General features: G+C 34.3%; 5 protein-coding genes across 7 annotated transcripts; 3 read left to right on the forward strand and 2 right to left on the reverse strand.

Annotated features, from left to right (window-relative positions):
• The first annotated feature begins 1,296 nt into the window (after positions 1-1,296).
• Positions 1,297-4,204, forward strand: LOC112727975 (uncharacterized). The gene is made up of 6 exons (XM_025777935.2): positions 1,297-1,554; positions 1,663-1,713; positions 1,872-1,923; positions 2,786-2,844; positions 3,047-3,092; positions 3,742-4,204. The coding sequence occupies exons 1-6, from the start codon at positions 1,429-1,431 to the stop codon at positions 3,882-3,884; spliced, it is 477 nt and encodes a 158-aa protein (XP_025633720.1). The 5' UTR covers positions 1,297-1,428; the 3' UTR covers positions 3,885-4,204.
• A 1,798-nt stretch (positions 4,205-6,002) lies between these two features.
• Positions 6,003-10,018, forward strand: LOC112727976 (uncharacterized). Of its 3 annotated transcripts, none has more exons than XR_011869021.1 (6): positions 6,003-6,596; positions 7,084-7,153; positions 7,264-7,424; positions 7,747-8,571; positions 9,223-9,380; positions 9,486-10,018. XR_011869021.1 is itself a non-coding variant. In XM_025777936.3 (6 exons), exons 1-6 carry the CDS (start codon positions 6,372-6,374, stop codon positions 9,617-9,619), a joined length of 1,578 nt encoding a protein of 525 aa, XP_025633721.1. In that variant the 5' UTR covers positions 6,003-6,371; the 3' UTR covers positions 9,620-10,018. The 3 variants fall into 3 exon arrangements, 2 of the variants coding, with proteins under 2 accessions (XP_025633721.1, XP_025633722.1); XM_025777936.3 differs by having other exon boundaries at positions 9,218-9,380; XM_025777937.3 differs by having other exon boundaries at positions 9,223-9,515.
• Positions 10,019-33,028: 23,010 nt separating this feature from the next.
• On the forward strand, positions 33,029-38,116 carry LOC140177204 (clathrin light chain 3-like). Its single transcript, XM_072210176.1, has 3 exons — positions 33,029-33,779; positions 33,968-34,121; positions 37,491-38,116. Exons 1-3 carry the CDS (start codon positions 33,427-33,429, stop codon positions 37,857-37,859), a joined length of 876 nt encoding a protein of 291 aa, XP_072066277.1. The 5' UTR covers positions 33,029-33,426; the 3' UTR covers positions 37,860-38,116.
• Positions 38,117-38,434: 318 nt separating this feature from the next.
• LOC112727977 (uncharacterized) lies at positions 38,435-41,361 on the reverse strand. The gene is made up of 3 exons (XM_025777938.3): positions 41,159-41,361; positions 40,580-40,818; positions 38,435-39,090 (listed from the first exon to the last, which is right to left on the reverse strand). The coding sequence occupies exons 2-3, from the start codon at positions 40,774-40,776 to the stop codon at positions 38,592-38,594; spliced, it is 696 nt and encodes a 231-aa protein (XP_025633723.1). The 5' UTR covers positions 40,777-40,818; positions 41,159-41,361; the 3' UTR covers positions 38,435-38,591.
• An 11,667-nt stretch (positions 41,362-53,028) lies between these two features.
• LOC140176833 (secreted RxLR effector protein 161-like) lies at positions 53,029-53,670 on the reverse strand. Its single transcript, XM_072208387.1, has one exon. It carries the CDS (start codon positions 53,668-53,670, stop codon positions 53,029-53,031), a length of 642 nt encoding a protein of 213 aa, XP_072064488.1.
• Positions 53,671-72,089: the final 18,419 nt, after the last annotated feature.

The following is a 72,089-nucleotide window of genomic DNA, read 5'->3' on the forward strand; positions in this document are numbered from 1 at the left end:
ATTTTCTTTCTTGATCTCTTTTTTTTTTTCTTTTTTTCTTTTTTTTATACAATGTATACAAATTAAATACTGAGAACAAGTGAATTAAAGGGTAAAATATACTTTTTGTTTCTAAAGTTTGACAAAAATTTTAAAAATACTCCTAAGTTTTATTTTGTTTCAATTTTGTCCTATAAGTTTTCGATTTGCATAAAATATACCCTTGATGGCTAATTTTTCAAAAAATATTAAAACCAACTCAACAACAATTTCATAAGAACAACTTTCAATACAAGTAAATCAAGCATAATTTTCATGTATTATTGTTAGATTAGTTTTAAATTTTTTGAAAATTTAGCCGTCGAGGGTATATTTGATGCAAATAAAAAATTTTTGGGACAAAATTAAAACAAAATAAAACTTAGGAATATTTTTGAAACTTTTATCAAACTCTAGGGACAAAAAGTATACTTTACCCTGAATTAAAATATAGGTGAATGCTAATATATTCTAAAAAAAGATAAATAATACATTTTTTAAAATTTTAAAATTTAAATATTAAATCTTAAATTCTTAACTCTAAATTCTAAATATTAAATTTTAAGTTCTAAAATTTTGAACTCAAAATCCTAAAATCTAAATGATAAATTTTAAATTTGAACAATTGATATAAAAAATAATAAATAAAAAGTTAATTATTTTTAATTAATAATGAATAGAATATTTTTTTTTTGTACTGAAAAAAAAATGCTTTCTTTAGACATTGTTTGGATGTAAAGTGAAAAATGGGTAGAAAGAAAATAGGTGGGAAGAAAATGAGAGAAAAGAAAATAGAAGGAAAAGTTAATTTTTTTCGTGTTATTTGGATGAAGAGAAAATGGAAAGAAAGAAAGTAGAAGGAAATTTTTCTTTTGTTTAGATGAAAGAAAAAATAAGAAGAGAGAAAATTATACCAAAATAAAATTACATTAATACCTTTTATAAATTATAATATACTAATATTATAAAGACAAAATTGTAATTTTACTCATTTTTCACTTCCATCTAAGTTTTCTTCTCAACTTTGATGAGAAAATTTTAATATGAATCCCACATATACTTTTATATTTTCCATTCATTTTCCTTTTTGATCCAAACAATGGAAAACTAATTTTTCCATCCATTTTCTTCTTCTTCATTTTCTTTCCTTCCAAATTCTTCTAAACCAAACAAAGTGTTAGTTACGAATGTTTAAGGATAAATTAGAAAAGTAGAGTCCTTCTTTTTTTTTTTTCAAAAAATCCCATTAAACACACAGGCCCAAGTTTTCTCCAAAAAGGTCGTAACCTTTCTGTCTCTTTCTCTCTCTCTCCCAAAATTCTATAAAATATAAATCCTTCAAAAAGTGTGACCAAAGAAACTTCAGAAGAAGAATCCAAACCCCAGAAAGAGGAAGAAGGAAGAAGAAGGATGGGGACAAGAGAGGTTTATGAAGAGAAGCTTAGAACAGGGAATCTCCATCACGATCCTACCCTAAATCCTGGCCTCGGTACCCCACGTTGCCCTCGCTGTCTCTCTCTTCTCGACCCCAATCTCGTTAGTATTCTCTCTTCTTCCTCTTCCTCTTCCTATTATTCTTGCTCATTATGTGTTCGATCATTTGCCTCAACCAATTACACTCTCTTGTTTGTTTTTTTTTTTCAGGAGAAAGGCGAATGGACCATCACCCCCGTCTTGCACGATGCCACTGCAGTCGTGAGTATATAACTAACTCAGTATAAATTTTAGTTTTGAAATTCTGAAGTTAAATCTGATTTTGAATATTAAAAATTGGATTTTTTTTGGGTGTTATTGTTCTGAGGGAAGTGATGCTGATGTGTTGGTTTTTTTTTTTTTTTTTCTCGGTTGTATAGGCTGGCTCAGGGCTTGGTGGTATGCTTAGTGTAGTTCATGGATTTAACACAGGTAATTTTAGAGGATGTTCGATAATATCTCAAAAATCAAATATGTTATTGGTAATGTTATTGATATTAGGAAAATACTCTAGTTAGAGCTGTAGTATGAATTAATGTCAGAGCAACGGGGTTGGACTTGCATATTTTTAGGTCCACATGACATTATAGTATATCTTTTAGCTCGTTATACATTGTAACAAATTATCCTTTCTTGAAAGGTGAATTAATATAGTAGATATTTTATTGCAATGGAAGGAAAACTTGACTCTTTGTGGAGTTGGAGTGGGGGAATCGGTGCTTATTATGGAATCCATATTCCATATATAAAATTGCCGAAGCTCATGGAATTGTATTCATATTTCGTGGTTGCATAATCAAAAGCAGCTCTAGTTTCAGTTGAATGAACTGCCTGAAACTCGTATGAGAGTTGGTTTAACCACCAATTATGGCTTAATATTTCCAAGATGTGTTAACATCTTATAAACCAGTTTTTATCTAAACCAATTTAAACTAAAACTTTCACAAAAAATAAGCTGGTTTCATCTAATCAGTAATCACTTTTTTTCCTCTGCTATTTACTACGTTAATCTTTCCCAATGATTAAAAAATTATTCAAGTTAGTCCAGAATCAGATACTGTTTAATGATAAACTAGTTTGTTTTATGCAGATTATCATAAATTGTTCCATTTATACAATATTAAATTGGTTTTTCAAGTTGTCGAACAGCATCTAAGTTTCCTTTACTTTCTATGTTATTGCTACTGGATCTGATTTATTCTTTGATAGTGTCTAACACTTTACACTCTTACCAGGGTTAATTAAAATAAAAATAATATGGTTGAAAATATTGCTTATTGATCTTTGTTTGCAGGGCTACCATACCTACAAAACCGTCTCAAGGGATCCAAGTGGCTGCCTTTTGTTGTTGGGGTATGTATACCTTCATTGGTTTTCAGTATCTTCTATACAAATTGCAGTTGCCAAGCTTTATACTTTATTGATGCCTAGAAAGGGCAGATCATAGAACATATTGTCTGTATTCGTTCATATATATGTAATTATCTTAGCAGATGTACCATAGAGCTTGTTCATATTCCATAGCAAACTTATTTCTTTTCTTCACTATTTTCAGCTCCCTCCATTGCTAATGTATTCAGTTGCAAGTGCCGCATTTGGAGGTAACTTTGCGCATGCCTAAAGTTTTTATTCCTTTTAAATTAATACATCTATATGTACTGTTTCAACTTGTTCTTTTGCTTCTAGTTATTTTATTTAGCTCTGTGAGTGTGTTAATTTTGGTTCAGTAGTTGCTGGGTCACCTTTGTGTATAGGAATGAATTTCATATATGAATTTGAATCTGTCACACGTTGGTTCCTTGGGTTTTATTGATTGCATTATATCTTGGTGTTGTTTCATCATTATTTTAGGGGTTGGTTGTAAGTTTGATTTTGGAGGAGAAAAAAGTGAGGGAAAGGGCCTGAACTGTAAAGTGACATCCCTTTACCGATTCAGACTGTTCCATCCCTTCCCCTTCAATCCTTTAACTTTCAAACAGTCTTAGGCTACGAACTGCTACATGGATCGGTTTCTACAGTTAATAGCGTTTTTGTCTACTTGCCATTTTTTACTAGGTTTGATGAAATTTCCAATTAACTTGTAATATTTGTCATTAATTATGATCTGGTTTAGGGGATCATAGTATGTTACTCGGCTAGTTAGCTTGTGGTTTGCCTTCGATTTTGACGTCTTATGCTGAAATAATGACAATTTGCTACTATTTACCTTTTAATACCCTAAACTAATGTGGATATCTATGAAATCTTTAGGTTATGCTTTTCCGAAGTTCACTCAACTCACTGTAACATCATACTATGCTGCCTCAAGTGCTTCACATTATGGAATCTCACTTCTCACCAGGCATATTGAAGAGAAGCACCATTCCCAATCTCAGCAAATCAAGAGGCTCTGATAAATACAAGAAAGATACATATACACTTCAGCAATTTTGGTTTACATTAGTTGTCACTTGTTACCTATCCATCTAGATGTATCACACGGTGGGTGTTTAGGATTTTCATAGTGCGTTTATTATTCCATGTGAAATGTCAATAATGTGAATGACGTTTCTGTGCACTTTAGTTTGATGCTGCAATTGGCCACTTCGTCAAGTTTTGGGTACATAAAGTGTACTTTGTTGTGTTAATTGACTTTAGGCAACAACAATTTTGTGAAGGACAATAATATTCATGTTATTTTATTATAAATTTAATTTTGATGCATTGAGTATTACATATTGGTCCAATCACATATGTTCTTTTGAATTACTATTTATGCTATTGATATGAAAGGTTATTTTTTCTAATGTGGTATTACTTAATTAGATGCACGTATAAAATTGTTTCATATTGTCAGTATATTTAAATTAAATTTATATTTTTTACGATTATAAGTATGATTTTGATATATTGACTGTATAAAATGTTATACTGTTCAATTATATATTTTTTTTTAATGATTATTAATAAAATTAATATAAAAAATAAATGTTATACTGTTCAATTATACATTTTTTAATGATTATTAATAAAATTAATATAAAAAATAATTAATTTTATTGATGTGGTATTATATGATTGAATTTATACATATAAAATTGTTTTATACAAAAATTGTATCAAAATTAAATTTAAGTTTAGGTGAATTCTATGGTATAGAACTATGAAGCACGGATACTTCGTATCCGCCTGTCTGCTGTGTCCAACTGCGTTTTAATAAAAAATACAAAATTTTTCTCCGAACACATGTAAATACCATTACGTATAAGCGTGTCCAGTCTTATTCTTAACATATATTCTTAAAATAAATTTAAATATAGTATATATTATTATTTATTAAAACAAAATATCTTAAATACTTGATATAATTAAAATAATATATTAAAAATAATTAAAAATTTTAATTTATATTTTAATATCAATAAATATCAAAATATCGTTATGATTTATCTAAAAAAATACTTTATATTTTATATGTATGCGTGTCTCCATGTCATGTAAAATTTTAAAATTCGCGTGTCAGTGTGTCCTGTGTCATATCATATCCCGTGTCTACATCATAGGTATAGAAGGAAAAAATTTTCTATACATGTAGATTTGTGCTGTCACATAAAATAGTTGATATGTGTCCTTAAAAAAAAGAAGACAAGGTATGTTGTTTTGCAGGTGAAATACAGTTTTAAATAAAACTGAAAAAATATAAAAAAAATATATTATGAAATAAAAAATACAATTAATAATTAACAATATCAATAAAAAATAGAAAAAATTCACTTTTATTTTTCACTGCAATAATAATGAATGTTACATATTAAATGGATGAATAGTATGTATAGTATTATAAGTTCATAAATTTATAAACTTAACTTTTATTTTATATTTTTCTTTGTAAAATAATCCAAATATAAAAAAAAATTAATACACAACACTATTATGTTAAAATAATTAATCAGTTAACTATTAAAATTTTTACGTATAATAAAAAAAAGGTCCTATAAAACTACATCTTACTTTTAAAATAATAGACCTTATCTTTTTATTTAAAGAACATTTGTTAATTATTTATTAAAACAACCCAAATTTATAGGTATAAAAAAAAATTCTTTTTTACACCATAAAATTTACCTTAAATTTATATACTCACATAGAGTTCATATAAAGTTGATAGTCAATAGCGACTGACAACTAATAACTTCACGTAATGATTTTCCACCATAAAAGACTTTTTCAATCCCGATATAGTATCAGGGTAAAATTCATGGCTGTCTTTCATTTAACCGCAATCCAAGCATGTTCTCCCTTTTTATGCTGAGATTAGTAGATTACGGTATTACCCTTTTCCACTAGACGGATCAGGATGATTGTTCCCATTTCCCAAGATCAGAATTTGTATGTATTCTAACTTCCAACTCTTATAATCTATCTCAAAGGTTCATAATGTAATACAAATACAAATTATATCCTTTTTGAATATTCACAGCAGCTGCATTTTCAATTTTAATCTTGTTAATTAAATTTTGTCACACTAATTCTATAGTTAGATGGTTGACTTTTACATAAAAAACGGAGTCAAACTGTTGGTATGTAGTAAGGAAATCATAAGTAACTCGTGCTGTCATATTATATTATTATTATTCTAATTCTACAACTTTCTTATACAGTATAGTATTTATTTATATTTATTAGTATCATAGTATAAAGTATAAACTCCTAGAAAGGCTCTGCTCTACCACTCTATAAAAGGAGCCCACATCACCTCATAATAGAGCAATCCCTCTCCACAAGGATCAGATAGATTCCTCCCACTAACCAACAAAGCCTAATTATTGAACCCTAAGAAACCAGTATCAAACTTGGTTCTGTTGTGTGTGGTTCACAGACACCACAAACACTTTCAACTCATGAAAGCCCTCATAAGCAGTTCTTGTTCCAAGGCCATAGTTGGGAGCCTTGGATCACATATTTATCATAGGAGAGGTGGTGGTGGTGTTGTTGCTGCTCATGTTCCTGGGAGAGTTGAGTTCTGCTTCTCACTGAGATCAAGAAATGACAAAAGGGGCTGCAGCTTTTGGTTCCTTAAGACAAAGGGTGTAACCCCAATTCATTCAGTGCCACCAAAAACTGAGGTATAATAATATATATGTTACTTGGTTTTCTTTGTTTGAGTTCTTGTGGGGTGTTTATCTGTTTGGAATATCCATGCACTTTCCTTTCTTTTTGGTTGGGAAAGTGACAGAAAATGATATAGAACAAAAAAAAAGAAAAAAGCGATTTTGTTACTTTCTTCTAGATTGCCTTCAAGCTGGGGAGATTCTTACTGTTCCTATTTTACTCTCTTGCCATCAGTTTACTTTTTCTGTTAGTGGAACTTCGGAAGATATGAATCAAACTAACAAATTTTTCTTATTTCTTTTGTTTATGCAACAAACTTGTAACCTCTACTACTATAAGGAGAAATTTGTTATTCAAAGTCTTATGTAATTGCTCTATACAAGCTACAAAAGAATTGGATGTATATAAGATTTTGGCATATTTGTTGGTTTGCAAAAATTTGTTTTGTATATATAAGCTACTTTGATTTCTTTTTCTTGGTTTGCAAAAAATTTGTTGTAGGTGGAATTGGAACCATCAAAGCCAGATTTGGAAACTGTAGAGCCTCAAGTTCAAAAAAGTGAACAAACAAGTAAGTTCTTAGTTTTGATGAATCTCTTTTACTTCTGTTTGCCTCTTTAAGTTTTCCACTGGATATTCCCTGATATTCAGATTCTTATCATTGAAATATGTTGTTTGCAGATGAATCAAAGTTTGTACATGTAACATTTCAGTTGCAAAAGGATTGCTTCTTTGGCGAACAGTTTCTCTTAGTTGGAGAAGATCCTATGCTTGGTTCTTGGGACCCTTTAGAGGGATTACCAATGGCCTGGTCTGATGGGCATGTATGGACTGCGAATCTGGTGAGTATCCTCTTCAACACATAAAACTACTCTATTTGTTTCAAAATAACTGTCAATTGGAACAAAGTGATGCGATATAAGAGATTAATTTTTATGCACCGACAATATAAGTGAGTTTTACACTATAATCCACTTAGATGCTTGTATTTGTATAACACTTTTTGCTAATGTAATATAACATGATTGGACATATATATACATCGCATTGAATTAGATAATCTTTTTAATATATCACTTTTTTCATAACGACAGTCAATTTGAAACGAAAGGAATATTGTCTAAAGAAAGGTTATCTAAGATGTGAATCTCTTCATGTAATCAGGATATTCCTGCTGGAAAGTCAATTGAGTACAAGTTTGTACTGAAACGAAAAGCAGGGAAGATTGTGTGGCAACCGGGCATGAATCGAATCATCAACATTTCAGAAAATATGAATAGAATAATTGTTAGTGAGGATTGGGAGAAGGCTGAACTTCAGGAAATAATAGAGGAAGATCAAATTGCTCAATCAGATGAGGAACTTCAAGTTGTCTCAGAAACATCTAATTTAGCTGAAAATTCAGATATTCCTAAAGAGGAACTTGTTTCCGGCTTGTCCGAAGCATCAGACCTTGAAGCTAACCAAAGCCAAACTCATGATGCAGAGAATCCAATTACTGAAGAACCTGAGGTGCAGAAAGAACCTGAGGTGCAGAAACCCAGCAGTGATAGTATTTCTTACTCAACGGAGATGCCATTGGCTATTGTTGCAGAAAACATAGGTTCTTTTGAGGATTCCAGCAACAATACAAGCTATGAGAACAATTTAAGCAATATTCAACTGAATGAACAATCTGCAGATGGTTCCACAAATGGACATATAAGTATAATGCATAATCTGGTGGACAATGGAAATGCTGAACCACTAATGAATCAGGAGGCAACAGTTACGGAGAGTAAATTATTCGAGTTAGAACGAGGTCCTGTTCTTGTACCTGGTTTAGAGTTGCCTTTTGAAGAAGAAGGTCCTGATGTTGTCGTTCAAGAAAGGATTACAATGGAAACTTCAAGTGAAACTTTTGAATCTAAGGATGATGAAGTTCAAGAAAGGACTACCATGATAACTTCAAGTGAAGCTTTTGAGCCTATGGATCAGAATAAACCAGAGGTAATGGCTTGATGAGTGTGATGCTTCTCTATCTCCTACCATTTGTAGGGAATTGCTCGATTTTGTTTCTTTAGTAGTGACAAGTTATTTTATGTTTTTGCTTTTGATTCCATTTCGTTTGTATCGTGGTCTTTGTTTATCAATGAAGTGAAATTCTTTCATTCAAATCTATAGCGCATCAACTTGTTTCTCATATATATATATATAACACTAAGGCATCTGAATGCTGAGAAGAGAATGAAAACAAAAAACGTGTTATCAATTTACCTTCTAGCGTTGATTAAACTTAACCATCATGAAGTGCCAAAGAGCCAGACTGTTATGAACAATGCTTAAAACACAATACTCTCATATCATACTGATCGTCGTTTTAACTTTCTTGTTATATTCATAAATCATTGATTGTATCTAGATACAATCATTTATGAATGTATCAGATATGTTAATTTATGAGTGTCCCGAAAAAGTTAAAGTGACTGGTGAGTAATTCTTAACTATTGACTACAAGCATCATGTCTTTAAGGCAATATAGAATCATGGATTCTTCAAATTGATGCAGCTGTTAAATTCTTCAAGAGTTAAGACTAGTTTTAATATATCCTTGATTTTATTTTCTTTTTCATGTGCTTAATCTGAAACTGTTCAGTTCAGTAAGGAGCAAGGATCCAACAACGGTGCAACCCAAGAGATAATTGCAACAATCAAGGACGAGCCACGTCACCATTACAATGAACATGAGCAGCATTTTCATCTAGCACCGTCGATGGAGGAAAGATCGAATCCCCAGACACATAATGATGACGATGATGGTAATGTCTTGCAAAACGACATCCAATGGGGACGTGAAACAGTAAAGAAGTTTCTAACAAAACTTGGGTTGATTTGATTTGATTTGAATGTGTGAAACTTTACAGAAGAACCAGTAGAAGTAGAAGTAGAAGGAAGAACTTCCCTGGAACTCATCATGAGTTGTGTGATTGTTATGATCCATTTGCCTAGATTTTTGTTGTCCTGGGAAAGATGGATAGGAGCTCAAGAAGTTTGTTGATGATGGCTTGTTGATTGTGTCTAAATACCTATTATCAAGGTATCAACTACTCTCGATTTCACTCGTAAACTCAAACTCGAACGAGTTTATGAGTTTAGGTATCCAAATCGAGTTCATGATTTTACCAGTAAACTCTACTGAGTTTAGATAAACTATCGGATTTGATTACCTCGCCATATTGTCTGTTGAAGACAACGCTGCTGCTGTTGTATAATATGTTGTCATATTTAGCTGTATAATGTATCATATATCATTCAATTCAGTTTTGGCCACTTTTTGTATATAGAACTAGCATGCTAGGAGTTTCATTTGCAATAGAGAGAGCTTTTGTTATGTATACCACAGAACATATTTGTAGTTCTATAATTATCTGTTGTAATAAAATCTATGCTTTTTTTATGTTTTCTGTTTCGTTCTAGCAGAGAATAAAAGACAAAAGCTTAAAATTATCTGTCTTAACAACATTTTAAGATTTTTGTGAGATAGGATTCCCTTTTATTGTAAGATCGAGACATGTAGGTGCAATAGATCTCATTGCTTTGGGTTAAGATTTTCATGTAGGATTATTCTCTACATACAAGTTATTTACACATACAAGTCCATACAAGTTATTTATATTGTATTGTTTAAGAATTTTTATGTATGTGTATTAATAAGTTCTATATAATTCAAAACTCTTCCTCTTCTTCCTTGCATTATAAAAGTGAATTTTATTGAATTAGGATTAACTTGTATAAACTTGTATGTCAAAAAGACTTGTATGTGTAGCAGGTCTCTTTCATGTAATGGGTGTACATACAAGAGATTTCAGCGTTCAAATAAATAACAGTCTAAAAAGTATAGGATTTATGATTAGATAATATATCTTGAATATATGGTAAATTCTTTATTTATAAAGTTTGGAGGAGAATATGAAGAAGATCTGAATAGATCAATACAAAATTTATGCAGGATCTTAAGTGTATATATTTAAATTATGTTCTTTATAAACCAGTTTAAGACGTTTTTAAGTTGATTAAAAATTGGATCGTAACAATAGAAATGTATTTTATTACATTAATTAATAATCATAAAGAAAATTCCTTATTAATAATAATGTATCGACTCCTACAATCAATCACTTAATTTGAAATATAAATTGTATTACTTTTGCGTCGCTACGCTTTCTGGTTTCCAAAGTTTTACTAGAAATTATTTAAATTAAATCATAGATCATAGGTGATGCTCAAGCTAAGAGTATTCAAGCAACATGTTACCTCTAGCGACGTGTCCAAACTCCAAAGCATATAGTATTTTTAATCAGATTGAAAACTCTCAAGTTATATAAATATAATATAAACTCTTGGAAACTGCTGTCAGTGGTCTGTGATAAACGGGAAGCCTACAACGTACGGCAAGGGAAGTTGAGAGTTGAGACCGTACATAGTATAATATTGGACATTTGGACTAGATAACAGCCAAAATAAGACAAGTTATTAATTACGGAAATGTTTGACAAAGAAAATTAACTAAAAATAACTATAATTTGTCTTATTTAACATTCATTAATTGTTATGACAATTAAAAAAAGTTAAATAAGACAAGTTCTAACTTTTTTTTTGTCTACCTAACATTACCCATTAATTATTGATTGCTGCCATAATTATTATTCTGGAAATTTCTTTTGCTTTTAGGTTGGAGGGAATGAGGGATCCACCTCCTATATTTTGCAAAGGCATAGTCATCTGTTTTGCACAAGGAGATTTTTTCAGTAGCGAAAGTATTTTAAGGACCTTAAATAATCAGGTTATAAAACAAATTAGCTAAAATTCAGGGGTTAGTTTATAAATATTGATTTTTGCATATTAGTCCAGATTTAGCCGAAAGCCAATGTTCCCTGCTTGGACTTCAAGGCTCAGCGCCGTTGGTGTTCTCATGCGCCAACGTTTACAAGTCTCCGAGCTTTGACTTTTGAGTTTCGGAAGGTTTGCCGCGCCCCACTTCTAGTTGCTTCAAGCTGTTTCGTTGGAGTTCAGAAAAGAAATCTTGTGTTATGGTTATTAATGAAAAGGAGGAGATGAATGAAAGGAGCTTCACAAATTGCAATACTGAGTTAGTTACAAATATGAGACATGTGGTAATTGATCAATGAGCGGAGACCAAAGCGTACAGAGAAGGTTATTAATAGAAGGTTGCAAGAATATACTCTTTAGGCGTGTGTGATAAATTCTCTTCTCTTTTATCTGATGATAACTACTCTGAACTTTCTATTCTTCTATTTTTTTTTCTTGCTACTCCCTTTCCTAATTGTTAAACTTCTTCCTCCCCTTCTAAATCTCTTGATGGATGCTCGTTATAGCTGAAAAGCAGCTGGATCTTTTATTCCTTAATTCCTTTATGACTTCATTTGTTGTTATCATATCATTTAGTACTTTGTCAATTTACTGTCCATTGAAATTGTTGTTATTTCTTCATATATAATTGAATAAATATTCCTTTGTTAGTGAAATTTTCTACTACAACACCCTTTCATTGGTGCTTTCATTGACCATGTCTGTCGCAAACAACACGAGAATGAAAGGCATGGAGGCGGATATTAAGAAACTTTACCAGATGATTGAATCGGCAGCGGAGGAACATAGAGCAGAAAGGGCCAGAGCCTCTGAGGCTATGAATCTCAAATTTGATACGCTTCAATCCTCTATTACGTAACTGCTCCACAATCCGCACCGCTCCATCTCTCCTTCTCGTGAGTTCTCACATGGTGCGAGCTCAACTGGGGAACCGCCATTTCGCGCGGGATTGCAACCCTGAAGGTTGAATGTTGATCTGCCAAAATTTGATGGGAGTGATGCCTTGGGTTGGATTTTCTCCATGGATCAATATTTCGATTTCTTCCGGGTTCCTGATGAAGAATAGGTGGGTTTAGCAGCGCTTCAAATGTCGGGATCGGCCATTCCATGGTTTCAATTATCACAGCGAACGACACATTTTCGTTCCTAGACTCAACTCAAGAGGGCAATTGAGCTCGAGTTTAGACCTTCATTGTTCGAGTCTCCTAGGGAATTGCTCTTCAAGCTTCAACAACATGGAACAGTAAGTATTATTCCGAATTTGTTGCTTTAGCTAATCGTACTTAGATTGAACCGCCTGATGCCCTTAGGGATTATTTTATAAGAGGATTAAGGCAGGATATTCGAAGGGAAGTGAAAGATCAGTGTCCTCCGAGTCTGATGCGTGCTGTGACTTTGGAAAGATTGTATGAGGATAAATTTACCTCCGAACCCTATCACACTACAGGGCCGGCTGCCTATCGCCCTCAGTTTGCTAATCAAGCTGTTGTCGCTACTCTGTGACCTAATGCACGCCAATCATTTCCTTCACTCCTTTCTACACCACCACAACAACCCCTACCAAACACTACCAGAAATTCCACTCGAAAACTTACTCCGACTGAAGTCCAAAGTAAAAGGGAAAAAGGGTTATGTTATTGGTGTGATGAGAAGTTCTCAGTGAGCTATCGTTGTACCAATAGGCACTTCATGTCATTACAACTTGAATTGGGGGATGAAACGGTGTCAGGAGAGCCAACGGTTGCGTCTATGGATGAGACCACAAACTTGCAGGGGTTGGATCAACATATCATAGAGCATCATTTATTCTATAACACGATGCATGGTACTGAAGGCCCAGCCATGATTCAGATTAAAGCCTTTATCAATGGCTTAGAGGTTCAAGCCTTACTTGATGGGGGTAGTTCCGATAGTTTTATTCAGTTTCGTATTGCCAAGTTTTTAAACTTACTGGTGGAGCCGGCACCAGAGTTCAAGGTGGTGGTTGGTGATTTCGATGTTCTGCCAGTGGAAGGTCGCATTGGGACTTTAGAGGTTGATCTAGCAGGTTATATTGTTATAATCCCTGATGTTTTTGTTCTGCATGTGGCGGGAGGTGACTTGGTCATTGGCACTACATGGCTGAAGTCTTTGAGAGCCCATATCATAGATTATGATGCGGCTTTTTTGCGATTTATGCACAATGGACAACTCACCACGGTGTAGGGAATTAAACACCAGACGACAGGTTGTGCTCAATTTCATCATATTAAACGGTTGTTCAACACTGATGCTATAGCTGAAATGTTTACTTTGAAATTGAAGGAATTCGTAGAGGAAAACCAATCACCCTTACAACTGCCAGCTTCTATGGACCCTAAGTTGATGCAGTTATTAACTAAGTATGCTGATGTCTTTGCTAAACCTTCGGGCATACCACTACAGCGGGCTCATGACCACTACATTCCTTTAGTTAAGGATGCAAAACCTATGAAGGCAAGACCATATCGGTATCCTCAAAGCCAGAAAAGCTAAATTGAATTGATGGTACATGAAATGCTTGATGAAGGGATTATTTAGCCTAACAAGAGCCCTTTTGCATCTCCAATCTTGCTGGTGCGAAAGAAAGATGGGACATGGAGATTTTGCACTGACTATCATGCTTTGAACAATATTACGATCAAAGACAATTTTCTGATTCTGACCGTGGATGAATTATTAAATGAGTTGTTTGGTGCTCATGTCTTTTCTAAGTTGGATATTCGCTCTGACTATCACCAAATATTGGTTAAGCCTGAGGATAATTTCAAAATGGCTTTTTGGACTCATCAAGGCCTTTATGAGTGGCTTGTGATGCCATTTGCTTTAACAAATGTGCCGGCCACGTTTCAAAGCCTCATGAATGATGTGTTTCGCTCGTATATTAGGAAATTTGTGTTGTTTTTTTTATGACATTTTAGTCTATAGCGCATCTTGGGAGCTACACTTTTGGCACTTGGAAACTATTCTTCAAGTGTTACACTGGGAAAAAAATTGTGCGCAAAGTTATCTAAATGTTTGTTTGGTACTCATGAAGTGGATTATTTGGGTCATAAAATTTCGGGGGGTAGGTTTCACATGGAGACTAATAAAGTTTAGGCAGTTCTCAGCTGAAAGTAGCCACAAAACCTTAAGTAACTGCGAGGGTTCTTTGGTCTTATTGGGTATTACCGTCGCTTCATTAAAGGGTATGCTACTCTTGCACCTCCGTGGACTGATCTTCTCAAAAAATGATGATTTTAATTGGAATGCTCAAGCTGAATTGGCTTTTGAAAATCTCAAGTGAGCTATCTCTACCAAACCAGTCTTAGCTTTGCCAAATTTTGAGCTGCCTTTTGAAGTTGAGACTGATGCTTTCGGGTCTGGCGTGGGTGCGGTGTTGACACAGAACAGGCATCCCATTGATTTCTTTTCTAAGAAATTATCAGCCACAATGCGTAACCAGTCAGCTTACACACGAGAATTTTATGCCATAACCGAGGCCATTGCAAAATTCTGCCATGATCTATTGGGGAAGAAATTTATCATTCACACAGATCAACAGAGTCTTAAGGTGCTACTCGAGCAGAATCTGCACACTCCTGAGCAACATAAGTGGCTGCACAAGCTGCTAGGATATGATTTCAAGATCCACTACAAGCTCAGAGTGGATAATGTTCCTGTCAATGCCCTTTCTAGATCATGTTTTGTTGCTTGGTCATCACTAAAGTCTGATTGGTTGCACCAGCTAAAAACTGAAATTGCCCAGGATACTAGACTCAATGCCATTGTGCAACAATGCAGAGATGGTTCCTCGAATGATGCGAACTATGCTTTGAGAAATGGGATTCTCTTATGGTGAGACCAGGTGGTGATTCCCCAAACCAGCAGCTTAATCAATTCAATTCTGAAAGAATATCATGACAGTGCAGTGGGAAGGCACTCTGGTGTGGCAAAAATGACTAAATCCCCATAGTGGTCCCCCAGATTCATCTCGTGCACTGATTTAGCCCCTGAGATTCCAATTGCACTATTTATGTCCTCCAGATTGCGATCCGGGCAACATAATGGTCCTTCGGTGAAATTCCGGCATGACTCAACGATGGCCTTACTTATGTGGCACAGCCACTGCCATGTTGGACATTCGAAATGATGTCATTTCATGGGGAAAACGTTTGAAAGCCCAAACGTGGTCGTCTTGATCACAGTGAGTGTAATAGTTGCTTGGGTAAAGGGTTTGGCATTCGTTACGTATTCTCCATATTTTTTCATCTCTCTCAACGCTTGGTCTCCTCCTCCATAACCGGAGAAAGTGGTACAGGTAAGGGCACTGCTGCCTGCTCGCTGGTTTCTTAACATTGCTGCACTGAACTTCGGAGAAGGTTCGTGGAAAGCCATTGAAGCAACGATTGAGGAACTGTTTAATCTAGCTTCAAGGTACAAATTTTATTTTATTTTTTTTTTTTAAATTTTTGGATCATTTTTCATTCCTCAGACTGACGATTGTTAAGGTTACTTGAACATGATGCGTCTGGTCTATGTTAGAATCCATATGTTGTTAGGGTTTTAGTCTTTCATATGTTTGAACCAGTAATGGATGCTATGTTTCTTTTCAATAGAACAGAGGACAATCTCTGATGGTGTATAATGTGGGTGTTATTTGTTGTTTTTATGTTGCATGCATGTTAAATTTATTTTTTCCTCTGTTATGTTGCAGATGGACGCCAAAGTGTTAGACATAATGTTTCATCATGGGAGAAATTTTGAGAGGGGTAAGGATGGGAGATGGACATACTATCCTGACAATAAGCACTATTTGGGTGATCTGGATGTGGACAGGTTGGATGTATTCTACCTGAGAAATTACTTCAAAGAGCTAGGCTATGAGACGATGAAGGAGATTTGGTGGCATGTCCTAGGGATGAGCCTGGAAGTGGGTTTGAGGCATTTAGACTCTGATAACGAGTTGAGAGAGATGTGTTGTCATGGTGGAAAGAACAATGGGGTAGTGGATGTCTGATGCATGAGCATCTTTTCTATCTTTTCCTAGTAAATTTGTATTTAATTTGTTGAGTTTAATCAAGAATTAATTATCTTTTAGCCACTATGGATGCTAGTTTGAGTCTTGTGCAATTCTGTTTATTTTAGGTAGCATTTGGTTGGATTTGATGGAGCTTCCGTAGAAAAAGAGAAGAAGGCTATATAGGGCAAGAATGGCTTAGAGCATGGAGAGGAAGCTTGCACAAGAGGATGGAGAGGAAGCTTGCACAAATGGAAGGAGCACAAGAATTAAAGGAGATGACCAGCGAGGGCGACGCGTGTGCGTACCTGACGCGTGCGCGTGATTTGGAGCTTTCCATGGCGACGCGTGCGCGTACCTGACGCGTACGCGTGAAAAGCAAAGTTGAACAGCAACGCGTGACACGCGAAGAAGACCATCGACGCGTACGCGTGACATGCGCCACGTGCAGAAAATGCAGAAAACGCTAATTGCTGCATTTAATTCTGATTTAAACTTTATTTTTGTTTTAAAATAGAAAAAGATATTATTTTAGTTTTAGAAAATAGATTTTAAATTAATTAGGATTAGATATAAAAGAGAAAAGAAACTTCTCTTTTAGGGGATTCCAATTGGAACATTAGTTCACTTTTCATTCAACCTCAGCCCAATTTACAATCCTTATTTTCTCTCTGAACCATGAGCAACTAAACCTCCACTGTTAAGGTTAGGAGCTCTGTCTATTGTATGGATTGATATTATTATTTTTCTATTTTAATTCATGTTCTGATTTATATTTCAAGAATTGTTTTTGTTCTTTATCTTATGAATTTGGGTGGAACGGAAGTATGACCCTTGTTCTAATTGCGTTCTTGTATAACTTGGAAAAGCTCTTTACTTGAACAACAGCTTGAAAACATATTCTCCTAAATTTCTAATTATCTGGACTTAACGGGATACATGACATATAATCCTCTTATATTAGGATTTTTGTGGCATAATAACTAGAATTAAACTTCACCCCCTAATTGGAATTAATTGACCAAGGAATTGGCGGTTGATGAAAGTTAGAGGAGACTAGAAAGGTCTAAGGAATTAGGGTCTAGTCACATATGGTTTGCCATGAATTAAATGTTGCATGATTAAAATAGTTAGTAAGAAAAGTCAATCCGGAAAATTAGATATCTCTGAAGCCTTAACTGTTTCTCCATACATATTTCACAACCTGTTTACTGCTTGCTTTATTAAATTTCTGAATTATTTTTAATGCTTTTGAACTCTCAAACACTATTTTTTGCTTGTCTAACTAAGCCAATCACTCAATCATTGTTGCTTGATCCATCAATCCTCGTGGGATCGACCCTCAACTCACTTGAGGTATTACTTGGTACGACCCGATGCACTTGCCGGTAAGTTTGTGGTTATAAATTCTGCACTAATGTCTAGATTGAACATGGTATTTCAGAACCTAAAATAGTACAAGGACAGGATGTTATTGTGCCTATTGATGACCAGGTGAGGAATATTAGATAGCAAGCTAAGTCGAATTCCAGGATGGTGAAAACCCCCCTGTCAAACCTACCACCGAGAAGGACCCTCCGATAAGTTTAAGCATGGTAACATACAAGCCCCAAGCTAAAGAGGCATTACCAAAGAAGACTAATGTGAATTCCAAAATGGAGTCCCAGCCTAAGTCTAAGTCAAAACCTAAGCCTAAGACAGTTCCCAAACCCAAACCCATACCCACACAGAACAATGTCACCAGAACTAGGAGATACTGTCTGAGGTCTTCAGGGAAAGGTTTTTCAAAAGCAAAGGGAAATGGAGGTGACCATATTGTTTTATCATGTGACTCATACTCTCATGACAGCTACGAGAGTGCTGAGGACGAGGCGTATAAGCCACAAGAGCCGGATGATAGTTCGGGTGAATCGGGCATTGGATATACTGTTCCTTCACACAGGAAGAAAGTCAACAAATCCAATGTAAGGAAGAAGGTCAGGTAGAGATTGGAAAGGAAAAAAGGAAGGCCAAGGTCTGTGTTGATGATGATGGATTTGTGCAAGACGTTTCTGATGAAGATATGGACATCGGATTTGTGGGGGGAGGGAAAAAGGCAGATAACCATGACGCGTTTGATCCGGGGTCAGAATCGGATGGTGCCAATTCGTGGCACTCTTTGGAGATGAAAATACCACCTAATTCAGAGGATGAGCTGGTTGGAGAAGAAAGTTCGGATGAGGTATTTCCGGTGTTTAGGCAGGGTGCTAGGTTTGGGAAATTGCATTTAGAAGTTGGCATGAAGTTCAATACTAAGTGGGAGTTCAAAGAGGCAGTGAGGGAGTTTACTATACAAGAAGGGAGACAGATGAGGTTCAGGAAGAATAGCGGCAAAAGGGTAAGGGTAGTATGTAAGGTGAAGGATTGCAAGTGGGTTGTGTACGCATCAAGGGACCACGAAGACAGTTGCTGGCAAGTGAAGACATTCTTCAATGATCACACATGTCCAAGAGAGGATAGGAACAGGGCAGCAAATAGAAATTGGGTTGCAGGTAAGTTGGTGAAAAAACTAAGGAAATATCCCAATTTCAGGAACTGTGAGGCTATAACTTATTTCAAGACGAAATACGACTTGTCGCTCAATAGGAATTCTATATCACGGGCACTGTGTGATGCTAGGAATATAGTTTATGGGGATGCGAAGGAGCAATATGCCATGCTTAGGGACTATGGTGAAACCCTATTGAAGACCAACCCGGGATCCACAGTTCAGATTTGCACACAGCCACAGCCTAGTGGAGATGTCATATTTGAGAGGATGTATGTCTGCTTGAGTGGGTGCAAGTCAGGTTTCAGGGCTGGCTGTCGTCCATGAATTGGACTTGATAGGACTTTTTTGAAAACTGTATTCGGGAGGCAAATTCTTTCGGCTGTTGGACAAGATACTAATAATCATATATACGTTATTGTGTGGGCAGTTGTGAAAGTAGAGAACTTTGAGAATTGGAAGTGGTTTCTAGAGTTGCTACATGAAGACCTTGGAGACTACAAGACTCATGGGTGGAACATCATCTCTGACATGCAAAAAGTAATTCCCTAGCATAACCTTTATAATCTCACCTAAATTGTATTGTATAAAACTTTGTTAACTTGGTTTAGTACATAAAGTGCAGTAAAATTCTATGATTGATGATACCTTTTTTATTATTGTTTGATTAGTTACTATACTTCTGTGGTATGCTGTTTGTTATAACTTAGATAGATACTGAACGGTGCAATTCAGGGACTATAGTGATTCACGATTATCAATGATAGGGACTATTATGGTGAACGATGATCAAACTTAGGGACTATTATGGTAACATATGCTTTGCTATCTTTAGGGATTACTGCCTCCCATGAAAGCGGTGATGCCTGATGTGGGCCACCGTTTCTGTGTCTAGCATCTATGACGAAATTTCAACAAGCAGTGGAAGGACCTAGAGCTGAGGGGACTATTATGAGAGTATGCTAGAGCAACTACATTTCAAGAGTTTAAGGTATGGAAGGACAATAATTTTGTTGTGGAGTTAGTTTACATGGATTTTTTTCACTTTTCTCAATTCTTGCTATTCAGGAATACATGGATAGGATAAAGAGGATGAACGAGGACGCATGGAAGTATCTTGACAAGTGGCCCAGGGAGGCATGGATGAGGTCACAGTTCAGACACAACCCCAAATTGGACTCGATTTGCAACAACGCTTGTGAGGTTTTCAATTCAAAGATCAAGCAAGTAAGGGGAAAGCCAATACTTACTCTTTTAGAAGAGGTGAGGATGTTTTTCATGAGGACTATGGCTAAGAACAAGGTGAAGTTGGATAATCACCTGGGGCTGTTACCACCGGTAATCAAAAGTAGGCTAGAAAAGGTGAGGAAGGAGTCCAGGAATTGGTATGCTATATGGTCTGGAGATACTGGTTATGAGAAGTTTGAGGTTCATGGGCGTCCTACAAACCATATGGTGGACTTAAGGAAAAGATTATGTATCTGCCAGTTTTGGATGTTAACAGGTTGTTTTTCCCCCATCCAGTTACCTTTGTTCATGGACTTTTACACTTGTCTTATAAATGATTTTGTTTTAACCTATGCTGGCTGTAAATTGGACTTGTAGGGATTCCATGCGTTCATGCTTGTGCTGCACTGGCCCGAGTGAACAAGCACTCGGAGGATTTTTGCCATAAGTTGATAACCATGAAGTCTTACAAGGAAACATACAAGTACCACATCAATCTTATACCTGGCCAAGCCTTCTAGGAACAAAGTCAGTATAACAGGCCATTGGCACCACCAATCAAGAGGAAGCCAAGGAACCTTCAAACAAAGAGGAGGAAGCACTCCGATGAAGGTACAAGTTCTAGCAAGAAATCCAAGCCAGGTACAGTCATGAAAAGATAACTTCGGCCTTTCACATGCAGGTACTGCTTGCAAAAAGGTCACACTAAGAAATGGTGTGAAAAGAAAAGAGCAGCTGACACTGCTTAAGCTGCAGTTGATGCTGCGGCTGCTGCAAAGGCTGTGGAGGCTGCTAAAGACCCTAAAAATGCTACTGCCCAAGCAACTGCAACTACCCAGGCCACTGCAACTGACATTGCAACTGCAACTGCAGCTGCTACTAGTACAGCTACGGCTACTGCTAATATTATAAACAACATCCCGTCGGCAATCAATTCTGCTCCTATTGGTCAAGCTTCAGAGATTGATCTGTCACAGCCAATTTGTTCTGAACCAGAAGATTCTCAAAGGGTACAACAGTAATTCTATAATACACCTTTTTAATTCATGGACTAATAACTCTGAAAAAGATTTAGTGGGTGACGAACTTTGGTTTTCATTTTTGGTTTGTGTTTTGTGTAGTTCATTGAAGTAAAAGGGAAACCAGCCACAAGACCTGCCAAACTACCTACTAGAAGAAGGTCACCACCAACAACCCCCTCTACAGCACTGGACCCAATGAAGGGTGCGAGTTCAGCCACTGCCTCACGATTCACAAATTTTCTGAAGTTTGTGCCGACTCCTGGATTTAAGCACCCCCAGAAGAAGTGAAACTTAATATTAGGACATTACACTTGTCAAGTGTTTGTTTTTTGTAAAAAGAAACTGTGACTGTGCTCACTCTAAACAATGGTTCATTTTGTTGATTATTAATCAAATATGTCATATTAATTGCTCAATTACTTATGGTTGTAATGTGTTAAAACTATGAATGGTTTGCCATATTTTGGTATAGATCAATTAATACTATCCATGGTTTGAATCAACCTTTCTATTACTTATTTACATGTACTTTTTATTCATCTAACAGGATATTATATTATAGTAAACTAAGATCAGTTACAAAAATCTTGTGATGTTACCACAAAACACTTTCATTCATTACTTTGGGAACTACATTACATTGACATGTTCTCAACCCTTTAATAGCGCCATTCCTACAAAAACAACAACTACTAAGAACCCAAACCCAAGAACTTGAGTAATGAATTTTATATTCCTAATGTCTGCCTCCATCTTCCCCATCCGCCATGCAAAGTTCATCTTCCTGTCACCATCATCATCTCTTGAAATAGCTCTTTCATGCAGCTCCTCTTGCACACAATCTGCCCAGATGAATAATCCACACCATGTTTTTTCACTTGTCTGCAAACAACCAAAAAAATCAACCAAAAAAAAGTCAATCAACTACAAATCAGTTACCTTTACTCACATTATAGTTGGGGCAACCAAAGAAGGGCTTGTTAGGATGCATCTCCGTCCTTGACCACCTTAGCACCGGGCGACAACCACAGCCACACCAGTCCGGAACCCGCCCCTGCCTGCTTCGCGTTGTGCTTCCTCTCCAGTTCTTCGTCGACGATGACCGGTTGGAGCTTCCTGCAACATGGCTCCCAGTTCCTTTCACGAGGGACAGCTATTGGTGTACACAACAGATGCAGAAGGAGATGTTGATGGAGAGAACCAGATTGAGGGGAGGCCAACGAAGTTTTAGGGTTTAAAAATGAAGACAGGGACTACATTGAGGAATTTTACAATACAATCCACGTCAGATGTACACTCTGATGCCCAATGTGGTAGTGGCTGTGCCACATAAGCAAGGCCATTGCTGAGTCACGTCGGAATTTCACCGAAGGACCATTATGTTGTCCGGATCGCAATCTGGAGGACATAAATAGTGCAATTAGAATTTCAGAAGCTAAATCGGTGCACGGGCTGAATCTGGGGGACCACTATGGGAATTTAATCGGCAAAAATAGTGGATTAAATCTGTGCAACCTATTATTGGCCTCACATGTAACGTCAGATACGTAGTTATGTGTTATCGTGTCCTACTTGTCAGCAGGCGAAGGCTGAGATGAAGCTTCCAGCGGGGTTGTTGCAGCCTCTTCCCATACCTATGCGAGTTTGGGAGGACATTTGTATGGATTTTACTGTTGCTTTACCTCCCTCTGCTGGTTTTTTGGTGATTATGGTTGTTGTAGATAGTTTAACCAAATTTGCTCACTTTATTCCACTCAAGCATGATTTTAGTAGCAAAACAATTGCTGAGGCTTTCATAAAAAATGTTGTTAAACTCCATGGGTTTTTCTGTTCCATCATTTCGGGTAGAGATAAGGCCTTTGTTAGTCGATTTTGGCAGCAACTTTTCAAGATGCAAGGCACAAGCCTTGCGATGAGTTCTTCCTATCATCTTCAAACGGATGGGCAAAGTGAAGTTGTGAATAAGACCTTGGAGATGTACTTACGTTGCTTCCATTTTGACAACCCACGAAGATGGGTTGAGATGCTTCCATGGGCCCAGTTCTGGTACAACACCAGCGTGCATAGTAGTAGTAAAATGTCGCCTTTTAAGGCCTTGTATAGCTGGGACCCTCCCCGCTTTGTGCGGTATGAATTCTGCCCAGATGATAAGTAATCTTTGTAGGATATGATACAAGCTAGAGATCAACTCCTTGAACAGCTCAAGTAATCTCACTCGCTCACAACAATTTATGAAGCACTTTGTTGATAAGCATCGAAGGCACTTGAAATTGGAAGTGGGGAACTTACTCCTGGTCAAACTCCAACCTTATAGGCAACATTCAACTGCCTTGCAAAAGAACTAGAAACTTAGTATGCGTTATTTTGGCCCCTTTCGAATCAGTCACAAGCTCAGCCCAGTGGCATATTGTTTGACACTACCTGCAGAAGGTAGAATTCATGATATTTTTCACATCTCCTTCTTAAAGCGATTTCATGATGAGCTGCGTGATCATTACTTGCCAATGTCACTTCACTCCACTGAATTTGGTCCCATCATTGAACCTCATCAACTGCTGGCTACTAGAAAAATCTTAAAGGATGGGAAAGAAGTGCAAAAAATTTAGGTTCAGTGGGGGCAAGGTGCAGGTGCTGAGGTTACATGGGAAGAAGCTGACAAATTTCGACATGTTTATCCCACTTTCAATCTTGAGAACAAGGTTGTTGTTGAAGAGGAGGGTAATGTTATGGTTATTAATGAAAAGGGGAGATGTATGAAGGGAGCGTCACAAATTACAATACTGAGTTAGTTACAAATATAGGACACGTGGCAATTGATCAGGATGAGCATGGACTAAGGCGTAGTACCAGAGAGAAGGTTATTAACAGGAGGTTGCAAGGATATGCTCTTTAGGCGTGTGTGGTAAATTCTCTTCCCCTGTATCAAATGACAACTTCTCTGAACCTTCTATTCTTCTATTCTTCTCCTTGCTATACTCCCTTTTCTAATTGTTAAACCTCTTCCTCCCCTTCCTGGTCTCTTGATAGATGCTCGTTGTAGCTGAGAAGCAGCTGAATCTTTTATTCCTTAATTCCTTTATGACTTCATTTATTGTTATCACATCATTTAGTACTTTGTCAATTTACTGTCCATTGAAATTGATGTTACTTCTTCATACATAAATGAATAAATATTCCTTTATTAGCGAAATTTTCTACTGCAACACCCTTCCATCTTGCTCCACCGTCCACGGCGGACTTGTCCCCAACAATCCTACCGCCACGGCAGTCACACACGTTCTTTACAACAAGAACGATTTTTTGATAATTAACAGCGTCGAGGACCTCATCATTTTTACCGAAAACGGTCACGCCAAAATGTTTGGTTTGGCTGCTTGGTTTATTTTTTTTATTTCGTTGATGTTGATGCTTTTAGTTTCTGAGAAAATGAAGTAAAATGAAAGAGAAATCGTGGAGTGGAATTATCTAAATAAATTTTGATGGAAAGTATATGTGTTTGTTGGAAGCGTTTGGTTTGGAAAGGGAAGAAACAACTTGTTATTATTTCAAGTTCAAGGCCAAATTTTACAATTTTTGATACAGTCAATGCTCCAAGCCTATCTCACCATAAAAATATTAGAGCACAATATAATTTCACAAATATAAATCAGTTAACATAAAAAAATTGGAATGAAATGGAATTGGAATTGATGAACCGAAAACAATAACAGAAAATCACTCTCCTTTCTTCGAGTCATGGATGACTCCACTCACTAACTGTCTAAATTTTTTCTCCCCCACTCTATCCCTTCTTTTTTCTTAAATCTCCATCAGATCCTAACAAACTTTGTCCATTATTACAATGCTCTCTCGTTCATTTACCCATCACATAGTCTCTTGCCCAATATGGTATTTTTCGCTCTCTTTTGTTAACAATTGGGCCAGTGTCACTACTCTCTTTTTCTTCTCTTGTTAGATTTAGCTACTGAGATTGGCTTGGGATATTGATTGTATCAACTATCCTCTTCCCCCACAATGACCTTGTCCTCAATGCCAAAATCAGAAAACATCCTCTGTAACTCATCTTTATTCACCCAACTGGTTTTATCCCTCGATGTCCCTCCCAATCTACTAATACTTGTTCAACTGGTTATCTTTCCTTGATCACCGTGCGATGTGCAATGATTGCAGATGGAAGAGGCTGAAAGGAGGCGGGTGCAGCTGCAAGGACGGGTACCTCTGCTAGCGGCTCTCCATGGAACTTCTTCAACATAGAGACATGGAAGACGGGATGACTGGTGGTGCTGGCAAGGAGCTCTAATCGTTACGCCAGCTTTTCCACACGCCGCTGCACTCGGTACGGACCAAAAAATCTTCTCCCCAGCTTTGGACGTTCCTTGTGGAAGAGGGATATCTGCCGATAGCGCTTCAGTTTCAACAAAACCGACTCTCCTTCTTAGAATTCTCAATCGCGGCGGTGCTTATCTGCTTGTTTTTTCATGCGGCTTCGAGCCTGGCGCAAATAGAAACCCAACTCATCATTGAGAATTTCGCAGGTTCTGAAGAAGGAGTCTACTTCCACCACCGGAGAAGTTCCAGGAATGTAACCAGGGGAGTGCCACATGTGGAGTCATCTGGATGGCAGAGTGGAACGATCCATTATAGCAGAACTCAGCCCAAGGCAAAAAGGACGTCCATAACTATGGCCGAGAATGGGTAAATGCTCGAAGGTACTGTTCTAGGTCGCTCTGTGGATGGTAGGCAGTGTTATAGTGCAAGCGTGTTCTGCTATGCTCGAACAGGTTACGCTAGAATCTACTGAGGAAAATAGGATCCCTATTCGAGACAATCATCGAAGCAAACCCATGAAGTTTAACAACAGCTGCACTGAAAACTTTGGCCACTAAAGAAGTTGTGAACCCAGCCCGTAGTGGCTCAAAATGATCTATTTTACTAAAGTGGTACCAGTCCACCACCACCATTATCGCAGAGTACCCGACTGACTTTGGCAATTGCACTATGAAATTCATTGAGAGCTCTATCCAGGTCCCTTTAGGAACTGGCAAGGGATTGAGGAGTCCAGCTCGCTTTGCAGGCACATATTTTGTGGTTTGACACATTCTTGAATCAGTTTGTGAATGTCTCTACAAAGTCCAAGCCAAAAGAAAATGCTACCAAGGGCCTTGAAGGTCTTGTGTTTCCCTTGATGTCCTGCTATGGGTGTAGAATGAAACTCCTTGAGTAACTGATTGCACAGACCCTCAAAATTTGGCACTCAAATTCTGCTCCGATAAGTTAGCAACCCTTCTTGGAATAGGAATTTAGGGGTGAGGGAATCTTGGTTATATTGTGCTATCATTGATTGGGTTTCTTGGTCTTCTGCAGTAGTGCGTAAGAACAATGACCGTGTCTGGACAAGGCATCAGCAGCCTTATTAGTCTTGCCAAAACGATATATGACCTCAAAATCATATCACAAGAGCTTGGTCATATAGAATTGCTATTCAGGGATCAACACCACTGTGACATTAATTCACGTAAGCCATGGTGATCTGTCTTAATAGAAAAATAGCATCCCAATAAGTAATGTCGCCACTTCTCCACCGCTTGGGTAATAGCATACAATTTTTTGACATAAGCCGATGCCACCATTGATTTTCTACTAAGCTTCTTACTAAAATAATCAAGGGGATGCCCTTGTTGGGACAACACTGCACCAATCCCTTGGACTGACGCATCAGTTTCAACCGAAAATGGCAGATTGAAATCGGGTAAGGCCAATACTGGAGTATGAGTAAGGGCTGACTTCAACTCCTTAAATGCAACCTCTGTTGCATGCTCTCAATAAAAATTATTGCGTTTAAGAAGTTCAGTGAGTAGGGTATCTAGTTGCGCATACCTTGTGACAAACCTCCGATAGTACCTGGTGAGGCCAAAAAAGCTGCGCAGCTATTTCAAGTTCACTGACTTGGGCCATTCAACAATTGCCTTAATTTTGAAGTTGTCAACCTGAACTCCCTCCTTGCCCACCACATGGCCTAGATATTCAACTTCTTGTTCACAAAATGTGCACTTAGAGATCTTGGCCACAAATTGATGTTGTTGTAGTACTGCCAGTGCTATTCTTAAATGTGCAATGTGCTCCTCCTTGGATTTGCTGTAAATGAGTATGTCATCAAAAAACACCACAATAAATTTTCAGAGGTACCGTTAAAACACCTTATTCATGGTTGGCTGAAATGTCAAAAGGGCATTGATAAGACCAAAGGCATCACCATGAATTCATAATGGCCAAGGTGAGTATGGAAGGTGGTCTTTGGAATGTCCTCATCCCAAACTCTAATCTGGTGGTAACTTGAACGCAAGTCAATTTTGGATAAATAAGCAGCACCAAATATTTCAATAGTTCATCAAGAATTTCATCAATAGTGGGAATGAGAAATTTATCTTTAATAGTAATGACATTAAGAGCTCGGTAGTCAACACAAAACCGCCAACTGCCATCTTTCTTGCGCACAAGCAACATGGAACTAGAGAAGGCATTGTGACTTTTACGGATTACCCCGGATTGCAACATTTTCTCTACCAGCTTCTCAATCTCTTCTTTATGATAATGTGGGTAGCAATAGGGTCGCACATTAACCGGGTCATTCCCCAGATGCAAGTGAATCTGATGCTCAATTTCTGTTGGAGGTGGTAAGGTTTCTGACTCTTTGAAAACTTCTTGATATTTAGATAACAGTAACTGGACAGCTTCATCTTGTTCAATTTGTGGCCTTTGTGTGGGAAAGCTGACGTACCGATTAGAGCTCCCTACCGGCAGCACCATTCACCCCATCTTCCATGGCTCTATGTTGAAGAAGTTCCATGGAAAGTCGCCAGCAAAGGTACCCATCCTTGCGGCTGCACCCGCCGCTTTTCAACCTCTTCCATCCGCAATCATCGCACGCTGCACGGTGATTAAGGAGGGACAACTAGTTGAACAAGTATTAGTAGACTGAGAGGGGACATCGAGGGATGAAACCACTTGGGTGAATAAAGATGAGTTGCAGAAGATGTTTTTTTATCTTAACCTTGAGGACAAGGTCATTGTGGGGGAGGAGATAGTTGATACAGTCAATGCCCCAAGCCCATCTCAGCAGCTAAATCCAACAAGAAAAGAAGAAGAGACTAGTGACACTAGCCCAATTGTTAACGAAAGAGAACGAAAAATGCCATATTGGACTATGGACTATGTGATGGGTAAATGAGTGAGAGAGCATTGTAATAATGGACAACGTTTATTAGGATCTGATAGGAATTTAAGAAAAAAGAAGGGAAAGAGGGAGGAAAGAAAAATCTAGACGGTTAGTGAGTGGAGTCATTCCTAACTCAAAGAAGGGAGAGTAATTTTCTGTTATTGTTTTCGGTTTATCAATTCCAATTCCAATTCCATTCCATTCCATTCCATTCCAATTTTTTTTATGTTTATTGAATTAGTTGATATTTGTGAAATTGCATTGTGCACTAACAATTTCATATCAACATATACGACATGAAGGAGAGCCATAAAATTCGAATATACTTTTCAAGATCTTAAAGGACCTATTTCTACTTTTTTTTTCCACCATAGACGAAGCCTTTGTGCAAACAAGTAGCCAAAAGATATTGGGAGAATCTTATAAAAAATTTGACAAGTACAGGCAGCATGGTAGTCCATGTACTGAAGTTTAGAATTTCTATTTTACATTTTATTAAAAATAATATTTTTTAAAGAAATTTTTTTTTCTAAACCATGTGTGCTTTCTTAAAAGTAATTTTGTTCGACTATAAAGAGTTGATAAGAGGTATAATATTTTAGGAAAATGTTTGGTAACCAAAGAAAATCAGCCAAAAACAGCCATAATTTGTCTTATTTAGCATTCATTAATTGTTGCGACAATTAATTAATGCTAAATAAAGCAAGTTTTGACTGTTTTTTTTTTTGTCTACCTAGCATTACCCAATATTTTAATATTTTAGTGCTAATAATTTTTTATTCATCATTTAAATTAGAGTTAATATCTATCTCGACCCTTGATAATTTTTTCGATGGACTATGAGGTCCCTGATAAAGAAAAATACCCTTTTCGACTTTTGATATTTAACTTCGTGAAACTAGTTAGCCCCTCTATCAATGATCTCTCTTTAGAACATACTTATATAATACATTAATTACTAATATATCCTCCACTTAATTTTTATAAATAAAAATAATTTAAAAATCACTAATATTTCTTAATTTTACACAATAAATTTAGCTAATATATTTGAAAAGGGTAATAAAAAATAAAAATAAAAAACTAAACGGTTTTGACAATTATTCTTAAAAGACAACGAAGCTTCCAGTAAAAAAGAATTTGTCAATCCTAGTTAGTTCTTAATGGATAAATCAACAATTTAACATGTCATGTAGCCTTATTCCGTTAATACAGAGAGAAAATATTGACAGATGGGCTAATCAGTCTCATAAAAATAAAAATTAGGGGTCGAAAATGGTATTTTTTTGTTGAAGATCTCGTTGTCTTTCGAGATAATTATGAGGGCTGTTTAGAATTTTTTCTCTTTTAAATTAGGTGGGTTGACCAAGTAGAGTTTTCAATCACAAGGATATATTTTTAAGAAAATATTGCAAAATAATTAAAATATTATGTACACACAAAAAATTATTTACTAAATTAATTATTATATATTTATGTATAAACACACGTAATATTTAATTTATTTTTAATATGTATTTTGTATTTCAACATATATTATATACAAATAACTAATTTAGTGACTATTTTTTAATATACACATAGCATGATTAATTATAAAATTCATGATATTTTTTAAGTTGACTTATAATTTCATTTCTAGCATTTTTTTAATGTAGAGTATGGACTTAGAAGGCTTGGTGTCCAAATAAGGTGATGTGTATAGTTATGCATGGCATTTTACTTATGGAAATCTTCACACAAAAGAAACCCACTGATGATGTGTTTATGGAAGATTTTAGCATCAAGCATTGGGTGGAAATGTCATACCTTGATTCCCTAATTGACATAGTTGATGTTAGATTGTTAATGGAAGAAGGAGAACTAGCTTCCAAGAAAGCGTGTTTATCACCCATCATGAAACTAGCTTTGGATTGCACCAAAGAATATACCTCGAGAAAGGACCAATATGAAAGATGTCATAAGTCATAACTAAAGAAGATTAAAATGGCGTTCTTATAAGAAGTTAAGAACAATAATCCATTCTAAACTAAGAAATGAAATTGAAATTTGAGTTTGTTTATATGGCACTTTGTTTTGTTTTCTATATTTCGCATGTCTTTGCTATGTATATGTTTGATTCTCTTCAAAAGTGCAATGCCTTTATTGTCTATTATTTCATTTTTCTTATCCATTTCAGTTAATTTATTTAAGATTCCAAGTATATTTAATATTGAATAATTAAGCAAGTCTAATCACCTTGTTAATACGAAATACAAAAACTTAAGCGTTATGCTAAAATTACAAAAGTAGACACTTTTTATGTATTTGTATCATTCAAAAAAATTAAAACTTTATTCTTTCTATAAAAGTGTTTTTTCTTTATATATATATATATAACAAGTGTCGTAGCAAAATCTAATCTTTGTTGGTTTTAAATTCAAATTTCTTAATTAATTTTTTTTATGAGGAAAATTCAATGCAGAAAAATTTGAATTATGCAAATGTGAGATAATTAGTTTGATTTCTATTATGTATGAAATTTGTATAAATATGAGACGTAATTACAAATCATTATATATATATATATATATATGCGCGCGCTCGAGACTAATTTTTTAGTAAAACTATTCTACAAAAACACAAAAAACTAATTACCAAATTTACTATTATGTAATTATGTATATTTATATATATTGTTTTTCATTTTTGAACAAAATAATTAGTTTTAAAATAATTAAACTTAATATGTAGAATAATTAAATATGTCAAAATAAAATAATAAAACTTTTTTATAGTAATATAATTAATTTTTTTTTAATATTAAATATGCATATAGTACCTAATTAATAGTTAATTTTTGATGTTTATATATACCGGTGATATTTTTTGTGACTAACATGGTTGATATTTTATACTCATGTGAATGGAGTTAATAATTATTTTATATTATTTTTTATAGAGATAAATGTGGATCGAATTAGATATAGTCAAAATCTCGATCCAATTCGCACTAAAAGTATTATATCGAATCGGATTCAATATCTACGCTTTTTAAGTTTGGATTCGATCTGCTCCAATTTACACATTTGCACATTAGATTGAATATCGAATATATCTACAAAATATAAAAATATTTAGAAAACTTATTTTTATTAAAAATATCAATAAAATTTCTTTTTCACTCTTTTAAATATTTTTACTTCTAAAATATTATTAAATATATTTTTTAAATAATAAATAAAATAATACAATATATATGATAATTATTAGTTGAAATAAAATATAAAAAAATATTTGTTTATTTATTTATTTTTGGATCCCTACTTAAAATCTGCAATTCGATCCTACTAATGTATAAATCGAATTGGATCTAATCTGATAACATTTTAGATTAGATTACTACTTATAATTTTCGAATCGAATTTAGATAAATATCGTGAATATGCGGATTGAATTTAATCCACGAACACCTCTAATTTTGTAGTATAACATGAGTTCTTTGTTTGGAATAAGATAACAAATAAAGTAGGTTTTTGTTTTGTGAGTATATATAATTCTCAAGTATTTTGTGAAAAAAAAAATTGTGAAATTTTATTACAATATCACGTGAATCAGAGAGATTTTTAATTTTGATATGAACCCGTTGATGGAGTATAGCAGCGATATGGGGATTATTGGTGTTTCACGGATTTGTGACGGCTGAGTAGTAGAAATCGGTGGCATCGAGTGGTAGAAAGGAAATCGTAGGCACCGATTTCAGGACGCGGATGGTGCACAAATCGGTGGGACAGATTTGTGTTCCCTGTCCACGCGTCACGCATGCAAGCCTCCCCCCTCCCGATTCAGCAGTATCCCTTTCACTCTCGTCTCCCTCTCTTCAACACACACTCAACTCCACCACTTCTTCCTGCATCACCATTGTTGGACCACAACAAATCTTGGACAGAATTAAAAAAAATGCCAAGAAGACCAAAAATGAAAAAAGTAAATCAACCAGAGCTTCATATTGTTAATTATCTTGGAAATCTAAATTATGTAAGTTTTTATTTTTTAATAATCTGATTTAATAATAATAATAGTGATAATATTAAATTTGATTAGCAATATATATTGTAATGGTACTACATAAAGATTAATCATGTATGTGTGTATGATTTTATTATTAGGTGGTTAGAAATAAAAATTAAAATAAGAATTAATCATGTATGTATGTATGTATGATATGGTAGGGTATGGTAAGCTCTACAGAATAATTAGAAGTAGATTGTAGTTATTATTAGCAGTAGTTATGATGCAAACTGAATCTCTCTCTCACACAAATCGGTCCCACCGATGACCGATTTGTGTTCTTTCCTCTCTCCTTGAAATTAGACTCACCAATTTTTTGATGCAAACTGAATCTTTCTCACACAAAACGGTCCCACCCACCGATTTTTTTTCCTCCCCCAAATTTCTATAAGCAATGCCGTCATAACAATGTAATTCTCCCCTAATGATCATAACAGAGCATAATTCACACCACTAAATCATATAAAAAAAATCAGCTGAATCAGATTAGATATTAGTGAATAAAATAAAATAAGAGTGAAAAAGAAATGCGGGTCACCGGCCTGTGAACTGTGAAGTGTGAACATTCCAGGTAGTGATAGTGTGACACTGTGACGACAGTGAAAGTGGAACTCAAGGTGGCCACTCCCCACTGGCTACCGTGTTTATGTCGTCCAGAAATTATTCCTATGTATTCAACTCCACCGAATTTCCCTACGCCTCAAAACACTGCTGTCTATAACTCTATATTATTAACCTTCACATATTTTTGCACAACACCACAAGTCAACGAACACGAGTCAAAGCGTCAAAATACACTCCACCGCAGGGTAGAAAACCTCCTTCACCCTTTTGAAGCACACGATTTTCCTAAAGCACTGAAACTGAAACCTCGCTGGAGAGTTAGGGCTTCGTCGAATTCGCCGGGGAATTCGTCATGTCATCATCGTTCGGAAGCTCCGCTCCTCCGTACGACGACGATGGCAGCGGCTACGATCCTCGGATGCAGTCTCAGCGATTCGACTCGTTCTCCAACTTCGATGCCGACTCGGTCAAGGACTCGGCCGGCGATTCGTCACCTATTTTCGGTGGCGGCGGTTCGTACGGTGCCGGAGATGACGTGTTCTCGTCTCAAGCGGCGCCGGGGACTCCTTCTCCGCCGTCTATGTATTCTGCCGCTGGGGGATTCATGGCGTTCTCGGCGGAGCAGAACGGGGAGGACGTTGACGGAGGTTTCGGTGTCTCTGAGGTCGTTCCCGGCGAGGGGCTTGCTTTGAGGGAGTGGCGAAGGTGAAAGAAGTGATCACATACCGTCTGCACAATATTGATTTTTTTTTTTTGAAAAATTGTAATATTATTTTCTTTCCATTTTTTAGATATTTTAATATTTCGAAGGCTATCTTTTATTACGTATGAATTTACAGGTTTAATTTTGATTGTGAAATGTGATGATGATGAAGAATTTGATGATATTTCAGGCAAAACGCGATTCGATTGGAGGAGAAGGAGAAGAAGGAGAAGGAGATGAGGATGCAGATCATAGAGGAAGCGGATGAATACAAAGTTGAGTTCTACAAGAAGCGTGAGGTTAATGTGGAGAACAAGAAGGCTTCCAACAGGGAAAGAGAGAAGGTATAGTCTCAATTAATTTCCATTTTGTTTCTGAATTGAATGCTATTAGAATGTCAATGACAACCTGAGGTGGCTCTGCTAAGCTCAAATTCTCATGATATCAAAGTTATTCTTTGATTAATTAATATTTTTTAAAAAAAAAAGAAAGAAAGAAAATTTGAGGTATATTAATTACAAGTGATATGGTAAGGGATGTATTGACAGCACAAGCTTCATTTGGAGGTGGATTATTGGCAAAAGATGAAGCATAATGATTAGTTACAAATAATGTGTAATAACTAATAACTGCTTCAAGATATTTTTTATGCTTCAGCCTTAATTAACAATATATACAAATATGTCTAATACACAATTAGTGAGTGTGTTGAGAATAAATATTTCTATTATTGTCTAAAGATAAATTATAGTCTTCAATTTTTTTCACTCTCAAATTTTAGTTGCGTTATTCTATTCCATTCACTGTGGTGCCTAGCAGTGATATTAGAGCTTTAGGTTCTTAATTTTTCTGCTGTAAATCAGCAGATTGGTGCCAAAACTATGGCAACAAAATTTGAGATCGAAAAACTCAATGGAAGTAACTTCTCCTTTTGGAAACTGAAGATCAAAGCAAATTTGAGGAAGGAAAATTGCTTAGATACAATTAAAGGTAGACCCGTAGGTATTGCCGATGACAAGTGGAAGGAGATGGATAGCAACGTTGTTCACAACTTACATTTGGCAATGGCAGATTCTGTATTGTCAATACATTTGGCAATGGCAGATTCTGTATTGTCAAGCATCTTAGAGAAAACGACAGCAAAGGAAATTTGGGACGCACGCACTAAATTGTACGAGCCCAAGTCGCTACACAAGAAGATAATTCTGAGAAGGAGACTCTATACTCTTCGTATGAGTGAATTTACATCAGTCACAGATCACATCAACGATCTGAATACTTTATTTTCACAGCTAACAACTATGGGGTGTCCAATTACAAAAAATGAACGTGTTGAGTTTCTTCTTCAGAGTTTACCAGACTCGTATGATCAACTCATCATCAACATCACCAACAACAAAATTGCAGATCAACTCCAATTTGGTGATGTCACAGGCATTATTCTTGAATCGGAAAGCAGGTGGAAAAACAAAGACAATTGAATAGAGAGTTAAAGGCAAGCAGATGCTTTGTTAGGTGAGAGGCAAATATGCGGAACGTGGCTCTAGTGGGAGTCAGAGTCGTACTAGATCAAAGTCTTAGAAGAGGAAGAATTTTACTTGCTACAATTGTGGCAAGAAAGGTCACTTAAAGAAAGATTGTTGGTTTAATAAGAAAAGTACATAAAAATTTTTGGTGCAACAATCTCGCAAGGATGTGTTGCATATAGGGGATGGATCTTCTCAATTCTTTTTCTCAATTATTTTGTCAAGTGTGATCTTCTCATCATACACTTTTTAAATGGGGCCAAGAGAAAACATGTGAGAGAAAATGTTAAATAGTAAGAGATCACACTTGACTAAGCAATTGAGAGAAAAAAATTGAGAGGATCCATTCCTGTTGCATATACCTCTGGCGATGGAGATGTTTTATGCATTCAAGCGGCGATTGGTTGTGAAGGTGGTGAACAACTAGCTTATTCTTGGTTGTTGGATTCTGTTGTAATGTATAATTTGACTTTGCGTCGGAATTTGTTTAGCACCTATGAATCAATTTCATCAAAATCGGTGCTCATAAGAGATGATCATTCCTTAGAAATTGTGGGTATTGGTACCATTAAAATCAAAATGTTTAAAAGTTTCATACGCACAATTCATTGTGTGAGACATGTAAAGGGCCTAGAAAAGAATTTATTTGTTGGGCTCTTGGATGCTCAAGGGTACAAGATCAATACAAGGAGGAATTTTGATGGTGTCAAATGGTGCTGGTGTCATCATGAAAGCCAAGCGGCTAACAACTAATCCCTACTTAGTGTTTGGAGGTAGTAGTCGCATCTGCAAATCACAAAGATATGTCGATGATGTGGTGTTGCAAGGATATTATTGTCTAAAGATAAACTATTGTATAAGTTTCACCTTTTTTTCACTTACAAATTTTAGTTGCGTTATTATGTTCCGCTCACTCTGGTGCCCAACACAAATAACACTTTTTTAAATAAGTGCCTTACGTTGTTTACTGATCTTGTGATTAAAGGGAGATATACATAGTTAGGGGCTTAGGGGAGTTGATATCATATAACAGTATTCACAAGATGGTTTTTGCTGTGTGAATGCTATGTCACAAAGATACCTGTAAGTGACTATAGACAAAACACAAAAACGATTAACAGTAAATGTGTTGCTTCTAGATGTGGTTTACAATAACCATATTATGTGTATCCAAAAAATCAGCTAGTAAATTAGCTACTCATATAGAATATATATTAAAAAATAAGTTAAATAACACATGTATTTATATAAAAATACATGGTGGCTGATTTTTTTATGGCCATATAAATGTTTTGGTTTCTAATAGGGTACAATAGCATCATTTGATTTTTGTAGCTGATTTTATCTAATGGCAAAATGCTTGGTAAATGTTGCATATAAATGTGGATACTGCTGGAAAATGTACCAGCGAATGCAAATATATGTTTATACTTTTGAGTTTTGATTAACAATCCAAAAACAAATGTGAAATTCTATAGAACTATGCTGGACTAAGATTATTTTAGTTATGGTCCTCTTGACTCTTGAGTGTAATGATGATGGATTCTCTGCCATTTTCATTTTGACCATAAAAGCATTTTGATGTTAATTTCTAAATGTTAAGTTGATAACTAGGTTAAAATTGTGAGGATTTACAAATATTATTTTGCATCAACCAAGCAGAATAAAAATTTAAGTATCTGATATAGATAATCAGTCCCAGACTCGATATGTATTAAACCTGGGCTTAGTCTAAGTATCATATTTTGTTATTTTGAGAGGCCATGCTTGCTTCAAGCCTAGGCAATTTTAGCTCATTTCTGACACTTTGACTACCATTTAGTTTAAGTTGCACTTTCACTGACCCTGACAAGATTGAATTTCACATGTAAGCATTCACTCAATTTATTTTACCAGTTTATGAAAGAATTAGCATCTTGCAAGCCCTTGATGTTTCAATTACTCAGTTGTGCTAATAGCATATTGTATTGTAGATTTGTAGTCTTGTATTTTTTTAGCTGCTGTATGTTTACAGGTGGTAATGTATGCAACTACATCTTCTATTCAAAATAGAATAAATTGTGCAACTACCTCAACTATAAACTTAATGTTGTGCTATTTTAAGCTGCAATTCTATAAGGATCTTAGTTTTGTTAACTCTAAAGGCACTGTGTTGAAAGATTTTGTTCAATGTCTGTGGTATGGCAGCTATTTTTAGAAAACCGAGACAAGTTTCATGCTGAAGCCGACAAGAACTACTGGAAGGCAATTGGCGAACTCATACCCCGTGAAGTTGCAGCTATAGAGAAAAGAGGGAAGAAGGATAAAGAGAAGAAGCCTTCTATTGTGGTAATTCAGGGTCCAAAGCCAGGGAAGCCAACTGACCTTTCAAGAATGCGCCAGATACTGTTGAAGCTCAAGCATAATCCCCCTCCACATATGAACCCCAAGTCACCACCATCATCAGAATCCAAAAAGGATGCCAAAACTGGGCCCCCTGATGGTGCTAGTACAAGTAATACTTCACCTCCCAGTGGTGCGCCAGCCACAACTCCTGAGACTGTAGCGGCATCTTGAAAAGTTGATGCTAGATCATTAATCTATATGTAAATATGATTTTGTCTAGTTTGTGATGAACTGATAGCTTAAGTTTGCGATCGTCTATTCATCTTAGTCTGCTAGTCTGTCAGTAGTTTATAAATATAGGTACTGGTTATGCTTGCATAGTGTATCGGTAAATATTCTCCTCTTAGAACCTTTTATTATGGATACTATCTCCCGTTTGTGGCTTAACCACGTTATGCTTGCAGTATATATTTTGTTAAAACTCACTATTTCTATGTGTTTTTGAATTAGGTAACTTTTTTCATCTAAGTAGACATCGATGATTGACACTCAATTTATTAATGTTTAATATAGGATCTGATAGGTTAGTAGTTGTTACTTCTGTTAACAATAACCATATTGTTATTTCACGATGCATACTTCTAAGATCTAATTTTTTATGTCCAAAAAATCGACGGTTATTTTATGCGTCATTTTAACTAGTATGGCCAGAAAGCTCAAAAGCATTCTCCCGCTTAAGGAAAACAGTAAAAAATTTAGGCAATACACAACCCAAAGGACCAAAATTGAACAACAGAGAAACAACATGAAGACAATACTCTTCTTTGTTCATTATTTAGAAAGCCGCTTTTGACTGTAAAAACTACACCATGAAAATGTAATGTGAGTGAAAACCTTCAATACTCTGAGTGAAACAGCCATGAGCTGATACAGATTACACCACCACTATTATCAGGTAACACATCATTGATTAGAAACATAACTGCCAACTTTGAGCTTGTCAGCAGCCAACACATATGAAACTGGGACCAACTGTTTCTGTGCACCATGGGAGATTTCTTCGCCGTCCTCGATAGATTGACCATCTTTACTTTCTACCCCAATCAGCTTGTGCTTGCTTATCCCGGAAAACATTTTTCTTCTGGTTTCCTTACGCGCTTCCTTTTCAGATAGCTTCAAATCTTTAAAGCCTTGTTCAAACTTGGCTTCATCCTCTGGAGCAAAGAACACAACCTCCTTCTCGCCAAGCTCTTCATAGAGCTTCTCCATCTTTGCCTTCCAGAAGACACCGATCTCAGTGTCCATCTTTTGGTAAGGAGTTTTCAGCAAGTATTCATCAATCCCACCAGCCTTGTCTATGCAACGAAGGGCATGGGTTGTCACTTTAACCCGAATGTGACGATCCAGGATGTAACTGAAGAGCCGCTTTTCTTGGACATTAGGTTTCCACGTTCTCCTTGTCCTATCAAATCATTTAACAAACAAGTTCTCATCAATATTGACGTCTGTTTTGTTCTTTCTTTCTTTCTTCTCTTACATATTTAAAAGGTGAAGAAACTGCCCCAACACAGTCAAGGAAACAAACGGTGATATGCAAGTTCTAAACTGAGTTGGGATCATTAAACAAACATAATGATAAACAATTATGTAATTATCATCAATTACTGTGATAAACAAGATGTTGCAAGATGTGGTGTAATGATGCAAGCACAACTATTTGGATCTATATCCTGCCTAACAAATGTACTCAACTGTTAAAGTACTGGTATTATTAAGCATCCAAGGCCAAGACTAATGAATTTACCGGCTCCAATCCAATTAGAATCCTTCAGAAACTTAAGTTTTAAGAATCATCCAATGAATTGAGAACACTAATTCATCAACAATGGGGATAGATTCAAACTATGAGAAAAGAAAGTCAACAAGGAGGTTTATGTCACCAATGGTACCAAGTCAATTGAAGAGGTTTATCCAGTGTTTAGTCCAACTCAGAGTCCATGAAATAGACAGTAATTTCTAATGGTTGCAACTCTCTCTTCAAAAGTGAGATTGGCAAGATTGCATCTGGTTACCAATGGCTCAATAAGTGAGCGATTAGTGAGAGGACAATCACCTCTCTTTATAAATCTTACCTATAGGGATGGGTCGTGACAGTACTTTCCTAGCATATCCAAAGACGATAGCAACTAGGTTCTATTTCTAACTTGAAGAATAAATCCTTGTTCTTATACTATTGACTATTGGGAATCTAGAGATAAACCGAGATATAACAGAAACATCTTAGTTCTTTATAAAATTTACATAAAATTTTATCACGAGAATAAGAAATATAAAGAGTCATTCTGTTTTAGCACTGAAATTCTGAAAATAAATCACTACTATGTACTAACAAAATGACTCAAATATGTACCACCACAAGAATACCCATTTATACCATTCTGAATGGCTGTAAAGGAGTTATTCTTTGATTACGGACTGAAGCCATTTGAAACTACTGAATACTCATTCATACCATTATGTAGCCAAATCCATTTTAAAAAGTAACTTCAAGTAGACTCATAACAGAGGATTTAAATATCATCATGAGCATAGTATAAAATAAAGATACATTAGCCTCTAGCAATACACGAGTGCAGTCTAGCTAGTGCTGAAATGTAAGGGAAAAAAACAAAATAAGGAAAAAAAAAAAAGAGGAGCAAAAATGAAGAAAGAACCAAAGACCACTTGGCCCTAAAATGCTCCAATACCATATCCTAAAACGCTTCTCAAAAAATTCAACAGTTAAACAGAGGCACATAAACAGTAACACTAACTTATGGCATTCTAACAATTCAGAATCCGCAAAAATATGTATCTCCAACTAAAAGCTAAAGCACAAAAATTTTCAACATCATTTAAAGAAGAAGCTGCAAATAAGAAAAGTAAAATTAAAAAAGCATCAAGCTACGAACTTGTTACCGCCATCCTCACTAACACTGTTGCCGAACTGAATGTGTCTACCGGCAAATAGACCGCGTTTGGCACGACCCATTACAACCTTGCTTCTAGGTATACATTTCTCCAGCGATTCCTTCACTCTTGGGTTCAAATTGTTCTCTCCAACTCTCTTCAACACTTTCTTCATCATCTCTTTGCCTCTGAACGCCATTTCTTCTTTTACTTGACCCAATTCTCACCACAAGTTCCGGTTCTGCACATAATTATAAGATGTCAATTCAGTGAATAATAATGAAGCACAACAAATTGCATAAAAAATGTGAAGCACGGACAAAGGAATGAGATCAAAGTAGACAAAAACGAAATAGCATCAGACTCTCAGAACCACTCGTGCTACTTGTTGAAGGATGATGGAGGAGCAGTTTGTAGAACTCGTTTCCCATAATTTAACAATAGTTTGGGGTCTTACTTATTATGATTGGAAGTAATTCGTTAACTGCATCACAGGGCATTTTGCAAAAAGAGACTTCTTCGATCCTAAACCAAATTATTCAGTTAACGAATTTAGAGCGGTAAGTGGCGTTTCAACATACCTGGAGGAGGGAAGGCTAGCGGCGTTTCAATGGTTGCTGCTGCTGGAATTCTGCACTACCGTGCACGTAGGAGTCTAGGAGAGCAGATTCCTTTCTCTGTTTTTCATTTGCCTCTTGTTTTGGGCCTAGACCGTGGCTCCGTGTTAAAAAAATATACTATGGTTAGTTGTTATCACAAAAAATCACTTACTATATTATTGTGTATTTCTGACAAAAAAAACTATATATATATATATATATATATATATATATCTACTTAATATACTAAAACTGGGTTTTCCCCCAACTACTAAAGGTGACGTGTCGATCTCTCATGCCTCCGTTTTCCCTCCAAAACGAATAATTTTTTTTTCTATTCTAAATTATTTTATTGTAATTATATTATAATTAATACTAAATGAATAATATATAATTATACTAATTTAGCAACATATCTTCCTTATAATTATATCAAATCAATATTTAATACACTATTAAATTACTTATCAATTATCAATTAAAAATACTTTTAATAATTTTAATGATAATAATAATATCAATAATAGTAATAATAATAATAAAAAATCTTTGTTACCCGATTCACATATATCAAATAATTTTTCTAAATTATTTTATAAAAAAATCTTTAATATAATTATATTGTAATTAATATTTAATGAATAATATATAATTTTACTAATTTAGAAACATATCTTCATTATAACTGTATCAAATCAAAATTTAATGCATTATTAAAAAATTACCTTAATAATAGGTAATTTACATATTTATTTTGTTTTACTAAAGTCTATATACAGTGTTTTCCTATAGTACATAAATCTAAATTTGAGAACATATATTTTATTAGTGGCAAGTTGTTAACCCATTTATATTGATAATAATAATAACTTTATTAGAATAAATATCAAATTCTATTCCTAATATAAAAATATAAAATTTAATTCCTTCCATCTTCATTTTACCACTATAAAAAACCATGTATATTAGAAGAAAATATTATTCGTTTACTAATAAATCTTTCATTTGATAGCTTTTACAACAATTCTTTTTCTTCCTATGAGGCGTAGTTGCAAGAAGGCAACTATTCGTGGACACAAACTACTACACTCTCCAACTTTCGTGCTCATCATTCGGAGCTATATAAGATATGTTATCTATGAAGTATTTATAGACCATGGTGTTATCATGTATGCATAAATAAAAAATATTTCGTATTTAAATTTAAGTCATTTACCTGTTTGTAGTATATTGTAGTGTGAAATTACTTTCAATATGTGTTGTGTAACGATATTATTATGTTCTAATTTAAACTTTTACTTTAGAACTGTATTATGATTTTATCTCATCATTTTTTTAGATATCAAGTTGACGTATTTTTATTTATTATTATTATTGAAACGGATGTGATATGAAATGTACCAAAAAAAACTCTCACATTCAATTTATTTTATTGTAGTCTTCTATCTATTCTATTTATTTTTATTTTCTTCTTATTCATTTTATTTTCTTTTTAAATGTTATATAATTTATTATAATTTATACCAATCTATCTACTTAATATACTAAAACTGAATTTTTTTCCCAACTTATGATGGTGAGGTGTCATTTTCTCGTGAATCCATTTTCCCTCCAAAATGATTGCACTATTTCTCTCTTTCAAATTTATTTTTAAAAATTATCTTTAATTGATATAATTGTATTATAATTAATATTTAATCAATGATACATAATTATACTAATTTAATATAATCTCTTTATTATAATTATACTAATCTCTTTTAAATTTATTTCAGAAAATTATCTTAATTATAATTATATAATAATATTATACTTAGTATTTAATGAATAATTCATAATTATACTAATTTAAAAAAATATCTCTAATATAATTATATAAAATCAATAATTAATGTATTATTAACCTAATTATCAATCAGAAATATTTGTAACTATTTTAATTATATTGATATAATTCTATTTTTTATTTATTATCCTAAAATTTTATTAGTGACAAATTATTATCTTAATGGTGACCTATACATTATTATTAATAATAATAATAATAATAATAATAATAATAATAATAATAATAATAATAATAATAATAATAATAATGTAGAAAATAATATTTTAGAAAAATATAAATTGGTTATTAATAATGATAATTATATGATTAATTTTTAGTAATCATTAAATATATTTAATATAAATAACTAAGTTTAATTAGTTAACAAATAAAAGAAAATATTATTACACGATTGATTGTAGAAGTAACAATATATATATATATATATATATATATATATATATATATATATATGTATATATATATATATATTAATAACCAATTTAATATTAATAACGATAAGTATCGTTATTATTCAATAATAATAATAATAATAATAATAATAATAATAATAATAATAATAATAATAATAATAATCTTTTCTTTAATTAAAATACTCATCTAATTGAATTAATATAAATATTTAATGAAAATAAAGGATGAATTTTTTGGTTTGAAGGATAATACAATCGAATATTCTTGAAGATTTTAAAGTTGTGAGTATATATTCTTTCTATATTAATATACGCATGCATATTACCTCCTTTTTTCATAAATGGAAAATAACATTTACCTATTAAATTTGTTAGTTGCTCAATCGATTCATCTTATTTATTGTGATTGAGATTGATATATAAACAAAGATTTTTTTTCTTCCATTAATTTTAGTAAAGAAATCCATGACGTAAAATAAAATAAAATAAAATAAAGTCAGTATCTACTTTTTTCTCAATATTTTTTATATTTACGGTATATATTAAATATAGAAAAAAAATAATATTAATTATTATCACTTTTATTTATTTACATTCATAATTAAATTTAATATAATTATAATAAGTCTCTATAATTATAACAATTTATATCTGTTACATATATAGCAATTATATTATATATAATTATATATCTCCTCTTTTATATATACTTAGCAAATACTTAGCAAGTATTTCTATTTATATAATCTACTTAATATATTAAAATTAGATTTTTTCTCAACTAATGAGAGTGAGGTATGAATTTCTCATGAATTCATTTTTCCTCCAAAATGAATGCATTTAATGAATAATGCATAATTATACTAATTTAGAAAAATATCTTTATTATAATTATATAAAATCCATATTTAATACATTATTAAACTACTTATCAATTATCAATCGAAAATATTTTTAATAATAATAATAATAATAATAATAATAATAATAATAATAATAATAATAATAATAATAATAATAATAATAATATACTTCTACTTAATATACTAAAATTGTATTTTTTCCTAATTAATTGAAGTGATGTGTCAATTTTTCATATATTCGTTTTTCTTCTAAAATGAAAGCACTATTCTCTCTTCTAAATTTATTTTAGAAAAATATCTTTATTATATTTATATTACAATTAACATTTAATGAATAATGTATGATTATACTAATTTAGGAAAATATATTTATTATAATTATATAAAATTAATATTTAATGCATTATCAACTAATGAAAGCGAGGTGTCAATTTTTAATGAATTTATTTTCTCTCCAAAATAAAAGTACTATTCTCTCTTCCAAATTTATTTTAGAAAAATAAAAATTCCATGCTGAATATAGGTGGCAAGTTAAAAAAAATAAGCAAGTTAATGGAAACAAATCATATTTCTATAACATATATAAGAATGTATATTTTTATTATATAAAAATTGAATTTCCGTACTTCATGATGGACGTGGGATGCTTCTTAGCGTGTTTCTTAATTTATTTTTTATAACTCATTGAATACAATTTATTACAGTAAATTAATTATATCAATTAATTGATTTGATTAGGTATTTAAATATGACGCGATTTAGTATAATTTATATCAATCAAATGATTGTAATTTATTATATCAATTATTTTAATTCATTAATTTATAAGGTACATAATAACATAAATAATTTGTTACTTATACTGATTAAATACAATAAACACATTAATTTAGTTAAAAAAATCATTGTCTCCTATGTTTTCTATTTATTTTTTTTAATTCATTAAATCCAATCAATTATAATAAATTAATTATATCAACTAATTAATTCAATCAATTATTTTCTAATTTATTTTTTTGAATTCAATAAATCAAATAAAATTAATTATACTAATTATTTGTATCGACTAATTGATTTGGTTAATTCTTAAAAATATTTTTATTTAATTTATTTTATTTATTTAAATATAGCTAATTAGTTGTTTAATTTTATAAGGATAAATATCAAATTCTATTTCTAATATAAAAATACAAAATTTTATTTCTTCTGTTTTTATTTTACCACTATAAAAATACTAGAAGAAAATATTATTCATTTACTAATTACTCTTTCGTTGGGTAGCTTTTACAACAATTCTTTTTCTTCCTATGAGGAGTCGTCACAAGGCAACTATCATGGACACAAATCAGCACACACTCTTCAACTCATATGCTCATCATTCAAAGCAATATATGATATGTTATCCATTAAGTATTTATAGACCATGGTGTTATCATGAATACATAAATAAAAAAAATCCGTAAAAAATCCGTAATTAAGCTTAAGTTATTTACCTATTTGTGTGGTATATTGTAGTGTGAAATTAATTTTAATTTGTGTTGTGCAACGATATTATGGTTTAATTTAAGCTTTTATTTTAGAATTGTGTTATGATTTTATCTCATCATTTTCTCTTAGATATTAAGTTGATATATTTTTATTTATTATTATCGAAGCGGATGTGATATAAAATTTGTAAAAAGAAAAAAAAACTCACATTCAATTTATTTTATTGTAGTCTTCTATTCTTCTATTTTTTTATTTTTGTATTCATTTTATTTTTTTAATATCATATAATTTATTATAATTTATACCAATTAATTAATTATAATTCATTATATCAGTTAGTTTAATTAATTAATTTATAATATACATGATAAAATAGATCATTTATTACTATTACGTTTATTTTTCTAAAATCTAAATCTGAATAATTATATTTTCAGTTTTTGTTATGAACAAAATATTATTAATAATGAATAATAATTAACCACTCATACTTTTGATCAAAGTATTTGGATAATTTTTATATTTATTAATATTAATTATTGATTATTTTTTCATAAATAATTTATATTATAATTTTATGTTAGTTCATAATTGATTAATGATTAATGTTTATGAAACTATGTTACTCTAAATTTTATATTTTATAAATATTTTATTTAAATATAATTTTTTTTAACATAAAAATGTATTATTTTTAATAATATCATAATTTTATATTTTTTTATTATTCTAAATGAATATTTTATCAAATACTAATTAAAGTCATTCTTCTATTTGCTTTTACTAATTTATTATCTAACTATTATATAAAATTAAAACCGTATTAATGAATTTAATATTAAAATTAATTTGGCTTTTTATTATTTAGAGTATTTTTCAATCAATAATTTTATACTCTTTATTTTTTTCAGTTTCATTTTGAATTTTAATTTAGTACACAAAGGTAGTGAAATTCCATTGATACTGAAATAAAGTTACAAAAGGGTCCATAGGGTAGAATAAGTAAAATAATGTGATACCCACATTGCAACATCTAAATAAAACAACTTAGAATCTAAAATATTTATCTTTATCTTTCTCGCCGTCTATTATATTATCTATTCTATCTATTCTATTATATAAAAATCAAATTTTTACCTTTAATGATAGAATCAACATAACATGCTTCTACTTTATTTTGTTTAACTCATTAAAGACAATTCATTATGATGAATTAATTATATCAACTAATTGATTTGAATAGATATTTAAGTATCACACAATTTAAAATTAGGTATATTAATTATTTGATTTAATTTTTATGATATATAAATTTAAGAAATAAATTAAAATAAGATACTTTATTACTTATTTAAATTGAATACAACAAATATAAATTAATTTAAAAATTTACTATTTTCTAATCTTCTATAGATAAAAATGACAAAACAAAATTATAAAAATAATATTTTTATCACTTTTGCTATTTAATTTTTTTTTTTTGCTTTTTTATGTATAATTTTATTTTATATTAACTTTGTTTATTTAATAATAAAATATACTCATATTAATTCTATCATATAATAATATATTTTTCTCCTATATTAATCGAAGAATTTTAATAGTTATCAACTACATCTAATAGAATAACTAAGAAGTGAGAACTACGAGAAGTTAAACCTAGGTTCAAAATGTTGAAACAAAGAAAAGAAAACGGTGGATATATGATTAGAGAAAAATGTATAATAATGACAAAATATACTAAAACTGAATTTTTTCTCCAACTAATAAAAGTGAGGTGTTAATTTCTCATGAATTTATTTTTCCTCTAAAATGAAATCATTATTTTCTTTTCTAAATTTATTTTAGAAAAATATATTTATTATAATTATATTACAATTAACATTTAACGAATAATGCATGATTATACTAATTTAGAGAAATATTTTTATTATAATTATATAAAATCAATATTTAATACATTATCAACTAATAAAAGTGAGGTACAATTCCTCATGAATTCATTTTTCCTCCAAAATGAAAGCACTATTCTTTCTTCTAAATTATTTTAGAAAAATATCTTTATTATAATTTTATTACAATATTACAATTAGCATTTAATGAATAATACATAATTATAATAATTTAGAAAAATAAAGTCCAGTAATTTATCTTCCGACTGCACACGTGTGTAGAATAACTTTTAAGGAGTCATGTATAGTAAATACGGTCGATGATTGTAAAACTGTATGCTAACATTGATATAATGTTATTTTAAGTATATGTTTTGCAGGCATCAAAGAAAAGTGTTGAGTTATTTTTTAGTAGATTTAAATTATTTATTGTTTATTAGAGAATTTTATGCATTATAATTCTCTAATAATTTATTATTTATTTTGAGTTAATTTTGATATGTTCTTACTTGACAGTAAAACAACATATAAAAATTTGTTGGTGGGTCTAAGTATTATTAAGTTATTTATGATCACATTGAGTATGTATGTTTGATTTATTGATGAAAGTAGATTACTAAAACCAATTAATAATTATTTTAGAATTAATATATTTAACACTAGATTAAGAAAAAATAAATAAATCATAACATATTATATTTTTATTAATCAAATTATTATAATTTAAATTAATCTTAACAAAATAATTTAAAATTATAATTTTAATCTTATCACGTGCATGGCACGGGTTAATACAAGTTTAAATAACAACTTTAATCTTATCATGTGCATGGCATGACACGGGTTAATTGTTCTTCATTTTGAGCTGATTTTGATATTTTCTTACTTCACAGTAAACCAACATATAAAACTTTGTTGGTAGATTTAAGTATTACTAGATTATTTATGGTTATATTGAGTATATATGCCTGATTTATTGAAAAAAATAGATTAAATAACTATTTTATAGTTAATACAATTAACATACAAGTTATTCTTTTATTAATTAAATTATTATAATTAAAATAAAATTTAACATAACAACTTAAAATTATAATTTTAATCTTATCACGTGCATGGCACGGGTGATTAAACTTGTATATATATAGTTTAAGAATTAAGAGGAATGTTAGAAGAACTATCAATATGTTAAGTTATATTTGTTTATAAAGATGGGACACTGAAGTAAAAATACAAAAATATAAAATGTATTTAATAGATGAGATATGGATAGAAATATTGTATCCAAAGATATTGAATTAGTGTATTTTGTATCCATCTTAATAGGAAGGACACAGAGACACTAACAAAGAACATAATTTTTATTTTTTCTTTCATTATTCTTGTTAAATTTTTATAATTATATTTTTTATTATTATATTTTTCTTCTGAATTTTTTTGAATAAAAAAAATGAGAGTAAATTAGATTTTTATAATTTGTTCTATTTTATTACCAAACAAAATACAAGAACACTAAATTCTATGTCTTTATTCTTTATGTCTTGTTCTCAGTATTTTATCTTGTCCTATTTTCAAAAATAAAGGCAATCTTAGCTATCAATATTTAAAAATATGGAATAAAATGTGTTGTTGAATTATTAGACGAAAAGAACTAAAAATTGAAATAATAATTGAGTGATGACTAAACAATAAATTTTAATAGCTTTCTAATATTTTTTATTATTTAATTTATTCTCATTATGTATTTTATAGGTTAAATTACACAGTTGGTCCCTACACTTTCAGTAAAATTACAAATTAGTCCTTACACTTTAAAAGTTTGTAATTGAGCCCCTAAAGAGAATTAAAATTTGTAATTTAGTCCCCGCCGGTCAAAAAGTGTTGATTTAATAGAATATGCTGAGAATATTCTGTTAAAATCGAAAATATGCTGAGAATATTCTGTTAAATCAAACACTTTTTGAACGACGGGGACTAAATTGTAAATTTTAATTATCTTTAAGGACCCAATTATAAACTTTTAAAGTGTAGGGACTAATTTGCAATTTCACTGAAAGTGTAGGGACTAACTGTGTAATTTAACCTATTTTATATTCCAACATATCTAATATAGTTAAAAAAAATACACAATTATAATAAAATTTAATAATCATATAGTTGAACACACAATTACAACAAAATTTAAAGTTAATAATCATCAAGGAGATCATAGATTTTACTGGGAAGATCACAATCACAAGCATTCTGAGTTTCAAATGCTTTTAGAAAGAAGAAATACTTCGAGGTAGTCAGTTTCATAAATAACTTGCATGATGCTACACTCCTACACCAGAACAAGGTCATGCTAAACTGCGAATAGCTTGCGCCTGTTAATGGACCACACTGGAAGAGAATCAGAGCAACCTAGGATCCAAGCACCAGCAAAATCTCTCAAAAGGCAACCAAAACTAGCACACTCCTCATCACGGTAAATATTAGCTATCACAATTAATTTCTATGACATTCTATGGAGGAGGTTTTTAGATTGGATTCTGTTCAGAGAAGTTGAAAGATGAAAAATTATGCATTTAACCTTTTACGTCATTCGTCGTTGACCTTGCAAGTGCCGCCACCTTCCTATCTGACCAAACATCGACTACATAAAAAATATGTTGGCATCTATGCCTCAAAATCTACCATAGTGTTGATGCAAAGATAAATTCTCTTCCCTTAATAGCGTTTTTTAACCAATTGATAAAACCCGTTCAAAGCTACAGATTATGATGCAAGAGAAGGAAAAAACAAGAATGAGAGAATTAGGATTCTTATTAGATGAAAAAGATTACATTCTTTATAATGTCTAAAACTCCTATTTTATAGCTTCAATTGAATCGCGTGATTATAATAAAACAAAAGGTTAATTACTGTTTTCGTCCCTAAGGTCTGGGTTGAAAATAAAATTCGTCCCCGACCTTTTTTTGTTATTAAAATCATCCCCAACGTTACAAAACGTTATAAAATCGTCTTTTTGTCCATAAATAAAATTTTTCGGATAATTTTACCCTTAAACAAAAATAAAAAAAAAATCCTCCCCCATTATCACCACTATCCCCTGCATCCCTGCATCATCAGTCATCACTACACCAACAATAGCAACAACAGCCCTCAGAACAACCCTTTTGTCCAAATTCAGCGAGAGAAGAACCGGATTATTGGTTACTTCAGCAGGCTCCCAACCGAGTTCTTTGACAAAGAATCCAATGCAGGCCTCAATTTTCTGCACAAATTTTAGCATACAGAAAGGGTGCTTCACAAACGCCTCACGAATGTTGTCATCAGTTAATCCAAAACTCTTGTACAACTCAACTTTCTTATCCCACATAGACTTTGGAAGAAACTTAGCATACAATGCAGCAACAAAATTAGACTTGTTGGGATCAACCCCCATTTTAATGACTTCATCTACAATACTCTTAAGGCAGACTTCAGAAGAGAATAGAACCAACCAAGGTCACTTGCGAATCAGCAACTCTTCATCTATCTATTAACCCTAAATCCATCACAACACTAAGGCTGAGTTTGGTAAAGCTTTTGCTTTTTAAAAGTAGCTTATGAAAGCTGTCTTTTAAAAGATAGCTTTTTAAAAGCTGCAGCACTTGCGTTTGGTAAAATCAAATTAAAAATGGCTTTTAATAAGTACAAGCACCACAATTATGTTTGGTAAAACAGCTTTTAAAAGTTGAAAAAATTATAATAAACATGTTTATAACAAAAAATAAATTTGTTTCAAATTTTTTAAAAATTTATATAATATTTTAAAATAAAATAATGTTAAAATAAAAAATTCATAATAAACATAAATATAATAAATAAATTCTTTTATTTTTTAACTTTAAAATTTTATATAAGTATCATAAAAATTTATTTTATCCTAAATATCATCACTAAAAATAAAAAATAAAAAATATATGAAGATTAGGTTGAAAAATAAAAAATATATGAAGATTGTGTTAGAATTTGTAAAGGTTAGGATGAGAAGTTAGAAATATATGAGGATTTCAATGGCAATATAATAGCGAGAAATATGTGCGGAAAAATGAAAAAAATTTGGTAAGCATAAGCCAGCTTTAAAAAGCTCCCTCTTAGGTGCTTTCAAAAGCACCCCAAACTTTTAAAAGCCGTAAGCACAAGCACTTGGACTTTTTAATTTACCAAACGCAAAATAACGTGTTTGTGCTTTTAAAAAGCACAAGCACCTCTTGAAAAAGCTTTACCAAACTCAGCCTAACAATAGCAACAGCAACTCAATTTTAAAGTAAAAAAGAAAAAAAAAAACTTGATAGCAATAACTCAATTAAACTAAAAATTAAGCTAAAAAAAACTTGATAAAACAATATCATATAATCATTAAGCTAAAAATTAGATCCAAGACAGTAATGGAGAATAATAATGTTGATGAACAAACAAACAATAATAATGTTGATGAACACAAAGGGGAAATCAAACAAAACTAACACAGAATCAAGCAGAAGCAGAAGCAGAAGAAGAAGAGGAAGAAGAAGAGGCAGAAGAAGAAGAAGAAGAGGCAGAAGAAGAAGCAGAGGCAGTCACAGAAGAAGAAGCAGCGCCGGCGAGGTCCCCCTCCCGATGACGACGCAACGGCGTGGTCTCCCGATGATTTCCAACTTCTTACCACACTCCTTCCAGAACCTTCCACAACAAACCCCACTACATCAAGCCACCGTTAACCTCCTCAAATCCCACTCCCTCTCCGACTTCGACAGCCCCCGCATCGCCGCTGCTGCCCCCTCCCTCTTCTCCCCCTCCTCCGCCGCCTACTCCCCCGATAACATATCCGCCGTGTTCCACTTCCACAATCATTTGTCTTTTGCTTTTTTTTTGTTTTCTGTTTTAGGTAGTGATAAAGGGAAGGGTGGGGTGGGGTGGGGGTGGGGTGATTTTTTTTAATATTTTTTATTTTTATTTAAAAGATAAAATTGTCTAAAAAATTTTGTTGATGAACAAAAGAATGATTTTATAATATTTTGTAACGTTAAGGATAATTTTAATAACAAAAAAATGTCAAGGACGAATTTGATTTTCACCCTAGACTTTAGGGACGAAAACAGTACTTAACCCTAAAACAAAAACCAACAGTACTATCTAGCCAATAGTAATTAGCCATCTATCAAATTAAATTAATAGATTTTGTTTCTACTGGTCAAATTATTAGTAACTAATAATATATTATATATATTTCACACACCAACATTCTCCCTTAAGCTAGGACTGTATATGTTATACATGCCTAGCTTACTACACAAGATTTCGAATGGTCCTGGAGGTAATAACTTAGTCAAAACATCTGCTATCTGTTCCTGGAAGGAATTAGTATTAACTTTAGGCTTCCATCGTGTACTTTCTCCCTGACCTTGTGGCACTCGATCTCTACATGTTTCGTTCTTTCATAAAATACAGGATTGGATGCGATATGTCTTGTTGACTGACTATCACGGAATAGTGTCATGGGCTTGACCAACGTAATTCTAAAGCTGTTCAGAATATAGATGAGCCAAATTCCTTCGCAAGTGGCCAATGCCATGGCTCGATATTCCGCTTCAGAGGAGGAGCGAGCTACGGTTTGTTGTTTTTTACTTTTCCACGAGACTAATAAATTTCCTAAGAAAAAACAATACCCAGACACGGATCTTCGAGTGTCAGGACAAGTTCCCCAATCAGAATCAGTAAAGCCTCTTAAAGACAAATCATAACTGCAATCAAATAGTAACCCTTTGGATGGAGCATGCTTTAGATATATTAAGATGTGCAGGGCAGCTTTAAAGTGCTCATCAGTAGCACAATCCAAGAATTGACTTAGCTTGCTAACAACATAGCATATGTCAGGTCTTGTATTTGTAAGGTAGATAAGTCTCCCAATAAGTCTTCTATATGGCTTAACATCCTCCAAAGGTGTACTAGTAGACTTAGAGAGTTGTGTAGAGTAGTTCATTGGTGTGCTGGTTGGTTTACAGTGCAACAATCCATACTCTTTTAACAAGTCTAAGGTGTATTTGCGTTGATATAGGGCTATACCCTTCTTACTTCATGCAACCTCCATGCCTAAAAAGAATTTGAGTTCTCCCAGGTCCTTGATTTTGAATAGAGCATCAAGCTTCTTCTTGATATGTTGAATTTCATTGATGTTGTCTCCTGCTATGACTAGATCATCTACATAGATCAAGATTGATATAAAATCTGTTTGTGTTGATTTAGTGAATAAGAAATGATCTTCCTGTGATTAAGTGTAACCGGATTGGATCAATACTGAGCATAGTTTTGAATTCCATTGGCAGCTTGCTTGTTTGAGGTCGTATGGGGATCTTTGAAGCTTGCAAAATGTCCCTGGTGGAGCGTTTAGCCCCGGAGGCACCTTCATGTAGACTTCTTCAAGTAGGTCGCCATGTAAGAATGCTATATTGATATCGAGTTGGTGAAGGTACCAGTTCTTACTTGCAGCAATGGCTAAAAGCACTCGAAGAGTTGTCATCTTAATTATTGGACTAAAAGTGTCAAAGTAATCATAACCCTGAGTTTGTGTGAACCCCTTTGCGATTAATCTGGCTTTATGCCTTTCAATGCTCCCATCAGACTTGTATTTTGTTTTAAAAATCCATTTGCATCCAATTGCCTTTTTCCCTTGTGGTAGAGAGGTGAGCTTCAAAGTGTTGCTATTCTCCAAAGCACATAACTCAGATTTAATAGCTTGTCTCCATCAATCATGAATGATTGCTTCTTCATAGGATGTTGGTTCGGGATTTGTTGTAATTGTGATTGAAAGAGCTTTGTGTGACTGAGATAAAGAATCATAGGATAGATAATTTGACATAGGATAGCTCTGAGGAGTGAACGATTAGTCATGACTTAGAGAAGTGGATGTAGACATACAATGATAATCTTCCAAATAACTTAGTCTATGCCTTTCCCTTGTAGACCTTCTCAGAATAGCACTTTCACCAGTTGTGAATTGTGTGGGAGGTGGTATATCACTTGTTATGGCATTATCATGATTTTATGATGAATGAAATGTATCATGCTCTGTGTGTGTGGGAGGGGTACTAGATGTAATATCAGGAATGATGAAATTATCTAGACTATGAGAATATGTGCTATCATTGGAAGAAGTAGTATTTTGAGGATACATAGGTAAAGTATGGCTGGAATGAGATGAAGATGCAGTGTTTTGTGAGTTAACATAAAGAAAAATATGCTCATCAAAAATGACATTTCGACTTGCAAATAACTACTTGTTATGAACATCCATTAAAAAAAACCTTCAGTGCCAGATTGTGTACCCAAATAAATGCATTTTCGTGATTGTTTGTCAAGTTTTTGTCTATGAGCAACCAAAGTTGATGCAAAAGCAAGAGACATCCAAACACTTTAAGATGTTGGATGTTCGGCATTTCGTTAAAAAGAAGCTGATAAGGGGAAAAGTTCTTATGAACAGAGCTAGGCACTCTATTAAGAATGTGAACAACATGAGCAGTGACATGCTTCCAAAAGATTTTTGGTAAGTTTGCTTTGAATAAGAGTGCTCTAGCTATGTTTAAGATTTTTTGGTGTTTTCTCTCTACCATCCTATTTTGTTGAGGAGTTTCAACACATGAGGTTTGGTGGAGGATACCCTTTGATGCATAGAACGTTACCATTTTAAATTTAGCACCATTATCAGTTCGGATGCACTTAACATTCATGCCATGTTGGAGTTTAATAAAATGAACAAAATACTCAATAAAAGATGAAGTTTTACTTTTATTTTTCATAAAGAAGACCCATGTGAATCTGCTTTTGTCTTCAACAATAGTCAAGAAATACTTGTGTCCAGTGAATGATGGGGGTGAAAACAGGCCCCGAAATGTCTATATGGACTAAATCAAACAATTTTTCTGACTTTGTTTGGCTTAAGCTAAAGGACATGCATTTTTGTTTAGCATAATGGCATGGTTCACAAGGGGTATTATTTAAGAGGCAGACAATAAAAGGATAATGTTTTTGCACTTCTAATAGCCTATTAGTAGAAATATGGCCTAGTCTATAGTGCCAAGTATCTTGACCAGTGGAGTTATTAGTAGTATTAGCAGTGATGGTTGGTGAAGTGCTGTCTGAATTTACTATATGTGCAGTTTCTGGTTGGGAGTTAGTGGAAGATGCCTCTTTATCCAAAATGTATAGCCCACCTTTTTGCTTATCATGACCAGTCATCCTCAAGGAAAGGTTGTCCTGTACCTCGCAATGTGTATTTTTAAACAAAAATTCACAATATAAGAGATCAGTGGCCTTTGAAATAGAGATTAAATTAAATTTAAAGGAAGGAACATAAAGAACATTGGTTAAAATAAAATCCTGTGATAGCACAACTGTTCCATAAATATTGGTAATTGTTTCAGTGCTATTGGGGCTTTTGATTAAAATAGGGTCAACAACATTGTAAGTTTGAAAATTTTTTAGGGAGAATGTGACATGTGTAGTAGCACTAGTGTCTATTATCCAATTATTTGGGTGTAAGGATATATGAGATGTGGAAAGCATGTAGGAGACACCCGCTGATGGTGCTATGACAGTGTTAATGGCTTGAGATTGAAGCGGTGAGTGAGGGTGATCACTTCCTTGTTGAAAAATAGCAATTAGAGCTTTCTTTTGGTCTTCAGTGAATAGGGAATCAAGGCTTTGTTTGTCTTCAATTGGGGCTGAGATGTTGTCGAGATTGTTGCTTGCATCAGGGGTATTCTCAGAAACAATAAGATTGTTGACAGTGGCAGTGCCAAATCTTCTTTGTAGATGGGGGAAAACCATGCTTATGGTAGCAAGTTTCAATTGTTTGACCAGTTTTTCCACAATGAGAGCAACTCCTCAATGATCCTCTACCTGCAACGCTTCTTCCTCTATTCGATTTGTTGTTACCGCTTCTTCCTCCACGCATGGGTGGGTTGAAATTCGAAGTGAAATCGTTAGGCTTTTTTCTACCAGCATTAATATTTACAGCATTTACCACCATCTTTTCATTTATTGTGGTCAGAACCTATGAGCTGTCTTTCTTGTTGCAAGAGCAGGGAATAGATGGAGTTTACATTAGGAAGTGGGGACATGAGCATAATTTGTGATTTAACTGTGCTGTACTGATCATTCAAACCTCTCAAGATCCGTATAGCATGCTCTTGTTCGCGATATTCTCACATAAGTTTCAACCCACACGAGCATTGTAGTTCGCAATTGTAGTTCGGGATGGGTTTGAACTCATCAAGTTCTTCCCAAATCCCTTTTAATTTGGTGAAATATGCCATAATAGAGAGGTCTCCTTGTTTCATCGGATACATCTCTTCTTGAAGTTCTGTGACACGAAAAAGATCTCCCTCATAGAACTGGTGCTTCAGATCATTCCAATGTTCAGAGGTAACATTACACCACAAAACACTTTGCAAGATATCTTTGCTCAAAGAGGAATGTATCCACGATAGCACAAAGGTATTGCATCTGTCCCAGAGTTCGAAATTGGGATCGCTTCTTTCTGGTTTTAGTAGGGTTCCGTCAATGAATCTTAATTTGTTCTTGGATTTGATGGATAACCAGACAGACTGTGCCCAAGAGTGATAATTTTGAGTTATTAATGGAGATTGGGTGAGAATCAGGCCTGGTGTTTCATTTGGATGTAGGTAGTATGGTGATGTTGGATCTTGAATCGGATTGATGTTAGTTCTTGCTACTTGTGATTGCAGGGATGCGATTTGACTCATCAATCTTGCTAATATTTGTAAGTTTGATGTAGAGAGATTCTGATTTTGTTTATTCGTGTTTTGCAAACTCGCTAGATTTTCTACTATTTCTTTGGATTTCGCCATGGAAGATGCAGAGAAAAGGGGCAAAAACTTGATTCTCTATGCACTCATTAATCTGCAACATCCACGCTTCACCGCACCATGATAAAACCCATTCGAAGCCACAAATTATGATGCAAGAGAAGAAAAAAACAAGAATGAGAGAATTAGGATTCTTATTAGATGAAAAAGATTACACCCTTTATAATGACTAAAACCCCTATTTTATAGCTTCAACTGAATCGCATGATTATAGCAGAACAAAAACTAACAGCACTATCTAGCCAATAGTCATTAGCTAGCTATCAAATTAAATTAATAGACTTTGTTTCTATTGGTCAAACTCTTAGTAACTAATGATATATTATATATATTTCACACATCAACACCAATCATAAAAGTTAACATCTATCTGGGGCACAAGACATTGAGGGTCTACTAGCCTCCAAATGACTTTTGCCTTCTCACACTCCCTGTGGCATTGTATCACCGACTCTTGGTCCATATTGCACTGTTGACACAAATCAAAATCAGTGAGGCCTCTTCTATATCTAAGGACAGTAGTTGGAAGAGCATCTTTGATCACTAGCCCAATAAGCATTTTAAACTTTTCTAGAATCTTTAAATTCTAGAGCTAAGACCAGTTAGTCCCATAATTCCATTGAAACTTTCTTTTATCAATCCAAGATAACCAGCTTTACTACTATAATCCTTATGATTATCTGGATTTCGATACTAACCAGGAGAATCATTGCACTGCTTGGAAGTAGGCAGATTCTGTAACACCCTACCACACAGAGCTTTACGCTTAAGTCGTAAAGCAGAGGTAGCGAGGTGTTATAACCTCTAAAAGAAAAGACATATATAAGTATAGTTGAAAGAATTTTGTAACTAGGAGCCTTGAAGAAGAAGCTAAGCAAAAGCAAAAATAGAAAATCGTGTCACACTCGCATGATTAATCATAAAACGGATAGGTAAGACCAAAAGAAGGCTAAAAACATGATATACAGCTCGGAGTTCCAAAATACAAATATCAAACTCCAGACTTGACCTGCGAAGCTAAGGCCGGCCAGAGTATGTAATTATATATTTATACAACCCAAAATATTACTCAAACCACAGAATAAACACCTGCTTCTTCAAGTCAACCTCTAGGAGGGACAAAATACAAAATATACATGCGGAGATTCTATATACATATATACATAGCCTAAAACAAAATATAACAGCCATAAGACAGTTCTTCGCTTGTAAGGAGGGTCTCCAGACGCTCAACAAGGTGCCTCTCAACCTGCATCTGAAAAACAATAGAAATATGTATGGAATGAGAACCGAGGGTTCTTAGTATGGTAAAGGTGCCCGCAAAGTTAATATAAAAGGTCCCAAGAAATTTAGAGACATTCCTAGAACTCCGACACTCAGATTTCAGCTTAAATATCCAACTAAACTAGAAATTAAGTAAGTTATCTAAGGTATTCAACTTCTAAATCTAACTTTAACCTAATACTTCACTTTCTGTCTCCAATCCTCCGAATCACTGGTGCGGATTTTCTAACCACAAACTAACCGGCAAGTACACCGGGTCGTACCAAGTAATACCTCAGGTGAGTGCGGATCGATCCCATGAGGATTGATGGATCAAGCAACAATAATTGAGTGATAGACTTAGTCAGGCAAACAGAAAGTAATGTTTGGGCAATATAAAAGACATTAAACAATATAAAGAATATTGAAGATAGACAGATAAATAAGTTGGGAATAAAATATGGAGAAAGCAGTTAAGGTTTCAGAGTTATCTATTTTTCCGAATTAACCTTTCTTACTAACTATTTTAATCATGCAGATTTAATTTATGGCAAACTATATGTGATCGACTAGACCCTAATTCCTTAGACCTTTCTAGTCTCCTCTAAAATCCATCAACAACCAATTCCTTGGTCAATTAATTCCAATTAGGGGATGATGATCAAATTCCAGTTTATATGCCACAAAAACTCTAATTACCCAAATATAAAAGGATTATATGTCACGTATCCCATTAAATCCAAATAATTAAAATTTAGGAGAATATGTTTTCAAGCTGTTGTTCAAGTAAAGAGCTTTTCCAAGTTATACAAGAACTCAAATAGAAAGAGGGTCATACTTTCATTCCACCCAAATTCATAAAATAAAGAACGAAAAAAATTCTTAAATATAAATCAAAACATGAATTAAAATAGAAAAGGCAATAAAATCAATCCATACAAATAGACAGAGCTCCTAACCTTAACAATGGAGGTTTAGTTGCTCATAGTTCAGAGTAGAAAACTAGGATTGTAAATTGGAATAGAATAATGTTGTAAAAAATGTTGTGTTCGAATAATGTTGTGTTGGAACCCCCTGTTGGAATCCCCTTTTATAATTAATCCTAATTAATTTAAAATCTATCTTCTAAAACTAAAATAATATCTTTTCCTAAAAAATAATATTTGAATTTAAATTAGAATTAATTAACAAGTCTTCAGTTGATGGGTGGAGACCACTCGTTTTGTCCATTCTGCAGCTTCTAATCTGTGTTTTCTGGGCTGAAAACTGAGTTAAAACAGCCCAGAAATTGCCCCCGGCATTTTTCTGCATTTTCTGCACGTGGGGTATGTCACGCGTACGCGTCGATGGTCTTCTTCGCGTGTCACGCGCACGCGTTAGTCACGCGTTCGCGTCGCTGAGCAAATCTTCAAATCACGCGTACGCGTCAGTCACGCGCACGCGTCACCATGGAAAGCTCCAAATCACGCGTACGCGTCAGTCACGCGTACGCGTCGCTCATCGCTGGTCAGCTCCTTAGTTTCTTCTCTTTCTCTGCAGAAACTCCATCAAATCCAACCAAATGCTACCTAAAATAAACAGAATTGCACAAGACTCAAAGTAGCATCCATATTGGCTAAAAGATAATTAACTCTTTATTAAACTCAACAAATTAGATTCAAATTCACTAGGAAAAGATAGGAAAGATGCTCACGCATCACAACACCAAACTTAAATTGTTGCTTGTCCTCAAGCAACCAAAATAATATAGGCTTAGGATATGAATTTGCATGAGAATGAGAGTTCGTTTAAGCTCATGTCTCTTCTTATAGTAGGGTTTACAACCGTAATCCTGAATAGTTTTGACATCTCACTCTCCTTTGAATCAGAAGAATGTCACTGTCATTCGGAATTAGAATCCGGATAATATTATGAATTCTCTGATCTTTTGTATCTTAATTTAACCCTTGAACATAGCAATTTTTCTTTTCTTTGGTGCTTTACACCTTGAGCCTAGCCGTGACTTTAAATATTTTGTCTCAAGCTTTACTTGACACAGAAACACCACAAGCACTTAACTGGAAAACTCTTTTTAGAGTTTTGATTTTTCTTTCAGCTACTCACAGACAGTGGTGCTCAAAGCCTTTGGCATACTCTTCTAATTGCAATTGATCTCGACTCTAAATATTTTGTCTCAAGGATTACTTGACACAAGAACACCACAAGCATGTAACTAGGGAAACAACTCTTTGAGCTTTTAATCATGTCTGACCTCCTAGTCATTGATGCTCAGAGCCTTGGACCTTAATTCTTCTTTTCTTTTCTTTTTTTTCAATGCTGTTTCTTTTGCTTCAAGGATTAAATTTTTGTTTATTTCAGAGAAATCATAATAATTCTCTAAATCCCTGTTCCTTGTACATTAACATTCTTTGATTCAAATTTAAATATGCACTGTTCATGTCATGCATTCAGAATCACAGAAAGTACCGCCACATCTAAGTAAATAAGACTATTCTTCAATATAAACTCACTTTCTCATGCAATACATCACTTTTGTATTTTTGATTTGAGTTCAAACTCAGTGAGTAATACATGAGACATCTTTTCGGAATTAAAGCAATTAAGAGAAAACTAAACTAGACCTAGGATTCTAACTAATAAAGGATCATGCAACAAACAAAGTAAAATAGCAGAAAACCGGAACATAATATAGTAAAAGCGGGAAGGAATATAAAATGAAAGGAACTCAACCACCTTAGTTATCCTAGCGATCGTTTTATTCTTCAGGTTGTGCTCCTCCTGTGAAGATGATTCGCCTCCCTTTGGTGCCATAAGAATAAACAGAAAACTTCTAAGCGAAGCGTCAACACCAAACTTAAAGGTTTGCTTGTCCTCAAGCAAAGAAGAACTGAAAACAGAAAGAAACAACTATTATGATGAAAGAAGAATAAAAGGATAAAAGAACAAGAGAAAATTAGGATTGGGAGAGAGAGAAAGAAAATTAAAAATGGGTGGCGAACTAGTGTAGTTGTGCGGCGAAGGCGACGCGTACAAGTACAGCACGTGTACGCGTGGGTCACAAATTTTCCTTAATGACGCGTGAGCGTCAGGCACGCATCTGCGTGCCCATGATTTGTGCGATTCGTGCGAAGCCAGCCGCGCGCATGCACAACTCTCTGTTCGCGTGGCTTGGGAACCAATAATTTCATGCGACGCGTACGCGTCATGCACGCGCACGCGTGGATGGCCATTTGTGCAGATGACGCGCACGCGTCAGGAACGCATACGCGTGAACAAGTTTTGTGCTTCTAGCACACTTCTAGCCCTAAGCCAGCATAACTCTCTGCCCAAACACTTATTTACGTCGATTTTTAAGGTCACGCATACGCGTGGAGTGCCAAAATCACGAATGACGCGCACGCGTGGGGTACGCGTACGCGTGGGCGTGTTTGTGCGAAAGGCATCATTCTTGCGCCACTCTCGCGCACCTCTCTATGCATTTTTATTTTTCACGCACCCCCATCTTGACGCGTATGCGTCGGGTGCTTTTTTTTTCGGCTCCTATTCTTAGATAGCTGCATGATCTGAAAAACAGTAAAAACTTAGTAAAAATCAAATAAGGAAGAAAACTACTACTACAAAAAATAACTAAGGATACGAAATTATCGGGTTGCCTCCCGACAAGCGCTTCTTTACCGTCACTAGCTTGACGGTCAGCTCCTCTAAGGAGGAGGATCATAGGGGCTCAGCTCTTCACCCCTTACTTTGAACTTCTTTCCTGTGTCTCCATAAATTAGCTCAATATGCTCCAAAGAGAGGATTCTGTTTACTGTATAAATCCATACTGGGTTCCTAGTCAACACCACCTTCATTCCTGAGGAGAAACCTTCAGTGGGGATCTTTTTGTTTCTCCATCCTCTGGGTATTTTCTTCTTTCTGGGAACCTCCTCCTTGGTGGATGATGCTTTCCCGACACCAAACTTAGATTTGATGTCAGGAAGAATTTTATTGATTGTCACCAAAGGAGGTTTGAGCTGCAGATTCTGCTGTCCGTCATCAGGGGGTTGTTGAAGGTTTGGATCAATAAGCTCAATCTGCATGCACCTCTCTTCTTCACCTGTTGAATGTATATCTTTGAAGACATGAAAGACCAGTTGCTTATTATGCACTCTAAGCACTAATTCACCCACTTCTACATCAATCAGAGCTCTTCCAGTGGTTAGGAATGGTCTTCCTAGAATTATAGAGGCGTTCTCATCCTCCCCTGTGTCAAGAATCACAAAATCTACTGGGAGGAAGAACTTACCCACTTTGACTAAGATATTCTCCACTAATCCGTATGCAGGCTTCATAGATTTGTCTGCCATCTGTAATGCTATCTTTGTGGGTTGTGCCTCTTGGATTTGCAGCTTCTTCATCACAGACAGGGGCATTAAATTGATGCTTGCTCCCAGATCACATAACGCTTTCTCAAAGGTTGTGCTCCCAATGGTGCATGGAATTTGAAAGCCCCCTGGATATGGCATCTTCTTTGGTAAGTGATTCTGAATGATGGCACTGCATTCTTTAGTCAAGACCACTGTCTCATCTCCCTTTAAAGGCTTCTTCTTTGACAACAACTCCTTCATGAACTTGACATAAATAGGCATTTGCTCCAAAACCTCAGCAAAAGGAATATTGATTTGCAACTTTCTGAAGATTTCCAAGAACTTTGAAAACTGCTTGTCCTTGGTCTCCTTTTGAAGTCTCTGAGGATATGGTATTTTAGGCTTGTACTCAGGAGCCTTTGGCAGTGTAGGATAAGTGTCAAGGGAGTCTGGAAATGGGTTGTCCGCACGCTTTGGAGGGACGTGCTCTACTTCTTCCTTTTTCTCCTCTAGAGCTTCTTTTTCCACTAACTCTCCATTGACCTTGGTCTCAGAGCCAACTACTTTACCACTTCTCAATTGAATAACCTTGCAATCTTCTTTTTCAACTGGCTCCTCATTAACTTGTGCTTTAATACTTGCCACTTGTCCATTTATCAAGGTGATAGCCTTGCATTCCTCTCTTGGATTTGGAATTGTATTACCGGGAAGGCTATTAGTGGTCCTCTGATCAATTTCATTAACTCTTGTGACTATTTGACCCATCTGGATCTCTAAATTCTTGATTGATGCTCTAGTTTCCTGCATATAACTCCTCATCATCTCCCAATTAGAATCTTCTTGGGAATTAGAATTTGCCTGCGGAGGTGGTTGTTGTTGATGAGACTGAAATTGGCGGTTATTATGATTGTTCTGTTGGAAGCCGCCCTGAGAATTATTGTTGAAATTCTGAGTTCTCTGAGATTAGTCCTTCCACCCAAAATTTGGGTGATTTCTCCACCCCTGATTGTAGGTCTGAGAATAGGGATCATTATTGGGATTTCTAGGAGCACTCCCCATGTAATTGACCTGTTCAGAAGAGGATTGAGCATAATTATAATTATCATTTTGCACAAAATTACCTATCATGTCATAAGAGACCGCTTGAGGTAGATTTTGGGTGTTGATAGCTGAGACTTGTATGCCACCCATCTGTTGAGTAAGTAGACTTATTTGCTGAGACATAAGCTTGTTCTGAGCAAGAATAGCATTAAGAGCTTCTACTTCCATAACACCCTTCTTTTGAGGAGCCTCAGAGTTCACAGGATTCCTGTTAGATGAGTATAAATATTGGTTGCTAGCAACCAATTCAATAAGCTCAATAGTCTCCTCTGGTGTCTTCTTCTTGTGCAATGAACCACCTGCAGAATTATCTAAGAACATTTTGGACATTTCTCCCAAGCCTTCATAAAAGATATCTAGTTGGGTCTATTTGGAGAACATGTCCAGAGGGCTTGCCTAGTCAGTAGCTTGTACCTCTCCCAAGCTTCATAAAGAGTTTCACCATCCTTCTGCCTGAAGGTCTGAACCTCCACCCTAAGCTTAGTCAGCTTCTTTGGTGGGAAAAACTTAATAAGAAACTCAGTAACAACCTTGTCCCAAGTATCCAAACTCTCCTTGGGTCGAAAATCTAGCCATAGTTTTGCTCCATCCCTCAGAGCAAAAGGGAAGAGCATGAGTTTATACACCTCTGGGTTCACTCCATTTGTCTTCACAGTATCACAAATCTGCAGAAAATTAGAAATAAATTGATTTGGGTCTTCGTGGGAAGACCATGATACTGGCAGTTTTGTTGCACCAGGGTGACCAATTGTGGCTTCAACTCAAAGTTGTTCGCAGTTATAGGAGGCACCACAATGCTTTTTCTATAAAGATCTGCAGTAGGAGCAGAGTAGGATCCAAGCACTCTCCTTTGTTGATCATCCCCATTCGGATTTGCCACATTGGCATTAACAGCATTATTGTGATCCATAGTGGATTCTGTAGTCTGACAAAGTCTTGCTTGTTGTAAACGTCGCCTGAAAGTTCTTTCAGGTTTAGGATCAAAGTCTAAGAAATGTTCTTTGTCTCTGTTCCTGTGCATAAACAAATAGAAAACAAGAAAAGATGGGATTCTCTACGTCAGAGTGCAGAGAAGTCCCAGTGAGGTATCCTGTGTAAAATAATAAAATAAAAATACTAAATAAAATAAATAAACAAATTTTGAAAATTATAACCAAAACTAAACAGAGAATTTCGAAAATTAACAGGTAAAGTAAACAAGAAAATTAAAATAAAATTAACTAGGTGACACCAAACTTAAATTCAGAAATTAAGGAAAAATATTAGTGCTATTAAAATTTTTTTTTTTCGAAAATACTAAGCAAAAATAAAAAAAATAAAATTAAAACGCCTAATCTAAGCAATTGTTAATCACTATCAGTCCCCGGCAACGGCGCCAAAAACTTGGTGCGGATTTTCTAACCACAAACTAACCGGCAAGTGCACCGGGTCGTACCAAGTAATACCTCAGGTGAGTGTGGGTCAATCCCACGAGGATTGATGGATCAAGCAACAATAATTGAGTGATAGACTTAGTCAGGCAAACAGAAAGTAATGTTTGGGCAATATAAAAAACATTAAACAATATAAATAATATTGAAGATAGACAGATAAATAAGTTGGGAATAAAATATGGAGAAAGCAGTTAAGGTTTCAGAGTTATCTATTTTTTTGGATTAACCTTTCTTTCTAACTATTTTAATCATGCATGATTTAATTTATGGCAAACTATATGTGACTAGACCCTAATTTCTTAGACCTTTCTAGTCTCCTCTAAAATTCATCAACAGCCAATTTCTTGGTCAATTAATTCCAATTAGGGGATGATGATCAAATTCCAGTTTATATGCCACAAAAACTCTAATTACCCAAATATAAAAGGATTATATGTCACGTATCCCATTAAATCCAAATAATTAAAATTTAGGAGAATATGTTTTCAAGCTGTTGTTCAAGTAAAGAGCTTTTCCAAGTTATACAAGAACTCAAATAGAAAGAGGGTCATACTTTCATTCCACCCAAATTCATAAAATAAAGAACGAAAAAAATTCTTAAATATAAATCAAAACATGAATTAAAATAGAAAAGGCAATAAAATCAATCCATACAAATAGACAGAGCTCCTAACCTTAACAATGGAGGTTTAGTTGCTCATAGTTCAGAGTAGAAAACTAGGATTGTAAATTGGAATAGAATAATGTTGTAAAAAATGTTGTGTTCGAATAATGTTGTGTTGGAACCCCCCTGTTGGAATCCCCTTTTATAATTAATCCTAATTAATTTAAAATCTATCTTCTAAAACTAAAATAATATCTTTTCCTAAAAAATAATATTTGAATTTAAATTAGAATAATTAACAAGTCTTCAGTTGATGGGTGGGGACCACTCGTTTTGTCCATTCTGCAGCTTCTAATCTGTGTTTTTTGGGATGAAAACTGAGTTAAAACAGCCCAGAAATCGCCCCCAGCGTTTTTCTGCATTTTTTGCACGTGGCGCATGTCACGCGTATGCGTCGATGGTCTTCTTCACATGTCACGCGCACACGTCAGTCACGCGTTCGCGTCGCTGAGCAAATCTTCAAATCACGCGTACGCGTCATTCACGCGCATGCGTCGCCATGGAAAGCTCCAAAACAAATAGCAGATAAACAGAGTTAAGCAGTTGAGCAAACCAAAATAATGTACACTCAAGCAAAACAAACAAATGCATATAATGTATGCTTATCTTATGGATGATGAGTCTCATCTGTCAGTTATATAGCCAACCTGACATGTCCTGGTAGCTAACCATTAGACAGTCCCTCTATGCACACATCCCAAGCTCAAAAATAATATCCATGGAGTCAAAATCCAAGCCCAATAATATAATATTCCATGGAGTCAAACTCCAAACTCAATAATATAACATTCTATTTATATATACGCATGCTCGTGGGGAACCCGGGGAGTTAAAGTGTCCGGTCACATCTTGCAATAGAGGGTCAACAATTAGTCTCAAAAATACAAGCCATATAATGATCTTTTTCTTTTTAAAATGACACTTTAAATCAAAACTCTAATTTTTATAAAACTTTTGGCAGTATCTCCTCTAAAACTCAAACTTCTGCCACCCTTCAAGGGTCCTAACCACCAAACCAAACACCTTTCGGTCATTCAAATAATTTCTAGTATCAAATTATTTCAAAATCAAACCAATTTCAATATTAAATCTTTTCCAAAAACCAACCAACTCCAACAGCAAACTATTTACAAAATCGAATCACACATCACATACCATATACACAATCCATCAATAATTCATTCAGTTCATTCCTATCTTAAGGTCTTCTAGCTTAAGTTTTCACGTGACATTAAACATTAACTACAAGAAATTTAAACCATAGCTTGGCTGATTTCTTCCTAAAAAACCTCTCCTTTCACAAGTTTCAAGCTTCCAAATGTCAATTCCTCAAGCTTAATCATCTGGATTTCGTTCTAAACCACCCAATTGAACTCCAGATCAACAAGAACACAATCTAATTCACATAATATCACTATAATCATCATAGAATTCACTAATTCAATGATTCGCATGGGTTCAATAGTTTTTTACCTTATCCACGGATCAATTGGACAAAACCCAGTGATTTTTTGTTGCTAGAGTTCACCTAAACCATCAAAATTATTCAATTTCTCAATACCCAGACTAAAAAATCACGAAATTGAGGAGGAAAAGAATTGGGTGAGAAATGCAAATTTTTTACCACTTTGTTCAAATAGAATTAAAGAAAGTTTTGAGACAAACGCGTGGCTACAAACGGCTCGTCAATTGAAGCTCCGGATTGAAAATTATGATGGATTAAAAATTGGAAGTGGATTACGCTAAGGGTTTTCTTAGCTTGCTTCATCCCCTGCGTGAAGTGGAGTATGGAAAGGGAAAGGAATGGCCGAAGTCAATTAAATGAGGGTGAATGGGTTGGGCCTTGGGTCCGGTTTGGGTCTGGTTCAACCGATTCGGTCTGTTGGTTTATTTTTGGGCCAAAATTTTTAAAATTAGTGTCAAAATTCGTATTTTTAATATTTCTACTATCTAGATTATAAAAATTTAATTTCCTAATTTCTTTTAATAATAATTAACTTATTGACTAATTATTTATTCATTTCGCGGGATTTACATCCTACCCACCTAATTAAGAATTTCTTCGTCAAAATTCAGATTCAGTTACCTGAAAATAGGTGCGGGTAGTCTTTTCTCATTTTCGACTCAAGTTCCCAGGTGTGCTCTTCGATTCCAGCTCGACTCGAAGCAACTTTTACTAATGAGACTTCCTTTCTGCATAATCGCTTAATATTAGTATCGTCATTCGCACCGGAGTAATTTAAAGCGTTAGATTCTCTTTCAGTTGAACTGATTCAGGTTCTGAAATGTGGCTAGCATCAGAAGTGTACTTCCAAAGTTGCGAAACGTAAAATACGTCGTGCAGGTTTGAAAGATGCGGTGGTAAAGCTATTCGATACGCCACCAGTTTAATTCTCTTCAGGATTTGAAACGGACCGATATAACGAGGATTCAATTTCTTTGCTTTGATCGCTCTACCCATTCCTGTTGTTGGAGTGACTCTTAGGAATACATGATCTCCTTCATCACATTCTAACAGTTTCCGTCTCTAATTGGCATAGCTCTTTTAGCGACTCTGAGTAGTAAGCATTTTGTTGCGGAATTTCTTAATCTGTTTTGTGGTTTCAGCTACTAACTCAGGCCCCAATAAATTTGACTCTATAGTTTCATACCAATATAGTGAAGATTGGCAGTTTCTTCCATACAAAGTATCATACAGAGCCATTTCGATGCTCGCATGGTAACTGTTGTTGTACGCAAACTCCACTAGCAGCATATAACGATCCCAGCTCGTCAGTTGGTCCAGAACACAAGCTCTCAACATATCTTCCAGGGTTTGTATCATCCTCTCTGATTGACCATCGGTTTAAGGATGGTACATAGTGCTTAAGCTCAATTGAGTTTCAAACGCTTTCTAAAACGCCTCCTAGAATCTTGAAATAAAATGAGGATTTCTATCAGAAATTATGGTTATAGACACACCATGCAGTCTTACAATCTCCTTGATATACAAACGAGCTAACTCCTTTAAGGTATAACTCATTCGGATAGGCAAAAAGTGTGCAGACTTTGTTAACCGATCCACAATCACCTATACTGCGTCAAATCCTGGCTGAGTCCTTACCAATCCAGACACAAAGTCCATTGTGATACTTTTCCATTTCCATTCCGGAATTTCTAAAGGTTGTAACGTTCTGGACAGTCTCTGGTGTTCAATATTTACTTTCTGATAAGTTAAACATTTTGAAATATGCAACGCCACATCATTCTTCATTCTCGGCCACCAGAACATTGCTTTTAGGTCATGATACATTTTAGTAGTCCCTGGATGGATCAAAAACTTACTCCGGTGAGCTTCTATTAACACATCCTGCCTCAAATCTCCTACATTCGGTACACAGATCCTTCCTTTATACCTCCAAAATCCTTCTCTTTCTTTACTAACTTCTCCTTGTTTCCTCTGTTCAATGACTTGCAACATTTTCTGCAGCTCTTGGTCATTCTGATGAGCCTTTTGAATCTCAACCTTGAAGTCACTAGAGATATGTAATTGATTCAAGCATATATTCCCAGCTACCTCTCTAATGCCCAAGTTCAGATTCTCAAATTCTTTCAATAATGTTTCTTCTTTTAGCATTATCCAAGAAACATATAATGATTTCTAGTTTAAAGCATCTGGCACGACATTAGCTTTTCCTAGATGGTAACTCAGTTCGAAATCATAGTCCTTCAGTAACTCCATCCACCTTCTTTGGTGTATATTAAGCTCCTTCTGATCAAAGGAATATTTTAAACTCTTATAATCAGAGAAAATTTGAAACTTAACTCCATAAAAGTAATGCCTCCACAGAAGGCAAACACCGCAGCGAGTTCCAGGTCATGAGTCGGATATTTTACTTCGTGCGGTCTCAACTGTCGTGAAGCATATGCCACAACATTATGGTGTTGCATTAGCACACACCCTAGACCCTTCAACGAAGCATCGCAATACACCTCAAAAGACTCATTAGGCTCGAGTAACACAAGAACAGACGCTGTAGTTAGTTTCTGCTTTAAAACTTGAAAGCTCTCCTCACATTCTGATGTCCAGACAAATGTCGCATCTTTTCGGGTTAACTTTGTCAAAGGCAACGCAATTTGTGAAAAGTCCTTGATAAACCTCCGATAATATCTGCTAAACCTAAGAAGCTTCCAGAATTCACATTTAGAAAGTTTAGCGTACAACTTTCTCTCTTTCAGAATCTACAGCACGATCCGCAAGTGTTCCGTGTGTTCCTCCTTAGTCTTAGAGTAGATTAGAATGCCATCAATGAAGACGATGACGAATTTATCCAGGAATAGACGGAATATTTAGTTCATATAGTCCATGAACACTGCAGGGCATTGGTTAACCCAAATGACATCACAGTGTATTCGTAGTGACCATACCGAGTTCTAAAAGCAGTTTTCGAGATATCTTCATCTCTCACCCTTATTTGGTGATAACCAGACCTTAAGTCAATCTTGGAAAAGACATCAGCTCCTTGCAACTGGTCCATCAGGTCATCCATTCTCGGCAACGAGGATTTATTCTTTACTGTCACTTTGTTTAGTTGTCTGTAGTCTACGCACAGCTGTATACTTCCATCCTTCTTTTTCACCAACAACACTGGCGCTCCTTATGGAAAAATGCTCAGACGAATGAAGTTCTTACTCATTAACTCCTCTAGCTAAACCTTAAGTTCAGCCAGCTCCAATGGTGACATTCGGTAAGGCGCAATTGAAATTGGTCCTGCTCTAGGAACCAGCTCAAATGCAAACTCGATCTCTCAGGAAGGAGGAAACTCAGGTATGTCTTCAGGGAATACTTCTGAAAATTCATTCACAACTGGAATCTAATTCAAACTTTTTTCATCATCCGACACACTGGCAGCCAATAGTATGAATCCCGAACACTCACTTCCACTATAATTTACCAATTACCATGACAGGATTTAAGTAATATCCATTCGCCACACCGGTCCTTCAGACATAAATTGTACTGACCATTCAAAACAATCTAGCAGCAGGTGATGCTTTGACAGCCAATCCAGACCTAGGATTAGATCGAGTCCAATCATCGGCAAGCAAATTAATTCATGGACAAAAGTTCGATGCCTAATTCGAAACAGAACTTGTTGACAACCAAATCTAGTTACAACAGTCTCACAAGCAAAAATATGGACTTGCAAATCATAAGCTGGCATGGTTATCTTCAATCCTAACTTACTAGCTTTCTCAGATGATATAAATGAATGTGATACCTCAGTATTAAACAAAGCAATTAAGATTTTACCACTGATTTCACAATTACCTCTAATCAGAGTGTCTACCTCTCAGCACCAACCGCCGACATGGTAAACACACGTCCCTGCTGCTGAACTCCCTCAACTTCCTGTCTCTTCCTCTTTGGACAATTCCAAGACAGATTCCCAGCTCCACCATAGTAGTAGCATACACCCAGTCAAGCTCCGCACGGAGTGTTCGGATGATACACCCCACATCTCCTACATGTCAAGTTGTTGGGAGGATTTTGAATTTGCTTTCATTTGTCTCGTCCTTGGTTGTTGTTATTATTAAATCTCCAGAAGGTGTTATGGCCCTGATGTGGTTGTGTAACATATCCTCCTCGCTTGAAATTCTATCCTTTAGGAACAAAGTTCTTCCCTTGATCTCTCCTAACGAAAGCTCAGTGATCACCCTTGTCCAAT

Source organism: Arachis hypogaea, chromosome 12 (genome assembly GCF_003086295.3).
Source record: "Arachis hypogaea cultivar Tifrunner chromosome 12, arahy.Tifrunner.gnm2.J5K5, whole genome shotgun sequence".
Lineage (NCBI taxonomy): Eukaryota > Viridiplantae > Streptophyta > Magnoliopsida > Fabales > Fabaceae > Arachis > Arachis hypogaea.

Bases quoted from the DNA above. Each gene is read 5' to 3' on its own strand.
- LOC112727977 (XM_025777938.3), bottom strand. From the start codon at position 40,776: ATGGCGTTCAGAGGCAAAGAGATGATGAAGAAAGTGTTGAAGAGAGTT. The intron at 39,091-40,579 runs GTTCGTAGCTTG...ATGATTTGATAG, and splicing joins AGTGAGGATGGCGGTAACAA to GACAAGGAGAACGTGGAAAC.
- LOC112727976 (XM_025777936.3), top strand. From the start codon at position 6,372: ATGAAAGCCCTCATAAGCAGTTCTTGTTCCAAGGCCATAGTTGGGAGC. The intron at 6,597-7,083 runs GTATAATAATAT...AATTTGTTGTAG, and splicing joins CAGTGCCACCAAAAACTGAG to GTGGAATTGGAACCATCAAA. The intron at 7,425-7,746 runs GTGAGTATCCTC...TCATGTAATCAG, and splicing joins ATGTATGGACTGCGAATCTG to GATATTCCTGCTGGAAAGTC.
- LOC112727975 (XM_025777935.2), top strand. From the start codon at position 1,429: ATGGGGACAAGAGAGGTTTATGAAGAGAAGCTTAGAACAGGGAATCTC. The intron at 1,714-1,871 runs GTGAGTATATAA...TCGGTTGTATAG, and splicing joins TGCACGATGCCACTGCAGTC to GCTGGCTCAGGGCTTGGTGG. The intron at 3,093-3,741 runs GTAACTTTGCGC...TGAAATCTTTAG, and splicing joins TGCAAGTGCCGCATTTGGAG to GTTATGCTTTTCCGAAGTTC.
- LOC140176833 (XM_072208387.1), bottom strand. From the start codon at position 53,670: ATGAACTACTCTACACAACTCTCTAAGTCTACTAGTACACCTTTGGAG.
- LOC140177204 (XM_072210176.1), top strand. From the start codon at position 33,427: ATGTCATCATCGTTCGGAAGCTCCGCTCCTCCGTACGACGACGATGGC. The intron at 33,780-33,967 runs GTGAAAGAAGTG...ATGATATTTCAG, and splicing joins GCTTTGAGGGAGTGGCGAAG to GCAAAACGCGATTCGATTGG. The intron at 34,122-37,490 runs GTATAGTCTCAA...GTGGTATGGCAG, and splicing joins CCAACAGGGAAAGAGAGAAG to CTATTTTTAGAAAACCGAGA.